The following is a 72,089-nucleotide window of genomic DNA, read 5'->3' on the forward strand; positions in this document are numbered from 1 at the left end:
AGGGTTGATAGTGACCCTTTCACTGATTCAGAATATGTAATTTGTTTTAAAATCGATCAAGGCATTCTCGAGAAACTAAGCGTCAAAGTTCTGAAACGAGAGTCTGAGTAGCTCAGTCGATAGAGTCGTGGACATGGCCCAGGCGACCCGGGATCAACCCCCGAGTGCCGCAATTTTTATTTTACTATTTTTCGCTTAGGTCTACGATTTTATCTTTGAATTAATAAGTTTGATCTAATCTATTAAAAAATCGGACGGAAGACCCATTCGTTGCTCGCAACGAGATCGTGTCTAGTTTTGTTTATTATTGTATTAGATCGAGGCAAAATGATGTTCTTAATAATATAGAAATAATCGAGCAAATCAAAAATTAGTTTCTTTTAAGTTTTGCATGGAATCTTAATCCTGAACGATATTCCAGAATTAATACAGAATTTTGCTACTTTTTGAAATAAAGAATCTCAAAATTCCAAAAATTGGGATATTTTACTTAAAATACAATCGCATAGAGATGTACTTTCATTGCGGGGCTATGACAGTTGGGCAGTTCTCGAACATTTTGACTTGTGCATTAATATTGCTCTTAGATTAACATATTTAGATTCTTTTTTTTTTGGGGGGGGGCCTCTTTAAATTAATTTCTAATTCTTGAACTCATTATTCTATGTTTCAAAAGAGAATATAGTATGTTAGTCATTCAAAATGAAGAAAATAGTCCATGGTGGTAAAACGTTATACCTTAATCACTTTGTTTGAATAATTTTAATGTTATTTTTGTTTTAGAAATAAAACAAGATATTAGCCGTCGTTGTTGCGAAATGAAGGTTAATTCAATAACTTTTCATATTATTATTAGGTATTTTGAAAGTCTTAATACGCAATGAAAAGTAATTATAACGAGATGAAAAGTAATTATGATTACAAGTTAAAAAGACGCAGAATTTTGGATATTAAATTCGATCGTTAAATTAAGAAATAAAAAGTACATATACACTTACATTGAAGTCTTCTTTTAATACGAGAATAATGGAAAAAATCATAATAACGAGAGAGAGAGAGAGAGAGAGAGAGAGAGAGAGAGAGAGAGAGAGAGAGAGAGAGAGAGAGAGAGAGAGAGAGAGAGAATCGTTGCTAAGAATGCTGGTGAACCCGGCACCTGGTAAACCCGGCACCTGGTGAACTCGGCACCGAGAATAGTGAACTCGGCATCCGGTAAACTCGGCACCTGGTAAACTTGGCACCTGGTAAACTCGGCATCTGGTGAATTCGGCATTTGCATAGTATTCATTTATCTCTTTGTTTCTAGACACACATTTAAAAAAAATTGATTACACAATGTATACGACTGTATCTTTATCATGGAAATGTCTGTTTATGAAGAAAGGTGAGTTTTTCAATGTAACTTATTACTGACGACCACATTTATCAACAGATACGAAATAATTCACTAGCTACTGGCTTAACATATATTTGAATTGATATAATTTATGTAAGAATTTATCTTTCTAAATATGAAAATTTTATGAACATTTGCACATTTGGTTGTTATATGACCAGTTTAGTTTCATCTTGGCGCGATGTACTTCACATTCATCAATGAGCATATCAGAGGCGCTCCCAAGCTAATTACGGTCGGAGAAAATAGGCCTAGTTAAAAGATGAATTGAGACAATTAATCCATATAACCATATTATTGCTAAATGTAGTAAAAATACTTACAATAATTACTATAGGCAGAAATTATTAAAGGAGACAGATTGAATATCAGAAATGATTATTTTGTGTTTTTTTAAATCATTTTCTTATCATGTCCTTAATTTCTTGCATTGTAGTATGTTTACTACATTTTTTTTACCATTAAAGAGCAAATTTTTCACTTGCCACTGAAATTATTGATACTGTGTGAACTATAATATTGCTTGTAGTTGTATATTCAATTAACTCATTTTGCAATTTTGTCTAATTGAATTCATTAAAATCCTTTCAAGAACAACAACGATTATTTTATTCTTAGCTACAGCCATCTTTTTTATTCATTATGAACATAGGCACAACGAATAACAAAAACAGTAATAGCAATTTTGATTAAAAAAAACTCAATAAAACAAAACAAGATATTTTAAATGCAGTGACAATTACAAACATACTTTATAAGTTAAAGACATTTTTATTACAAGATGCACATTTCACGAAGGGGGGCACAGCTGTCGATATCACGATATCTGAACGAATCACATGTTCAAAGCTGGTGGTCCATAAATAGAAGCACAGCCCGTTAACTGGTTCACTCGCAGTGATCAATCTTTCACAGTAGTTGTTCCAAAGCTTGAAGACACGACCTTCCACCTGTAATGTCCTCTTCCTTTGGAACCTCTGCATCTTCCCTTCAGATACCATCTTCATCTGCACTGTGATGTTTGTCGCTTCCCGGTGCAGAACAAGAAGAAGATGGTAAAAGGGAACCGATCCCCTGGTGACAACACTGGTGTTGAGGCGGTTGTGCCATCCCCCCACATCATTGTTCGTCCGGATGGACGTCATGAACACACTCCAGTGATGGATCTTGAAGATTGAAGAACAGATCCACGTCCTGTAGACATAGTCCATCACTGGAGCAAGAACCTCTGGTGCACGCCCATCTAGACGTCGGAAGGTCTCCTCGAACTACAATTGCATGAAAATAAATACTTTTTTCTGATTTATATTCAAGATACTGGCAGATTTGAATAGTCACAAATCTAATTATTTTTGTTGGTAACATTTTGCTTATTTTTATTTATTTTATATATCTAGTTCATCCTTGCATACATGTAATACTACATGTAATATTAGATAACATTAACTTTCTTAAAATTACTACATTTATCAAGTAAAATCAATATCAATACTGGTGTAATTTTAGCCTGAATGTCACTACACTTGCTAAAATTCTATACATACAACTATATATATATATATATATATATATACATATACATACATATATATATATATATATATATATATATATATATATATATATATATATATATATATATATATATATATATATACACACACTATAAATGTGATTATTTAGAAAGAAAGAAGCATTTGTACACTTGTTTTTAAGAAAGACACAAAAAAATTATATAAAACTATACTTATGATATGAACTGCCAGTTTTTCTTTCAGGGAAAATATCCAATCATGGAAATCATTTGCAGGCAATTAAAGGATATGTTGTTTGGTACTTACGTTGGATAACTTGTAAAATGCTTTTTCAGGTGTAAACAGAATTCAATATGGTATCTTATTGTTACAGTACATTTTCATGAATTTAAACAATAGCCTTTGTGAATTTACGTTTTAACTTAATGCCACATTCTATATGTGTTTTCATTTATAATTATCAAAGAGAGAGAGGTGGGGGGGGGGGGGGGGAGGGAGAGAGAGCGAGAGTTCAAAGCAGTCTTGCACTAATCAGAGATAAAATACATCCTTAGAATTTATACTTTGACAAATATTTTTGTGTTGCAGCACAAGTATCAAGACAAAGGTTAACTTCCTAGATAGAAGATTGAGAATCAGTTGTTTTCAACATATTTTCATTGATTGTTGAATAGTTTTGAAATTTCATGTATTTTTCCAAAAGTGTAATTGATTGAAGAAAGTTAATACAATGTATTACAAGACGTGTAAATTAAGTAGCATTGAAAGTTGGGTTATACAGTGTAAATTTATATATTTTCCTATTTTTAGTGATCTTTAACTAGTTATATTGCATAGTGCATTGATCATATAATTAAAATATTTAAATATTTCATAAATATTCAATAAATAGTAAGAATCTATTGGTGATGTCTTAATAAGTTTCATATTAATCATACATGTAGATATGGGAATCAAGTATAAGCTTTATATTTAAAATTCATCTATACTTTAAATATATACAATAATTGTATATATTTAAAGTATATAAACTCTTTTTTATTTAATATACTTTATTTTAATAAATGTCAGCTATTTAAAAATAATCAATTGATGTGGTGCCTTGATCATAAAATTAAAATATTCCATAAATAGTCAGAGTCTAATGGTAATATCTTAATTAGTTTCATAATTATACATGTAGATATTATTTTATAGGGGATTCAAGTGAACTTTATAAATCTACAAACAATTAATATATGCATAGTTATTACATATTTACTTTCTTTTCAAATTTGTTATTTTAAATATATGTGTTTATAATGTAAAAAATATATTTTACTTACCACCCATTGCTGTTGTCTTCTTGAAGTCGCAAGAAAAGGTGACATTGGGAAGCCCATGTGTTGACAGGGTCTCTTCATTAACCTCCTCATAATCAGTATCTCACCCCTTCTATGTGTACGGGTAATACACCGTCTAATAGCACCTGGTAGCCCCTTCCATGTATACTAGGAATACCCCGCTGTCATCTTGTTGTTTTAGCAATTTAAACAAGGTACACAATGGATAACACATGCTTAAGTACAGTACCTTTGATGTTGTGTATACATAATTATATTACTGTTCTATATAGGAAATAAATTAATATGTTTACAAATCTACCTTATTTCTTCGTTTTAATATTCAATTATTATATTAATCATATATATCCTCTTTGTAGTTAGTTGTTTTTAACTGCTTTTATTCACGGAATACGTGAAATTTTTGTCACAATTGCATCATGGTTTTGTGTTTCTTCGATGTTTTTTTTTTATATCTGAGTTATGATAATAAAAAAATAACGAGGTTTTGTATTTCTTCTATGTTTATTTAAAGTTATGATAAGAAAAAAATATCGAGGTGCCGAGTTCACCAGATTCCTGATGCCGAGTTTACCAGGTGCCGAGTTTACCAGGTGCCGACTTCACTATTTACGCAGGTGCCAAATTCACCAGGTGCCGAGTTCACTTGTTACCGTTGCTAATATTAAACATAGGCGTCGGAAGCAAATTGAAAGTGGGGGGGGGGGGGGGCTAGACTAATCCTCAGAAATATTGAGAAAAAAGTTATTCCACAAATCATGGAAATCCTAATCCGGGGGGGGGGGGGGGGGGGTATACCTATACTTCCAAACAAAAAAAAATTACTTATCCAAATTTTTTTTTCCAAAATCATGAAATTCCTAATCCGTGGGGGGGGGGGGGGGGGGGGGGGGGAGCTATATTTAGTATGCTTCTGAATCTAACTTCTCAATCTTTAAAGGTAAATTTAGGAACAATAATATTTCCTACGACAAAAAGTGGGGGGGCTGAACCCTCTATCATGCTATGTTTGTAATGGTTAGGTATAACTTTGCAAAAAAAGTGGGGGGGCTAAGCCCCCCCTAGCCCCCCCGGTTCCGACGCCTATGATTAAAAGATGTAAAGATAAACGTTAACGTTAAAAATGTTTTCTTTTAACTTTTCAGTGGTTATTGATATTACTTCTAAAATTGCTTTACATCGAGATTAAAAAGATAAATTTACCAGACTAAATAATAAATACTCTATTACAGTATTTTTATATGTTGTTAATAAAACTTCACACTCTGACATGTGACTGTCTAAAGCTCAGCGCACCTCCGAAAAAACATTCCATTTATATCAGCATACAAAAATTTCGACCATGAGACATCTCGCGAGATTTCGACACGGTGGATATAATATGGCAGATATGGGGAACCGATGGGAAGGTATGCAATTTGTAAACACAAGTATTTCTATCTGTTTTGACAGTTTGTCAATTTGAGAACACCATTTCTTGTGTATATTTAACTTACGTGAATGTTATGTTAAGATTTTGTTTGCTGTTTGAGTATCTAAAATGTATATTTAGATATTACGGAAAATACCTGTCAAAACATTCGATAAGTAAAGAAACCAAATGAAGATACAGATAAAGTATTTTATATAAATTTTGAACAATAAAGGTTATGTTTTCTATTTTCAGATTTGCGGAAACAGGCAAGACAGCTTGAAAATGAAATAGATTTGAAGCTTGTTTCCTTTAGCAAACTTGGAACAAGTTATTCTCATTCAGATTATGGAAGGTAAATATATGATTTGACTGAGAGAAGTACCAGAAATAAATTTAAAAACATTATGGATGAGACCAATAGTGAAAATCTATTAAAAGAACAATTTGCTGTGATCAGTCAAAGACCATATGTATTGGTCACAGTGTATTTTTTCTCTCCAAATCCTCAATATCTCATTTGATGCTTCAGCCCTACTTTTTGTATGTCGTAATATATACTGTACCTATTTATTGGTTATGGGGACAGAAGCAAATTGTCCTGCAAGATGGCAACTATATCCCAAGGCAAAGTCGAGAAAGTCAAAGAAAGTTTTTATATACAATTGTCACTTGCAAAGAACAGGTTATAGTGTTAATCTAGAATGCTTAAGATAATTGTTGAGAGAGGGGGGGGGGGGGGGCAAAAAAATCGCAGGCGTGGAACTTTTCTCCTTGTTTCTTATACCGGTAGTTCTCAACTCTCAGAAAATAATGGTGAGATTTTAAAATTCATGAAAGGTGCTTCTTGCGATTTTACGTGGATATTAATTTCTCGAATTTAATTTGGAATCTACATTAGTCAGTAAATAGATGTTTTGTTCAATCTTGCCAGGTACAGTCAATCATAAATCTGTTCTTAGTATAATTGTCGAATATTTCAACCTAGTTGTGGAAATCTCATTCATCGAATATCATTGATGTAGCTGCAACATCTCAATGCAGTATTTTAAATCTACAAAATGATAGACACATACGCTTGTTCTACCATACAAGCATTCATGATAAAGTATCACTGGTTTGTAGTGAGTCGTCTCCCTTGATGCAGAGGTCTAGCAGTGAGCATATGTTTGATACCATGGCAATGGAGATTGAGCAGCTTTTGTCTAAGGTATTACTGACATGCTTTCTAAAGGAAATGTTAGAAAAGTTATGTACTTTTGAAATAGTCTGTGAACATATTTAACAAGTGCAATTGTAAATAGATTTCTCTACATGGGTGCATGTTTATATGAACAATTATATTTTGATTAATTTCATTGCTATCTACCCATCATATAGCATTTGAAAATTCTAAAAGTATATTTTCATTATTTTACCATTAACAGTGATATCCAAAACTTCTAATGAAACTTCAAATCTGACAGATACGTTTGTAATTATTTCATTAATTTTGTAGCTTCAGGAAACTAACGACAGAATGGCAGATTACACACAGAACATAGGGACCAACTCACCCAGTGCGGCACTTCTTCACACATTACAGAGGCACAGAGACATCCTTCAGGATTACTCCCACGAATTCCAGAAAACCAGGACCAACATCACCGCTCTGAGGGAGCGAGAGGACCTTCTGGGATCAGTCCATAGAGATATTAAGTAAATATGAATAACCATTAATATATTGTGTTTAATTTGTAAAATAATAATAAAGCCAGCCACATAGTTGTTTATGTATAAGCATGTCCTCAAGTATCAATGCAATAGTGGCAAATCCTGTTATTCCTTGATTTTCATTTGGAAGTTTTAAATCTTTTAGTGCATACAAGAATTCCTCTGGCCTTAACAGAAGAACAGATCTTTATTTAAAGGAAAATGAACACATAAGAAAGTAAGTTAATGTATTGAAACATGAAAAAAAAAAAAATACCGGGTTACTTGTAGAATTCAAAAATTTAATTCCTGAAAATTAATGAAAATTACGTTTTCTGGTTGACAGCTCAGACAGGCTGATTGATGACCAGATAAGGTAAGAAGAGTTTAAGAGCATAATCTGATCTGGATGATCATTTGTGGAGGTTATTGCAAGTTTAGCCAGTACACTTCATTTTCACAATTAAATTTTGTTTTTGTTATATTTCAGTGTTGCAATAGCCACAAAAGAAAATCTGCAATCTCAGAAGAAAATGTTGGGTGGTATTACACAGAGAATGAACTCATTAGCTAGTATCCTTTTCCTGTGTAGAATCAAATTTTATGGTCATCTAATTGAAATACTAAAAAGAGCCTATGCCCAATGACCTATCATATTCAGTGTAAAAATAAATTACTGGTAACTAAACATGTATTTTCGATAGATTCAAGAAAGCAAGTCAGACAGACACCTCAAAAAAATTCAAAAGTGTATAAACCAATGTATTGTGAAACTCCTTAACATATTTAAAGATCGTTTCCCTGTCATCAACAACTTAATTCAAAAGATCAATCTGCGAAAGAGAAGAGACACCATCATCTTGGCGAGTGTGATAGCAACCTGTACCATTTTGTTGATGTTGTATGCGTTTCACTGACGAGGTCCCTGTGATATCAGTGTGTGAGAGTGTGTCCTGTGGAACAATTGTGTTTGAGTGGGATAGAGAGAGACCGATTGGTGTGTATAGGAGATGTTGATGAAGTATAGTACTGTGATGAGTTATCAATCATTGACCCTCTTTCAAATTTTCATTTTCATGTGTATTCAAGCTACTAATAACTATACTGTTTGAACTCTGGTATTGTGTATTCAATCCTATCAATTCTAGCTGTTATTTGAGATTTACTTTAAAACTACATGTATTCCGAAAGTGTTTTAAGAAGTGTATTTACCAGTACATTCTTCTTTATATTGGTAATAATTGTTAAATCTATTCGGTTTTGGATTCTTATTGACGCATATCGCATCCACTCTGTTTATTATGTAATGTATGTATTGACAACATTCCTCATGTGAAATTGGTGTTCATTTCTCATGGTTACATTGTATAAATGTATTGCATTATATTGTCGAACATTTTTAAAGAAATAACTATCACAGTTATATTTGAATCATTTAAAGTGTGACAAATATAGTAATCTCTTTTGTTTCTGTAAAAAAAAAAATTGTAGCAATAAATGGGCCACTGTACGTGTACCCGGTATGTCTCCATTATTTACATCTGTAATAGGTAGCAAATTTATTCAGAGGTATGTTTTTACTCCGATATTTGTTTTTCAAAGAAGTGACAAAAATCATTTTATATCAATATAGAAAAAAAATAAAACTCAAAAAAGTTTGTTCATGCCACTATCAACATCACTAGGGGTCCCCATTATTATGGGTGACATGTCTAGTGTTGCTTTACAACATTTCAATACATGTAGGTGCATTGGTATTTAAATCACTAGCCAACTATCCGACTTCTTCTGCATCTAAATTTACAGTGTTCGAAATGAAACAATTATGTTTATATTTTTCATGAATTCATGTTAGCTGTACAATTTAAAAATCTTGAAATATTTAATCCTTGACAATCAATCTCACTCATAATGGACAGATACATACATGTATGTACAAGTACATGTAGTCTTTGAGATATTCAGCTGCCTGATTTGTTAAAAATGGGAGTAATTATAATGCAGATTGTCTTGTATATATACAGTATTTGAAATTAAGTGTTGGTGCCTTTTATTTATATACATTTAATAGTTTAATAAATTACAGTTCATCTGAATCATAACTGAATATATAGTATGGATGATTTTGACATATGTGTAGTGCTTCATTAAACCAAATGTAGTATACAAGACATAATGTGCCCTGACAGATTTTGTTTGTCATCTGTTTTAGATTGCCTGTACTGTTACGTATCATGATTAGCTATACTCTGTCCCAAGATATTTTGGATTCACGTTTGGACGATTTTTAATAAAAATACACTTACCTGTGAAAGAAGTGCAATTGAAATAGTTGAAAGGGATATTTTCCAAGATAATTTCATTGACACATTATCATCTTTCACTCGGAAAAATTCACAGGAACGAAAACAGATTCCTTACGGAGATTTATAATGGGGAATGTTTACATCTTTTCTCCATTCGGAATACACTCGGAATACATTGCGCAATATTTCAACGTTTTCATCCGGGCTTGCTGCAATGCAAAATCTCCGTAGACATCACATTTTTTAGCATTGTATTGAAACCTGATAAGCTAACAGGGGCGTTTTGACTGAGAAATCTTGGAAATTTTTCATACTTTTGAATGAACATCGTTTGGATCCTGAGGTATTTATAAATATCAAACAATTAAGCCAAACGTGAATCCAAAATATCTTGGGACAGAGTATAATATACAGTGTTTCACATTGTTAACACTGGGAAATGGCTGTTGGTAAATTGTAACTCTACAGACTATAAAACTGTTGAAATAAAAATGATAATAACTTTTATGAGTATAATTGACGATAGAAATTTTAGCAAGAAGGTTCAATTTCTTGTTGAAAATATTAAATCCTCTGATATACTGTATACTGGGTTATTTTCGCCCCGGGTAATTTTCACCCTTCTACACTTTCAGTTTCGCCCCATCTTAAATTCACCAAGGCACGTTTGTGTTTACTATTTCATTTGAGACATTGGAATTTGCCCAGTCTTAAATTCGCCAGCTGACAACGAGGGCGAAAGGGGTGAAAATAAAACGGGGGTGAATATTTCCCTGTGTACAGTAACATTGATATCTCGTATCACAGTTGTGTTGATTCATTACTTGTGTCCGTTCCTCATGACTGCCAGAGAAAAGGAGTACCGTACACAAGACTGTTATCAAACCAAGTCTGTCGAAGGACTGTTCTTTTTAATTATATAACAGGGGCAAACTATAGTAGTTAATTTTGCACAAAATTAACAATGTGTGTTTATTTAACACAGTAGTGCATGCAAGTCCCTTCACATCACTTAGCTAGAATTGGACCAGTACCTTATTACCCATAAAACTTTTGAAGGTACATGTTTTACCATTTCTGTGGAAACCTGCACACAAATACATCAATTTTATTATATACTAAGTGAAAAATAGCACTTTATACCGGTAATATGAATTTTAATAAATTAAGCAACAACACAGGTAGAGTACACAGGATTTTGTAACAAAATACAGGTATGAAAAACTTGCAGACTTTTGAACAATGAACACATACACATAGCACATGTTAACCTGAACAAGACAACTGAGTTTTATTATTCACAATGCCAAGAAGTCTTAATCATAAAGAGGCTTAATAACTCATTTCCAACACAGAAGCTGGCAGCATCACAACTGCATCAATTAACAACATTGTTATAGTTGGAGGAATGTAAAACCTAATGGAAAGGGGCGCCTGATCGGTCAACTCCATTGCTTGTACATGTATGACGAGATCCATCCTCACATTTGACAGTTTTTAAACAGATACCACATTACACCTGGTAAAGCACATAAACATCATATAATCTGCATTTTCTTTCCTTTCCATTGAAATCAGACTAGCCATGGACGTAGTACTTGGCAAACGGAACAGGTCACTTCTCTTGCATTGAGAGCTTCAGAATTCTTTCTAGTTCCTCCTCTTCTTCTTTCCGTCTCTTCTCATCCTCTGTCAAGGTTTGCTGAGACAGTTGGAGGGCTAGTCTAAGGTCGTCGTCAAGGTTACTGCTGCTGTTGGTTTCAGGAAGAATTTCTGGATAAGTTGTGTCTCCTGATTGTAATGCTAAACTCTCTGCAATTGCCCTGGAAGAATCGGTTACTGTGAGAATTTTTGCAGCTTTTTAATTTACAAATGTGGCACTAATAAACAAAATGATTTGCCATTGTATTAAAAAATAGAAGTATACAGTAACTACTTGTTTGAAATTCTGATAGAACAATAACATATGATTACCTTTGTAAAAGAGCATCCTCGTCCTGCCTTACAGACGGCAAAGGTCGAGATGGTGGAGGAGGTCTTATGTTATTCAATGCTTCATAGAATGTCAGCTGTAAAATATTAATAAACAGGTCTAAAAAAGTGAAAAGCTATCCATTAACTTTAAAACATATTTAATCTTGAAAAAAAAATAATACATGTCATTAGAGCAAAAGGTAATACACATCTACGTGTACTAGTGTTTTTATGATTAAAATTTGTTTGTGACAGGAATGCATGGAAGATGTATATTAATCTTCTTTGCTAATAAATGCCAAAGCTAAATTCTTTCTGATAATTCTTCTTGAATGGTACCTGTTTATTATACAACAGTGGTGAACACAGCAAAAAGAATGTTGGTGAGACTCGGATATAATCAAACGAAAGATATAAAAGTATACCTGGCTCATTGATTCTAAATTTGATATCACATGTAGTATTTGAAAAAAAAATCACTAATAAAACAACTGCAGCTGTTTATTCAATCAATACCAAGATTAAGTTACCCTGAAAGTACCGTACAATGTCCCCCTTATCCTTCAAGATCGGTGAATTCTGTACTTCTTACTTACTAAATCATACAATGACCCCAATAAGCTATTACGTTAATTGTACAGTACTTGTACTACACAGGTACCTGTTCTACAGGGTCAGTATTCCCATCCATCAGGCTCTGCTGAATGGCAAACTGTAGGAGCTGGTCATCTTCATCTCGCAGTCTCTCATGGTGAATATCACCTGTAAACAGGCCAATGAATGTCATTAAATGTCAAACTAAATTGTTAATCTGTAGCTGCACTGTCCTTAAAAAGCATGTACAATATCTACTCTATATGGAATTTTATTTTTTCATTACAACCCTTTTTGCTGCTTCCATCGATAAGTGAAAATTACACAGGTATAAACCAATTCAATACTCTTAGTGTTGATAATCAAGCAACATGTAAGAAATTTATTGCCTCTCTTAAACTATGAATTGAGATACTGATGATTACTTTACCTAATTTTCTGTATCCTGGTGGAGAATCAAAGCTAGTCTCATCGATACTGGCAGTAATTTTCCCAGCATCCTCTATTGTGGTCACACCTTCTACAGCGGCGTCACAGCCGTTAATGTTTCCAAAAGTTATCCTGGCATTTAGCACATGGAAAAGTGGGATCTCTGTGAAAGTACCAGTTAAATTTCATGAAGCTTTGAGATAACAAAACACTGTTTTTTTTGGTCTTAACTGGATATGTACTGTATATGTATGTGTGATAAGCAAAATAGTAATACATGTATTATAAAAATTCATTGAAAACTACTAAAAGAAGCAGATCAATGTACCTGTAATTTTGATATTAAACCTAAATCTCAAAAACAGCATTAAAATATACCCACTCACTTTAAGGTTGACATTCATGTATGATACACTGACTGTTCACTAATGATTTTTATTATTCTGTTTGTCCCGAAACACTGACTACGAATTACCATCAGTGTTAAAATCACAGAACATAATTTTGACAGACCATCTAATGCAAACATCATTTAAAGATCTTCAACCAACCTATCTTCACAGGAAATCCAGCCGGCAGTTGAAGAGTAATGAAGTCTCGGAGTTTTTGAAAATGTGCATTACTGGCTGCCATTAAGTCAATAATTGGAACAACCTGTTCTTGAAGTGACAACGGGTAATTTTCACACAACCACAACGTCGCCTTAAACTTTTGAGTCTTTTTCGATTGCTCAATAGGACGCCCAATATCACGGTCACCCAGTTCAACATGTCTATTGAAATATTCCTCCTTAGTAATAGAACTGGGATTGTAAATAAGAGATGATACATCCTAAAATGGAAAATAATTTGATGTTGGAGAAACTTGAGAGCCTTAAATAAGATGAATAATCAACTCACATGATTAGCAAGTTTTATTTTTCATTCAGTATTTAATTCTTGCAAATAAAAGTTACCCCATTAGTGGCCCCTTGTTTTTTGTTATGTTCCTCAGCTACACCTAGGAAGGACTCCAGTGGGGTTTTGCTACTTTTACCTTTGGATTTCTGTTTGTCAGCTTCAGACAAATGCTCTGTTCTAGTTTTTGTTATGAGCTCCACATTCGATGCACTGAAAACCTACAACATCCAAAATCTGTTTATTCCAGACTGAAACATTTTGGTGAAAATGTTGGGAGCAAGTAAACCTAATTACTGGGTATTTGTGCCCATCAATATGCAAAGAATTAGAAAGTGACCCTATTTCAACAAAACCTGTGGACGTACATGAGCTTTGTCAGTTTATAATGTTGTTAGGATTTTTCTTCAATGAACAGTTGATTTCATGAATGAACTCAACAACAAAATCAATAAAAATTGATTCTAAATGAATAAGAATGAAACCATAATATATATATTTATATAATATACATGTATTAAAATGGGTTTTATTTTTTTAACTAAAAGCAAGTTGTGAATCCTAACATTTATCTTTTACCACAGTTTATTAAAGAATAGAATAGCGCATGATGATTACAGAGTGAGCACTAAACTTTGGTTTCTTTGTACATGCATATCGTAAACCTTAATACCTTGGCTTCATAACCATTCACAACCTCTGCCCGGTCACTTCTCCAGCCCCAAATTCCTGATTTATTCCTGGAAAATAAATATAAAATAGCAAGACTAGAGTTCACTTATACTCTTACATGACTACAAAAATAAGGCATATACTTTGAAAAACATATTACAGTAACTGTTGACTTTGTATTAAAGCAATAAATTCATAATCATTTATCAAACATAGCGTACCTTTCAAATGAAATCTTTTCAGTGTCAACATAAGTTGTGACTACAGGATTGGTCAGCCGAGCAGCAATGGCATCATCCGAGGGCTTCATTAGTGACATATCAAAGTTTGCGGGTAAAATTTGCATTGTTTCTGAGAACACCTCTCGTCTGTCATGATCCACCTCCATTGCCACCGCTCGGTCCGCTATAAAGCATGACATACAGTACCAAAGTCAGTTCAAAGGTCATTAAGATGATCACAAATGAAAGTCTGATGAAATTTATTCACAAAAGAATTTATAACACTTATTAGTTGCATATCAATCTTTTTTATTTTTATGTGTTTGTTTTCTTAATTGAAAAAAAAATAGATGTATGGTATATCTGCTGTGTTTATTTACTTCATTCCTGAAAGAACTTAATATCTTCATTTTAATTTCATATTAACTGGTTAAAAAATTTATAGATGTCGATGTTGATTGATATTGATATTGACATGTTACCGAGGCCTTTGATATTGATATTGACATGTTACCGAGGCCTTTGATATTGATATTGACATGTTACCGAGGCCTTTGATATTGATTTGTTACCGAGGCCTTTGATATTGATATTGACATGTTACCGAGGCCTTTGATATTGATATTGACATGTTACCGAGGCCTTTGATATTGATATTGATATGTTACCGAGGCCTTTGATATTGATATTGACATGTTACCGAGGCCTTTGATATTGATTTGTTACCGAGGCCTTTGATATTGATATTGACATGTTACCGAGGCCTTTGATATTGATATTGATATGTTACCGAGGCCTTTGAAGATGTAACTTCTGCTTCCTCTCTCCCAGTTCATGTTATCAAAGCCCAGGAGAGTGGTGTCAATCCTTACATTGGACCCTGGATATCCAAAATTAAGTAGTCAAAATCATGTTACAGACAAATTCTAACTCAGGCACGTAGCAACAGGGGGGGCCTGCCCCCCCCCCCCCCCCCACTTTTTCTCGGAGCAAGAAATTTTTTAAAATTTACATATAAAAAATTGAATTATAATGGAGTTGGCCCCCAGTTTTTTTTGGAGGCTGAAGAAATAGATATGAAAATAAGGAAATTAGGATTGAAATTGAAGTTATATACTATGCCAGCCCCCCCCCCCCCCCCCCCCATTTCCTGTTCTTTTTTTTCTTTTCTTTTTTTTGCTTGTCAAGATTTTTTGGATGAGTCTGGCCCCCCCACTTTCAAAAACGATGCTACGTGCCTGTCACTACCCAATTTAATTACCGGTAGTACTAATATTTCTACATCAAATGTCAAACATATAAAGCTAAAAGATTTGTGATAACATGTATATATATGAACAATTTTTCCATTTCCAAAAAATATTCTCGTTTAATTTATAGGAATCTTTCACATTTGAACAAGACTTAGTTGGAAAAACAATGAAATTCAAGAAATACATGTATTCAAATACACCTCATTTTTAAAGACAATGAAAACCATTTCTATGACTTTTCAAATGATAAAACTTCCAGTGTGCACAGTGTCCAACACTTTACAATGAATAAAACCATCATAAAACAGAATGGAACCTTGACCAGTGAGACTTACCGCTTTTCCAGACTCTGTATGTGTCACTGGGACACATTCTTGACACAAGAGGAACTGGAAGAGGAGGATTAATTTCATATCAATAAAACTGGAAACTAAATTGATGGCATTTGTATTTTTTATACTATCTTATTTTAACCTTTACGAAAACAATAATAAACTATGAAAATGTGACGTAATAAAAACAATATTACTCTACATACCCCAACTTGTAAACTCCCACTTCATCTCAACATAGAAATCTGGTGACTATAAGACATATCAAAAATTTATCACACTGTAAGTATAACAGCAACCATATGCATGTGCATTGTAGCTATTTATCTTTACGTATAATTCTTAGAGATCATACAGATCTGGGAGAATAACGCACCTCCTTTAATCTTTTCAGTAAGTCAGGAACCCCTACGGTTCTTTTGCTGTATCTCTGGTAGTCTCTGTTTTCTAGTACTAACTGGACAAGTTCCGGATCCCCTGTACAAACTGCCTCATGCAAGACTGAAAAATTTAAATCTCATCTTTACCTCAAAAAACTAACTGAACACATGAGGAGATGGTTTGAATGAAATTATATTGTTGGATTAATAGCACTCACAAAAATAAAATCTAAAAGCATAAAATCTATCATTGTTGACTACCTGACCAATATCCTTTGTTTTCTGCCAAAGTGTTTGCTCCATGTCGTAATAAAGTCCTGGCACTTTCTAGATGGCCTAAAACTACTGCCAAATGTAATGGCGTTCTTCCACGTGGGTCCTTTTGATCCACATCATACTTCAATAAATATTTATAAAGCATCTAGCATGAGAAGATTCACAAATGAAACCTTTATTTGGGTTTTAAATCCTACACAAAAATTTAAAAATATCACAGAATAGAAAATGTTGAATAGAAAAAAATAGAATAGTTGTAACAAGTAACAGTTTTGTTATTAAATAAACAACAAAGTAACTTCTCCCATCCTCCCTCCCCCTCAAAAAATAAAAAATAAAAATGTAGTCATAAATATTTTAACTCCAAAGACTACAGTATAATTTGAAAATGATCAAAATCATTTGAAATTAAAATTTGTTCACATTATCTTGCATGATCTAGAGATCCCCTATTTGGTTTCTAGCTTTTGTAATTTTTGTTTATTGGGTCAATGCAAAGAAGCATTTTAAAGACCCCATCCTAACTTCAATTCCCCCAATTACCCATCCCCCACCACAAATGGATAGAATCTACTCTCTTTCATTTAAAGAACTTGAACCCGCTTCACCAAAAAATGTTTTGTAACAAGTTTAAATGAAACAGGCCTAAAGGTTCCAGAGAAAAAGATAAAAATGTGATCCCCTGGATAATGTTGAGACAGAATTTATATCTCATATAAATATGAGATATATATACAGATATATATCCCATATTTATAATCTCATCAACACGTTGAATAATTCCACTATCAACTGCAATGTTCATTTCTCGACATCTTCTCACTATTTTGGAACAGATCATGATTTGTTTTTTATTTTATCATAATAGAGGGTAAAGTCCTCTCACTGCCCATTTGAGCTCTCCCTATAGATGAATTGGAAAATTGTGGTTCAAGATGGCGGTCCATACTCTTCGCCATTTTGAATCTTGTACAGAAATTTCATCAAAAGATATATGTTCATATTTAATTAAAATCCCACCGCTTTAAATTCTAAAGAAATCTTGAAAATATTGGTTTAAGCATTAATATTCTGCAACTAGACATTTTGATCTATTTTCTCTGCAATTTTGTTCCGAGTATTGTTACTTTACTGAAAATTGTCCAGTGATGTCTGCTCTACTAACACGACATCACAATGTAGACTGAGCATGCGATCTTTAGCGTGCGTTATGGAATAATGCAAGATATTAAAACATATATCTTGATTGAATAGTTTTTTGGTTAGAACTTGTTTTTAGTTCTAGAAACATATTGTCAAGCCTTATGACATCACAATGAAGTCAACCTCATACAAAAGCACAAATAATCCAAGACACCTTATAAATGAATAAATGTTAAGAGATGGATTCAACTGTCCACGTTTCCAATAAATCTGATAGTGTAAATACGATTGTCTAATTGGCTTCACCCTCCAAACCGTTAAACATACGGCATTTTATTCAAAATCTTAGGTCTGGTCTGTAGATCTTCAAAAATAATGATAGTTACAGCTAAAATATTCTGAACTCAATGTCAACTTTTACAACATAAAAATATGTGCATTAAGGAAATCGACTCTACATGAAAAAACTTGTGCAATGCATTCTGATGCTGCCTTAATTATCACATCATAGTAAGCACAGCCCGCTAGCGCAAAGGGCCAGCATGCACTGCAAGCTCTATATAACGACATCACCTGGACGAGGAGAAAATTTGAATTGTTGCTCTCTTTGACATACTGAATTTTATCTGTTTAGAGAATCATATTCACAATTCCTTGTAAATTGTTTATGGCTGCCAATGTCATGTTCTTGCAAGAACATGTAAAAATGTATTTAAAGAAAGAAATGCATTAAAAAAATAAATCATATAAATACAACATTCTGCTGATTAAAGTACAATGGAGTGCGACTAGTTGTTTTAATCTATTTTCTAAGCAAATTGTTCTGAAAATTGTTACTTTGACAGAAACTATCTTGTGATATCTGCTCTACTCGCATGACGTCACAATGTCTAGACAGAGCACGCAACCTTTAGCGTATCAATATGAATAAATAGATAGTGATATGCGCTTGTTTCCAGAGACATAAATAACAGATAGGCAACTGATTGAAATCTTGCGGTCCCTCTTGTTAAGTGTCCCCAGTTTGAATCAGTATATCTTTCTAATAAACAATTATATCGAAATATTAACAGCTAAAACCTATTACCAAAACATTTAAAATATTATATTTTCATGAGTTCTCGTCTAAAGAGGAGTTACAGGTGGTAGTTGGCTACTCGTCATCCGAGATTTCGCCAACATTTTATAGCTGGCATATATATTTTCTAGGGATGTCAACGAGTACCCAGTTAACCGGGTACTCGTTCGAACATCCGAGTATCGAATACTAAAATCGGTACTCGGATGAATATTTTTTAATATATCTAAGTTTATTTAATAATGCATTAAAACATCGGTTTTAAAACTTAAAATGTCCATTGCACTTGTACATACAGTAATTAGGATTTCCTACGCCTCTAAATATGCTAAATGACCGTTATCGCCTGTGGCAGTGTTTATATAGTAATTATCTTGACCAAGCACCCGTTACCTAGCTTTTCTCACCTTTGGCTGTCTTCTACCCTTATTTTTGGCTTACTTTAATGATTTGTTTTCACTGAATATCGTTTATATAGTCTATTATATAAATTAGATAGCACACAGTAGAGAAATTGAACAGACCTAAAATGCCGCCACCGACATCAAAGGTCTGGAAATATTTTAAAAGAACTGAAGATTCAAAAAACGTAAAATGTCAGCTGTGCGAAGTAAACTTATCCTATACGGGGGGAACGACAAACATGTTAAATCACATTCGTCTTAAACATAAGGAGGAATTTGACAGGCCAGAAACTCCAGAAAAACAACCGACTTTATCGAATTTTGTCAATTCTCCAAGAAGCCGTAAGATCTCGGGAAAAGAGACAGATGATACTACACGTGGGATTGTTGATATGGTTGTGTTTGATTACATGCCGTTACAAATGGTCGAAGGCAAAGGCTTTAAAAAACTTATGTCCATCGTCGCACCAAACTACAACATACTGTCCCGTAATACTATAAAATCTAGGATCGAAAAATTGTACGAAGATCGTAAATCCGCTCTGTTAGGAGAACTTGATAGAGTTGATACTGTATCTCTGACGACTGATACTTGGACGTCAAACGCAACAAAAAGTTACCTAAAAAAACGAAGTGCTCATAATTCTTACAACAGATAAACACTTACGGGGAAACCTCCCATTAGATCATGTGGTTTTATTTCTACAAAAGTGACCAAGGTTTTACAGTTATCAATGTACTTGTTCATATTTATTTACACTTGTACTCGATCGGAAAAACGTCCGAGTAACCGAGTACTTAAAATTGACCGATTTAACATCCCTAATTTTTTCTATATGTTTTTCTTATTATTAAATTTATTGTTTCCAACACTTTTAAATTCTATGCACATTTTTCATAACAACATACTTTTGGTTTAAGATCAATATACCTGGTAAATGTATCAATATACTAAAATGTAGTTCTCAAAGTAATATTGGTCCTGTAACTTTTTTCGTCAACAAAACACAGTAATGGCTGAGTTGCCAATCTCAGTTATTTATGTCTCTGATGTTTCTTATTATAGTCTGTCCCAAGATATTTATGCAGCACATTTGGACGATTTTTAATAAAAATACACATACCTGTGAAAGAAGTGAAATTGAAATAGTTGAAAGGGATATTTTCCAAGATAATTTCATTGACACATTATCATCTTTCACTCAGAAAAATTTACATGAATGAAAACAGATTCCTTACATTGATTTATAATGGGGAATGTTTACATCTTTTCTCCATTCGGAATACATTGAGCAATTTTACAACGTTATCATCCGGGCTTGCTGCAATACAAAATCTCCGTAGACATCACATTTGTTAGCATTGTATTGAAACCTGATCAGCTAACAGGGGCGTTTCGAATGAGAAATCTTTGGAATTTTCAATAATTTTGAATGAACATCGTTTGAACCCTGAGGTATTTATAAATATCAAGCAATTAAGCCAAATGTGATCCAAGATATCTTGGGTCAGAATATAATTTGATTGTGAAATGGCGATCCAAACCGTCACACCGTAAAGCATAAATGTTATACTGGAGTGTAAATTTTTTTTATTTTTATTCTTAATTCAAATATATGCTGCACTCGCCCCAACGGTCGCACTATAAAATTTAAACAAATATTTGTTTATGTTAAATATTTACATTCGATTTGTTGTTTGATAACTCTTTTTCTATTCCACGGAAATCATTGTCCCACACCAACCAGTGGATAGGAAACTCGTCCTGCAAAGTTTTACTTGACATTTCTTGTCTTATCTTCCCAAGTATATCATGATCATGACAAACTACACCATCTTTGTGAGTCACTCCTCCAATTCAGAGTTTTTCATTCCGAAAAGAAAGTCAGGATGCTGCTTCCGTGTGGTAATATTATTTACGATTGTCGCACACAAGTCGACAGAAAACTTGATATGTAATTTGAAATATATCAAAATAATATACCTTTTACATGAAATACATTAGATTTGTGCATATATATGCTTGTTATAATATTTTTTTTTGTTTATTACTCAGATAAATTTTACGACAACAAAATACGAAACTAAAGTCGATATTCTTTGAACATAAATAAAACGCTCTTGATTATTTTTATTGTTTATTTATTAACATGTGTAAAAGCTGTAAAAGTTTTCTTTAAATATTCATAAGTAAAAACGGAAATAATAGTTCGAAACTACCATTGAAACATAATACCCTACTTCATATTTCTTCTGTGTTGTGGAAAAATTGGGAGGGTACCTTTCGGAGATTTTATGCAGAATACGAGGCTGTAAATGGTACCTTTGTAGGTCCTCATGTCCAGGACAAAAGTAAGGGCGGCGTCTGAGGTGTGCGCCGACTGTGCTGCCCCAGGTAAGTAATTTGATGGGGAGACTGGGGGCCTGATACATCCGTGTAACGTTATGAATCATTTATGATTTACTTTATTGTTACATTTGTCAAGCATACAAACAAACCGTTTATAGACTTGTAGTGGTGTACTTGTTGAATGGTTTTTCAGCTTGCTGCATTGTTAAAAACCCACTATATGCAATAATATGAAATATCATATATTGATGATAAAAACAGAACTTGACTTTAAACTAATACCTTAAACAAAGAACTGTTGTCTTTTATATATATGTACATGTATGGATTATATGTATTCTGGACAATGAAACTTATTCATTTCAAGATTTATGAAATTTCCATTTGTAAAAGGAAAACATTTATTCCCCATTGTTGTTACCAATAGACATGACCATGATGACCACATAACAATTTATTAAGGTATTCATGGTTTTCTCTATAGTGTATATTTTTTCAGTTATGTATTTCACCTAGGATATATTAAAGATATTAAATTCCCATAATATAAAAGTTTTCTATTGTGAATCAACAAATATTTGAAGCTTAATCATGTTAATATTCTACAACATAGTTGCAGTGTTTCACTTTGGAAAAAATACATGTTGAAGATTGTAAATTTATTTTTCACAGTTGTGTTAATGTTAAACACAGTAAAGATATATGATGCTGAAACTGAGCAGAAAACAGTGCAATAACTCATTATTGAGTTTTGGCTTATAGAAATTGTGATTTCTTAATGAATTAAAAAATTACTTCAACAAAGGTAGTGAATTTTTATTATATTTTTCACTTGGGTTTGTCAACAATAAAGATATGTATGGTTGATTTAGACAAGGATTATGCTGAAATAAGTAATAAAATATTTTTAAATGTCAGCTAATTATTAAGTTATCAAAAAGAAAGCAATTACATGTAAATTTTCTTTAAAGCATCAAGTTTTGAGCCTATTTTGAGAAAAGTAAAATTAGTAGTTTTTTTATTATCTATGCAAACAAATTTTAGTAAAGGGAGTACGGACAGTTTACCACAGTTCATATGATACATTGCACTAAGGATCATGTGTATATCTCCTTTTCCTGTTTATCCTAAATTGTATGGCTAGTTCATTGACCAGTTTGTTGTAAGTTATTTAAATTGAAGTCATATAAATAAATTTTGCAAGTGATTCAGGAAGTATGTGATAACACTGGATGCTTCCTATGGAGCAGTGATGTCTCTGCATGATTATAAAGCAATTTATTTCCTCATAATTTCCCCCATGCTTCACTTTTATGCAACTCTTGTTCACAGACAAAAAAGGATATAAATGTTTGAAATAAGTACTTGGGTGTTTTATATTAGGAACACACGTAGTGGATTAATCATAGGAAGATGTTCTCCAATCTTCCCACTTAAATCAGAAAAAATCATGAATTGTCTTGACTGTACTTGAAGGAGAAAAATGAAGTAATGTACCCACTTAGGAAGTATATTCTCATTATAATAGAAGCAGACATATGCTATTCAATTCTTAATAAGCATCTACTTCCTGTTTTATATATATATATATATATATATATATATATATATATATATATATATATATATATATATATATATATATATATATATTGTTATACACTGGGTTCAAAGATTCTATCTAACTTTCTTTGGATGCAGGGAAAAAAGAAAAAGCCCCAAACTCAAAGATTGTTAAATTAATTATGACTTTGATATACCGTTAATTTCCAAGATGCCTATGAGACTAAAGACTGTTTCAAAAGAAGTACTGATATAATGACGGTGGTGAATTCTTTTCCCTATTAATCCATGCCAACACTTCCACTAATTACTGGTGGAAACAATTGAGTCACCTTAGATAGCTACATGCTCATTAATCCCCTCAGTAGTTATTGACTGCTTCAGAACTTGTTGCCCATTAGCCTTCCTGCATCTGCTAGCAGTCTAACTCTCACAGCAGCTGTATAACAAGTTGTTGGGGAGATATATTTTTAATCTTCTCTCCTTTGCCTTGCTACTGTTCTGGTTTTGCAGATATTTTGAATGGGAGAGAAGGCACTAGGCAGAATTTTTTTATGTAGGAAGGAGGGAGGCCCAGGGAGGGAGATTTTATCTGATCTTTTTATCTCCATCTTTATGTTTGACAGGGAACCTACTTGTGTTCCATCAGATTAAGATTGCTCTCAAAGTAAAATCTCTGCCAGAGATTGCAGGAATCGGGGAAAGACAGAGATGAGTTTACAACTGTAAAAATTACAAATGCTCTATTGTTTCTCCTCAAGCTGCAGTGGTAGATGTTGAATTAAAAGTTCTTTGAAGTGGCAGATTTTTTGCTCTTTTAAAAGTTGTATCTCAAAGTTGAGCTCTACTATGTGATGAGAAAGTTTTAATTAGGTCATGATAGATTAGCACAAAGATTGCTCATCTATGAATTACTGGGGCTAAGGTTGATTAATTATTCAAACAGAGGGTCTTTTGACAAATAGTGATAACTGTGGTGTTATATATACCCGGTATATATTGCATTTGTATTGCTATGTTTTGTAGAAGGGGATAAGATGTTGATTGTGTCAGTAGTGTGGTCATTGATGTTTACATCATAATGTATATTACAGACAGTAACAAAGGTGCTAATGCACAAGACCCATAGACATACTAGTGGTTTAATCAGATGCTGTATATAAGGATCTATGCAACTACCTGACATAACATGCTTTTTAATCGTTATTCCATAGGTTTCATACATATTGTTACATACATATATCAGATATAATTGATATGTGTATTAGATAAATCAATGACATTAATTTTAGCCAAAATATCTAAGTATGCCATTTAAGGAAACAAGTTTGATTAATTAATTGCTGCACATCAAATGGATTGCACGTGTTTAAAACCACTTACAAAATTGATGTACATGTACATGTATTAGGTATTGGAAAGATAACTTTGTGAATGCTAAATAAAAATTGTTAACTATTTATTGATATATATTAAATGCTGTGACCCAGAGTACATGTACATGTATTATAATTAAGGATTATGGGAAAGCACAAGTTTGATTGATTAATATAGATTAAACCTGTCAAGCCTGCCATTGAGATTTCAGCTACAAATATTCCTAGTAAGATTTAAAACAACCCCACCAGCATCCGTCCCCACCTACACCTCCCTCACTCCATCTCCAAAGAAGAAACCCCAGTGTGAAGAATGTTCTGCTTCTTGCAAATGACAGTGTCATTTCATAATGTATATATATGAGTCTGATTTTAATTTTGTAGATCCCACATGGGCCTCCATCAACCGGGGTGTCCTAATCTGTGATGAGTGCTGCAGTGTCCATCGAAGTCTGGGTCGCCACATTTCTCAGGTCAAATCACTGACCAAGGGACAATGGAGTCCCACGCTGTTAGCTGTAAGTAACATTGTATAACAGTAACTTAGTCACCTGAGATTGTTAGAGCATATCCCTGTTTGTTGACTCAGAGTGACCATCACTCAGACTCAGTCAGATGTACACGTTGTACATCTTTCACTTACAAGTACCATTTGGCCATTCATAAACAGTAGGTGAAACTCTTCTTTGTTATCTGGTAAGTTCCTTGTACACAATTACTGCAGTACCTCACTCCACTCAAAAAGAATTCAAGGAAATCCCAATCGTTAATATGTAATGTTAATTCAAATCCCTCAGACTTAGAATTCTGGGGCTTTTTTTTTTAGAATACATGGAATACAAAGTTGAACTTGTAGGTTAGATTTATCAAATGAATTATACTGGTAACGAGATTGATTGAAGATTTGCAGTTAACTTCAGATAAAGTTACCAGTACTGGATTCATGAAAAGCTTTTAAGGTGCCCATTTTAGGTACTTAAGTTAGATATAGCCATGTGGTAGAAATTACATTCTAAAACTCAAATAATATGTTTGGCAAGAATTGTAAAAATTCTCAAAAAAGGTATGCAAAGTTACTCAATTTAAGATTGTTGGGTTAAGTATTTACTTGTATTACCATTTACAAGGGATAAATATGTCACCTTTTGAAAGTGATTTTGTGGTTCACTGTGACCATGATCTGAAAATTATTTGTTTAGATGTTAGAAAAAAGCTACTGTACTAATAGAGTATTTAGGTATATCCCAAAATGAGCCTGCCGCTGTCCCCTCATATCTGGTTACAGCTCTTGTTACAGTGACTGAGTAAAATCATTGAGTCATTTACCCTGGAATCTGAAGGGAAACTTAACCCGAACAGTGACTTAACTCATTCAGGTCAATCAGGTGGCAGCTACAATCTTTTTTGTATATTTAAATTCATATAAAAGTGTATTTTGACACACTGCATTAATTATTTGATAAAAACAAGAGTGCCAGTGATTGGAATTTAGAATTGTTATATGAAGCATTGATACTTATTGATCGCATTGATAGTTAATATTTCATAAAGACTCGGATACAGCAGTTTTGAGAAAAATGAAAATTTATAAAGGACTTACTATGATATGGGCCTAACATGGCCCCATGATTTGTAATTATTGAAAGTGCTTCAGGGCATATTTTGAGGACATTTGATATAATATATGTTTTTCACTTATTTATTTGCACTCAATGGCAGTATATGACTTCAGAAGTGACAGTATTTTTGTACTTAAATCAAAATTTGTCCGAAATTGACATTTTTCCTATTGTTTTTTGAATGGAAAATATACGATTTGCAGAGCAACGCTGTGAACAAGAACAAATTTTCCACTAATAAGTCTTTGATAGATACATCTTTTTTTGAAAATATTTTGTTTGTTCAAGCAATCACTCACTGTTTTCTGAAAGGAAAACTGCTTGAAAACAATCCGTTTATGCTAAAAATGCAAAAGTGGTGGGAAAAGGTTAACTTTATGATGTCATATTACAAAATTGTGGGCATTGGGATCAAAATGAAAATTATAAAAAAACTTAGAATGTATATTCTGTATTAAGGACATAAAGGAAGGGAAGAATTAGAATTAGATTTAATTGATGATGTTCGTTTTAGGCGGCCTAATTAGGCCCATATTATACATGTATTTACCGTTAGTCCTTTGCATTTCTATCTCCATTGGAAATGTATGTACTTGTATTTAGAATTTGTTATTTAACTAGCATCATGAAAGCCAATAACTACCGGGTAAATTAATTAGCAGTTGTTGAGAGTTTGCTGAAACCTCCTTGAGTGAAAAATGGCTTTGAACCCTGGATATTACTTCAGAGGATTATAATAATGCATGTTTAGAGATAATGAGTATAGCATACATGTATAGTACTCATATTTAAATGAATAAACTTTATCTTTCTGGTGTAAAATTTTAGCAAAGTTTCATTTAGTTGGTTTCTCATTCAAGTATGACTAAAGAACATGTAGATTGCTTTTCCTTTCATTCACTTTATCCTTTCAAATTTTTAACTGATTGGAATATATCTGAGAGTATTATGCAATTTTAAATCCCTTAATGAAATATAGATAGAGTTAAATAAACATTGTCCATACATATGCAATGATAGAATTGGATTTATAATTATTTAGTAAGAACCACATGGCCTATCGAATCAATGGATTACTTTTCAAGGGTAATAAGCATGCAGGAAAAAACACCATCAGAAACACTGTAACATTTGTTTTCATTTAAGTGTTTAAAGCAGACTTGTTTGTCTTTTACAGATGGTGCAGCATTTAGCTAACCATGGAGCCAACAGTATTTGGGAGCATTCTCTGCTAGACCCCTCACAGAGCAAGCATGGCAAGAAAAAACCCAGTCCCAGAGATCAAGTCCAGTAAGTAAAACTATCGAAACGGCTTGCTCAGGGACAGGCATTCCGCATGCTGAAGTAGAAATCAGGAACCACATCCAACTCAAGGACATCCTGTGCACTCATAACTACACACCCATAACCAAAACACATAGGAGCATGATTACACTCACTTTGAAACATGATAAAATTTATATCAAATGGCTTACATGCAAGGCAGTGAGATAAAGTTATGATAAGGTTTATCAAGGAATAGTGATAAACATTGTTTTAATCATTATTTCTTTGGGGAAAATCTTGTATTGCATATGACCCATTTACAGTTCATCAAATGTTAATTTCAACACCACCTCATGCTAAATTGAAACTTAGCTTAGATAATACCAGTCTGGGTAGCATTCATTATTTTCATGTAAACTTCCCTGTAACAGTATGCAACTGTTATATCCAAATATGCACAGGGATATAGATTGTGTTAGTTAATTCCAAAGCTACTGTTATAAATTTATTTTCACTTTAAAGACCTTTATTGAAACTACGAAAATTCTGGGAAGAGGAAAATAATGTAGGCAGGTCAATCTCTAGAAGGAAAAAATAAATATAAAAAATAATGTTAAGGATGTATGAAATTTACAAGAACAAATATCATATTGTTCACTGACTTCCCTGATACATGGAAAATCAATAGCATATAATAAGCCTTTGATTTGGGAATATAGTAAACAACATACACAGGAAAAATGCAAATTTCAAACTGCAGATGTACAAAATGTCTCAAAGCTTTTATAAGAGAGAGAGAGAGAGAGAGGAGAGAGAGAGAGAGAGGAAGCATGAGGTCTTGAAAGATTTTTTTTGGTTAATGGTAATTGATGGTGTTGTAGAAATATTTAAATTTTCTAGCAAACCTGAATTCACAATTTCTTACACATCATATGTTCAAAATTTGTGTTAAATAGGGTATTGACGATTATTAAAAATCAACTGTATTTACCAAAATTAGGAGCTTCTAGGAACTGTGTGCTAGGTCTGTGTTTGAAAGAGATGTCAATAATTAAAAGCACTATGGCCACTAGCTGCAGGTCTGTAGCACCTGTTCTAAAAAGATTTGTATAAGTGACCTGTGAGCTACAGTTCCATATGAATTTGAGCTGGTTTTGGACTGATTAATTTTATTTCTGAATGCATTCTTTACAATTATTTGATTCAAAAAAAAAATTTCTCTGACATTTTACTACAGATTTCGTCACTTAACTTGCCTCTGATATTCTTTTAACACCACCATCCACACGGTAAAGTGAAGTTTGTTTACATGTCAAAATGGTATGTCTTGATCTGCATGTGAATTAAACATAACTTCATTTTCTGAGGTCGGTTAGCATAATTAAGATCAAGTAAAGTGACATCAGTAGTAGATTGCCTGAAGAAATGAATGGTAATAGCATTTTCTACAGAATTTGTATGGAAATAAGGTTAATCAGTCAAAAACCAGTGCAATTTTTCGTGCAAATTGCAACTTTATAACACAAATTGAACTGTAACTTCCATGTCTTCCATCCGAAATTTTTCAGACAGGGAGCTACAGCTATACTGCCACTGTGTTAAATAATAAAAAGCTTCTCTTTTTAGCTTTAAATTTTAAAAAATCTTTTTCTTTCAGTCCAGTAAAAACAGAATTCATCAGATCAAAGTACCAGTTCTTACAGTTTGTTAACAAGCAGAAAGATGGTGAACTCAATTCCATTGATGATTTGAGCAAGGTATTGTAGAATAATGAGTACTTCAAATCTTTTTTCTTGACATTGTATTAATACATTTAGTTTCCATGAAAAATGATCCTAATGTTCAAGATTTGAATTTATTATCAGTATGTGTGATCATTTATATCTAAATTTTTCAGCAATTACACTCAAGTGTTAGAACCAACAATTTAGAGACATGCTTACGCCTTCTGTCTAAAGGAGCGGATCCAAATTACTTTCACCCTGTAAGTGAATTCTACAAATACACCCTTTCATGCTTTTTATGTTCAATTCCCTTTTATTTGAACTTTTCGAGTAATTTTCTGAAATGATTTATTTGTTGTTTTTTTTTTTAGGAGAAAGGAAATTGTCCTTTGCATGTAGCAGCCCAGAGTGGTCAACCATTACAAGTGGAACTGTTGGTAGTGTATGGTGCTGACCCAGGGGCATACGACTCCAATGGGAAAACACCCATTGACCATGCAAAGTAAGAGGAGTTACCCCCCTTATCAGTGTTGGATAGATAACTTTTAATATATGTTAGAGTTATGTTTAGAATTCCTACATGAAGTATGCAAAAATGCATATGTTCCTGTTGATAATAATTACACATTAATGACTATGGTAAAATTTGATGATCACTGAGTTTTCCAAATTGACAGAGCTGAAGATCATATGGATTTGGCGGACAGACTTGTTGAGTGTCAGTACGAGCTGACAGATAGACTGGCATTTTATCTTTGTCAACGAAAACCTGGTAAGAGGAAATGAATTCGGAGCTTTTTTACAGAATTGCTAGAAAGCGAAAAATTTTAAAAACATACTCTGTTCACTCATTGTGAAATTTTGTGATTACTTTTCAGATCACAGGACAGGCATTCATTTCAAAATACCGGAGATGGCAGATAGGTACTTATTTTAATGCATGACTAGGTAGAAAATGTCGGATAAATACACATGTGTTAAAAAAAACTAGAAAATGTGTTAAGATAATATTGTCCTAGTCATTAACGAGTAAAGTAAGAGTTTTGACAGTTAAAGTGAATGGCTTTTATATAATTTTTCTTGTTTACAGTTCTCTAGACATGTCAGAGCTAGCTAAGCAGGCAAAGAAAAAACTGCAAGCAGTAAGTGTTTGGCCATCTTATTTCTTATCGTGTCAGCAACCATCATATAATCAGTTTTGGAAGTGTAAAAATGAGTACCTTTGCATTTTCAGCTTCCAAATCACTTATTTGAAGAGCTTGCCATGGATGTGTATGATGAGGTTGACAGAAGAGAAAATGATGAGCGTAAGTAATACTACTCAGTTTAGCAAAAACAAAAGTGCTTGGTTTTAGATTGACTGTTCATTTTTAGTGAATATGTTAGTGTAAAGTATTTCTTTTTCATGCATAAAGCCTACTTGTTTCTTTGAACAGATTGGTTACAAACTCATGACAACAAGGCTTTAGTCAGTGATCGGCAGGGGGTGCCTTTTCTTCCCCTCAACCCAGATTTTTCAGCCACACGCAATCAGGTATGAACATTTTTTCCTCACATATTTTATCCATTTTTTCTCTTTTTCTGCAATTCTTTATTTTAGGATGGTTTAGGGCTTTTTAAAGGGGCATGGTCACAATTTTGGTCAAATTCTATTTTTCTCTCTTTATTATTTACAGTGCTTTAGAAATGCATTTCTAATGATCAAATGAATTTTGGATATAAAACTCAGAATTCTTCGTCATGTAAACAAGGCTCATGCCCTGTTCTTTTTTTCATAGGTTCAATACACCAGTAAAAAATAATTTTCAAGCTGATTTGTCTATCTTTTTATTAATTTTAAGCATAAAAAAACAGTTCCTAATGTTTAACATATTCATTTTAGGTCTAAAATTTGAATTTTCACTTCAACATTCAAAATGTAAGCAAAAGCTTTGTTTACACAGCAAAGAATTGTAAGCTCTGTAACTTGCCTATAATTCAACAAATGACACTCAAATTTTGGTTTCCTATTAAAGATGCATTACTGAAGCATTGTTAACATTAAAATCAGAAAAATAATTCTTGCCCAAAATCGTGACGATGCCCCTTTAAGTTATTACCGATATGTTTTACTTGTGTGCTTCCGATACTATATTTCCTGGTGTTCAGATTTTCTTTTCCCTGATTAAACCACAGTCATCTCTATGTTGTGAATATTAAATTTTGTTAAAACTGCTAAACATTTTGATATATTGAATGAAATTTAATTGAAGTGAGCTTAATTTCTGATTTGTCTTACATTACAGGGCCGTCAGAAGCTTGCCAGGTTCAATGCAAGGGAGTTTGCCACATTAATTATAGACATTTTAAATGACGCAAAAAGAAGACAAACAGGAGTGATGTCCCCTGTTCAGACTCCCAAAGAACCAGGTAGGGAGATTTTGAATTGTTATGACAGGTTGGTAATAATCAGTGAAGTGTTTAGTTTGTTTGATAGAGTTATTGTTCTTTGCATGTACCATTGACTTGTATGGGCCATTATTACTGGTATTTCAGTTGTAGATCTTCTTCTAGATATAAATAGCAATACTTTAATCTGCAGTGTGTGTAAAATTTGCAATCAGTTGAAGTATTATGAACATTAAATTAGACTAAGATAATGTTATCAAAAAACTTAATTCACATGCATTCTCCCTACTTGAGTACCGATAAGTAAATGTGATTTTTTTATCATCTGCACTTTTTGTCCTTTTTAAGATTTTTCTTTGGGTTAAATGGCCCTTAATTCATATTGAAAATGAAATAGATATCAAAAGGATATTAAAGGAGTTTAGGAGTTGGTTTGATATCTCTCTCTTTAGTTTTGGTAAGGTTTTTTCATTTCTCTGTTCCTCAATCAGCTGAAGTACTGCTTTCATCCCAAGCATGTTCTTCATACTTATAATATAAATTGAAATCAAAATAAATCAACTATTACATGTATATTTATTTTTTTAACAAAGCTATATATATGTAGCCTGTTTGTCCAGTGCAGTTGTAAATGTATATTGTAAAAAGTGTAAAATTGTCAATTTTTTACATGGTGAAGTAGAGGTTTTAACCCACTTCCTGACAGATTAATCATGATTATTCTCCGGTGAGCCAAAGTAATCATCTGTCTTTGATAGTGTGTGATAGAAAGCTTTCAAAAAAATTCAAATCTTTGATATGAACAAATTATTTTTGGATATTTTAGAGTTAATAAACATTTCTAAGGATTTGAAGAATTTATTTAGAATTTGTTTTTGTCCAAGAAACAATTTGTTAAAACACATTCAATGCGTAGTCATTCTACAGGTCGCAACAAGAAGGAGGTCTTACACTTTACAGAAACTAGATGATGAAAAGAAAATATCCACAATGCTTTATTAAAAAATGTGCTTAGTGTATATGAGCTCAAATTGATGTATGTACATAATAACATACAGTTAATTCAAAATTTACTTGCATGAGTAAGGAAGTATTTAATGTTAAGTAAATTTTTGTTAATTTATTGTTTATTAAATACCAAGGCATCATCAATAATATCTCAATAGCTGCACAAATCCTGTGTGTAAGGTATTGAGTGGGATTAAGTAGAAAGTGATTTACTGTCGGACACAGAAAGATATTATTGATTAGGACACAATGTGAAGATGTTAAAATTATCATATTGATTCCTTTATTTTGTGGGAATTTTGGCCTGTTTAAACCTAAAAATTTGGCCACATAGAACATCGTCAATCTACTTTGTCAAAGCAACTTTTTTTAAACCTCTACCCAGAATTTTGTAAATCATCGCAGGTTTCTAAGACACAATGAGTGGGACATAACATGTAGATATGCATATTACATGTACCATAAAATAAATTTCTTTTTTCCTGGAAATTTCGGCTTTGCTCATATTTTCAAGAAGTTTTGATGTGATAATTTTTGGAGAGCTATGCCCCTTTATTAAAGTATTTTGTGTATTATTGATAAATTTGTACCCTGCCATTGATTTTGTGTAGCATTGTTAAGTAAATATATAATGGGGGAGTGTGGGGTATTAATGACATTGAAGAAAAGTAAACAAATAATGAAACAAAGCAATATTAAAAAATATTGAATATTTTGTTAACAAGTCGGAGGTCGGGGTACCCAGCTCAGGCACAAACTCGGAGATAAATAAACTTTCAGAAATAGTTACTAAGTGTTGGTGGACCAACAATTAATAGTAAAGGAAATCAAATAATGTATGTTTATTTTGCTATTGTGACTAACTTGTGGGCAAGTTTCACTAGTGTTTGAGTTGAAATACAGAGATGCTACAAATATAATTACCAAGCAATAGACAATCTGACCACGACGGTTTATTGAATTTTGACGTCAAGGCGGCGCAGCGAATACACATCAAATTTGTAGGAAACGCGGAAGAATACCTTTACAGGCCAAGAATATGTACAGAATATCTTTAACAGACCTTTCACAGAAATTTAACTTTTGGGTAGAAATGACTTAATTTTTTCACCAAAAAAATCAAGAAAGGAGAAGATACATGTATGTTAATGTTTATATCTTAAAGTTAAAACAAAATAGATGAGAAAGAGGAATATTTCTGTTTGTTAAATTGTAAAGCGTATAAAAAATAGGAGCTATGAAACACGTTAAAATGATGTGAAGAGATTGGGGTTGCGCCGGGTCACTGGATGTAAGGAAGTTTGTCAGCTTACCAGAAATGGTCTAATGATGACTGGAAAATTTTCACATTAATGAATGGTATCCTGATTAACATTTAAGTGAAATTTTAATGGTTTATCTTTTTTCTCAAGGAAGTAAGATTAAATGTTTCAATAATTTCCAAACAACCCTCATATAAAATCAAAATATTTCAATGAGGAAAAAGGAACTTAACTCTACATCAAATATTTTTAGCTTAAGGCAAAATGATGAAAATCAAAATTTTTATTGTTTGATATTATGAATTATGTGTATTGAATTATATATTGTTTATAATGGGAGGCATTGAATGGTCTGGCATAACAAGAAGCTTCATCCACTCGTATTTGATGTTCACTTTTTGAAAACTTGGTCATCCATATAAAGTAAACTCAATCCTGAATGAATAATTCTTAACTAATTAAGGGGTAAGTAGAGATTTTCTGAATCATATATTAAACCCTTTTTAATTTGAAAAAGAAGTTGAAAGGGGGGGGGGGGTTGATGTCAGGTGATGTATGTATAAATATTGGAGGGGAGTCTAAAGTGAGCATTTCTATATATATTAATTTAAGCACCTGTTGTAGATACATGTATAAAAAATCACCAGGGACAGACCTTGGAAGTATTAACGTTGTTTACTGGATTCGTCTGCATCTGTGACCTTGGAATTTGTAGTGTATTTTTTACCTATTCACCTTGGATAAGCTGTATTGCATCTTTGGTTGAATATTTGTGTAACATATTATGAAATAGACAGGTTTAATGGTCTTATCTCATACATCTCAATAAATCCAAGGTCTTGTCAGACAGAGGGCACCAACACATCAGAATTTGGCCCTACTAGGTATGCCTGAGTCTGCTCTTACAGACATCGAACAGTGCAATACATAAAGATCACAGCACAAAGAAAGCATTTGGATCACAAATGATGATCTGTGGTATTTGGTTACACAGATTAATCGGAAGCAGTCAGGGTTTGTGACGAGTGGGTCAGGTTATCTCTGGAGGTCAGACACATTTTACGCTTGAAATCCTCCACACACTGACAAACTGCTTTTACCAGTGATTTAAGATTTAATTTGCTCTGCAATGACAGGGGCAATTTAAAGGTTTATTTTTTCAATCTCCATCTCAAATTTCAATGATTCCGCCCAATTTTACAGGTAGAATGGAGTTAAGTCTGTGTCCTGTTATCAGGCCGGGCAGACAGGTGCCCCTGGTTTCGTGGTCATTGATCTAGGGTTGAAGAACTGTCCCTATACAAACAACACTAACCTCTTGGAGCCTTACTGTTGGTTGAAATTCATATATGCATCTGGGTTGACACTTTATTTTGTGTATATGTGTGAACTATATGGGATGTGCACACAATTAGGTTGACTTCTCTTGTTGTGAACTCTTGCCTTCTATAGAGAGGAATTTCTAAGAAGTGTTTGTACCAGTCTATTCATTCTTGCAGGTAATGATGCAACTTTTGAAGATAAGACTTTTTAAAGTTTTTATGTTTTGACATCTTTTGGCACCTATTGCTCACAAAACGGAAGACAGGAGACTATTTTTAACTGTATTAGTATCATGTTATAGATTACTGCACATGGTTTCATCTATGTGGTGATGGGCCTGATTGAGCAAACAGACTCTTCTTGTGTCTGATGTTAAATGCATCGTTTACGTAACAGACACTTTGCAATAAAAAAACTTTGGGGCATGAATTTAATGTGACTTTTAAATAAATTGAAGCTGCATAGAAATTGTTATTATAGTGAAATCAAATATGTGGAAATTTTATTGATTCAGTTACAAGACACAAAACAAGAAATTGTATGAAGATGTTGTTTTTTTCTGATTGTCTCTATGATTACAAAGTTAGATGACCACTTTAATTACATGAACTCTATTAATGGTTTTGGAAATTTTTGGGCATTGAAGAGCATCAGTTTAATTAAACTAACGGAATATGTCATCTTTCTTCTAGATGTTTTCCTTTTTGTCTTTGTGCATGTATGTAGGATAATAATTTCCAAGATATATAAGATTTATAAACGGAGTTTGTTTTTCCTATTATTTTGTAGACAAATTGCCCAGTCAAGTTGTTCAAAGGAAAACAAACTTCAACAGCATTGCGAGTGATGAGGAGCCGATCTATGACCAGGTGGCATCAGACGAGGACTACAGCAGCATTGACAACCTCAGCATCAAAAGTGCTGGCATGAAAGACAGCTCTCTTGCCCAGCCCCCAGCAGTGAGTATACACACATTATTGAGCTTTATTATCCCCCCCCCAGAAAAAAAAAAAATAATATGTTGAAAAAATGTAGTTGAAATATTTTTATTTGGAGTGGACCAAACCTTTTCAGACATAATCAGGGATTTATACAATTCATTTTTTCTTCATAATTTTAAAAATTACACCATTAACGCCAATCAATGTTTTTTTCCCTGACGTCACTACTGTATCTTTTATGAGAGGTCATTTTATGCACTGTTGCTGTTGCTAACTTTTGACCAATATTGAGGAACCTGTAATTGTATTTTTATTTTTGGTGGGGGGTTGGTAAAGTACATATCTTTTTTGTTGACACTTTATTCTGGCTTTATTTTAGAACCCAGATAATGAATCAGACACTTTATTAAAATCAATAATTCTGGAGGTGAGATGTTTGGGCTGTATTGTTTGTATAACCACTCACAATTCTATCTAGCTAAATTGTACTGTAGTCTAACTAAATAGAATAGACAGATGAAAAGTTGTCTAGATATTTTAAAGATTCTAACTGTAGTATGGCTCAACTTAATGCTTGATAGTTCACTTGGTAGTGATTACATGTGCACATTGAAAGAGACTCAATCTATTCCTTTTGTACAATATGATAAGACCATTACATGTATAAAAAAGGTCAGTTATGCTTTATATGATTAACTATTGATACAGGTATCATAAGACTATTGTTTGAAATAAATCATTTATTGAAAATTCAAATTAGATTGAGCTCACTTTCTGTTTTAGATTGGATATTTTATTATGTTCTGTATTATGTATTGTAGATAACAATTTTTTATTAGTTGGCTTATGTGAATTAAGTACCAGTATAGTAAAGTTTGGCAATAGCTTATAAATAAATCATTTGGAGGTCACTATGTCACTAATTAGGTTCCAAGAAAAAGCACAAGGAGACAAAATTCAGCAGGCAATCTCAGGTCAGAAGGTGATCTTAAACAGGAAAATGTTTACCCCGTCAAACAAGGGTCGCCACGTGTGAGTTTTGTATCCAACCTTGACCTATGAACTCTGACTTGTTTGACCTCTTTTCATCTAATATTTTCATTTTCAAAGTTCCTTTTAACAAGCATTCATATGAATCGGTTGTCTTTAATCATAAATCACCTGGTATGGTTTATAAATTAAAAAAAAATGTGAAAAGGAATTTAATTCATGAATACTTCTTTTATAGAAATTAAAAAAAAAAAAAATTAAAATGATTGTTTATTGCATTCATAATACCAGATACCTAGAAAGAGTCAGAGGATTAGGTCCTATGGAAATCTAAGGTCATATGGTGACCTTATAAGGTCACATAGAAGGGTTAGCCTAGTACCACATGTGAGTTCACGTCTACTGGTATATCCTGCCTTACTGTGACAGTGTATCTATACCTTGTGTACATATACCAGTATGTGTACATATACTTCTACCTGAGAACTTATTTTGTACAGTTTATTCATTTTTTGTATGTTATATCATACATCATGATATTATATATTGTAAACCATATCATCAGCTCTTGGGTTAACTGATTTTAATCTACATATTAGTGATTATGAAAAAAGAAGTATAAGAGATTCAACACATTTTTCATTAGTATATAAAAGTATTTTAGTTTATTATGTATTTAATTTCATCTTTGATTTACATCATATAGGATTTTCCAATACTGGTTAATACTGTCCTTTTTGATTTATGATAATTTCTATGAAATATAATCAGCATGTCTTTAGAATGTATTTGAATTTAAACTACCACTATCATTCTTGTATATGTTTACATGTATATTTGATAAATATGGTTTGAAAATCTTTGATAATACTTTGTGATATAATACAGTTACATGTAAAAATAATCCAAATCAGTACCATATAGAAAGATGAAAGTTAATCAAAGAGGGACTTGGGGATCCAGTTCACAAGAACATGCTTTTGATTCACTGATTGTTGATTAGTTGTAGACAAAAACTTATGCTTGTGTTTCAATTGTGACCAGTGTTTATGAGGTGGTATAGGACATTGACATTTTGATGTGTGTACTGAAGATCAAAAATATTAAGTTGGAGTCAATTTTATCATGTATTTTAAAAGAGAGTACCATATATTACAAAAATAGAGTGTTCCACACCTCCTTATTGTAATCTGCTACTGTTTGTGGTGGTTCTGTGCCCCCTCTCATCTATTACTCTGTTCTGATTACCAGCCCCCCACTGTTCCGGAAGCCATGGTAGAGGGACCTGTCTCCACAGAAGAATTCCTACAGATGAAGAAGAAGCTGTCCACAATGGAGTTCAGAATGCAACAAATTCTGAAGACAAATCAGGACCTACAGAAGGAGAGGGATGACCTCACACAACTGGTAAGGGGCCTCGTAATGTGCCTGGTATGGTTCATATAATGATCTGTCAACATTTGATGACAATGGGCTATCATTATAACATAAAGGTCAGTGCCTCTCAACTGTGAAAACGGCCTGGCTGTTATATGATTTACATACATGTATTCATTGAATAGATTATCTGTATTTATTTATCAGATAGACAAACAATGCAAGCTAATTTCTTGTTTTTTGCTCATTAAGCTAGCCACTTTAAATTTGTGGTTACAAACAGCAGCTGGTGTATAAATCTACACATTGTCCATGTCAGATGGTATTCAACATAAGATATAATACATTTATAATAGGTGCAAACTCTTACAAAAGAGATTTCAATACTAAGAAAACAAGCCCAGCACCAGCAGAGTCCTCCAACCACACTACCCAATGGGTACAGCCCTGATCGTGGGGATGACAGTGGACGGACAGGTACCCCCAGGTCAGGGACACGCCCATCATCAGGGACACGCCCCTCTTCTGGGACACGCCCACAATCGATGTTTGAGCCTCGAGAACGGGAGCAGCGTTTATCCAACAAAGTAAATAACAGTCTTTCTAAATGAATGTGTTTATTAACCTGATATATAAAAGTATGTAATTTGTTGTAAGTGAAGCTCCTATATTGTATGATATAGATCTAAAGATTATATTTATTTAATGAATAATAAAAATGAAATAGGCATAAGACTAAAAAACAGGTCAACATCAAAACCATTGGGTTTGATCTGTAGGTGAATGTTGAAAAAAATGTTGGAGTGAACTAATTACTAGAATCTACATAATGTTTATTCATTCACCTTCTCTTGATAATACATGTATATGAAATATGCATGGTTATATAATAAAATGTGCAGCAGAGAAGAGTGGTCTCTGCAATGTACTTACCAGGTACATGTAATCCTAGTACTAAAAATATTAACGTACAAACCATTTCAACCAAACTTTACAAGCTTCCCATTAGATCATGTTTCACTTCCCTTTATTCTTTGCTATTGTGTTTATCTTTAATTTAATGTGAATTTGTCTTTTAAGTGTAAAGTTAATACTGGTTTTGATTTTACTGGTGATGATTATATAGGTACTGGTAATTTATTTAATGTTTCTATTCTTCCTGTAGACTCCATCCAAAGATTCACTGCCCACAGCTTACTCTGTGTCCAATATCCACAAATCAGAAGAAACTGATGTGAGTACCAAAACTTTGTTTGATCATAATTTGTAATATTCATTGCAATTACTTCCCTTGCATCAAATTTTAGTTGTTATATAGATTACAAAGGCTTCAATTCAATTATGATAACAATTTTTTAAATAAGGTACATTGTATTTACTTTTTAACAGTTAAGTTTTATAGAAATGAATTTTCATTTCCCATACTAATTTTTCATACAATACACAACTTCTGTAAATTTTCAGTCAAACCGTGTGCAATCTTCAAGTTCAGGATCGGGGGCGGAGGAGATACAGTGTGCCTACCCCCCTGATCTCTCCCACTACGACTGTCCTAGCTCACTGCCTGTCCACCTGGACGAGGAACTCCCCAGTCAGGAGGAGGTGATGAGGAAGACGGAGAAGATCACAAAGAACATCCAGGAACTCCACAAATCTGGTCAGGACGGGAAGCACGATAGGTCAGTCCGGGCTTCTGTGTGGGCTGTGTATTGTGTTCAAGTGCTGTAGTGTGCATGGTTGTAAGCGTTCATGGAAAGCATCATGGCAAGCATGATGTGACTTTTTACTTGTATTGCCATTCAGTATTTAAATCAAACGTACTTGTAGTTTAAATGCTTTGTAGAGATTATATATATATATACAGATAATTCATATATATCTATATATTTTAAAAACAATTTTTACAATAATAGTAACATCAATATATGATCATCATCTTTCCTTTCTATATATAGCTTTGGACATTGTGCTGACAAAATCTATGAGGCAGTGAAAGAAATGGCAGCATTGTTTCCAAAGGTATAACATTAATTTTTTTGTTTGTGCTGTATGCAGTTTTCTGTTTTGTTTGTAGTCAAGGATTTGAAGCATTTGTAGGACAGGCTTTGAGAACCCAATATACATAGAGACTGATGGGTAGAGAATTTTAGCAATATATATGTAGATCTCAACATTAGATCTATGGATGTACCTGTAAATGTACATGAGTTTGATATGTCTCTTTGCAAATAATTCAACATTGAGAAATGCATTTATCATAATTCATACAGAATTTCTAAGCCAAGTTTTATCAAAATTGTTTTACTTCAAGATATTTTAAGATTTCAATTATTTTATTTTCAGTTGAATTTGAGTTACAAAACACTGATTGGAATGTGAAGTTCTGCATGTACATACATGTATAGTGTTGTTCGTGTGTAGATGTACCTTGTTTATATTTTATAAATTGATGCTATATTTTGTTGTGCACTTATGTGTGTACATGTATTATAGATTTTATTTTGTGTATAGTATCCATATTTTTGGACTTGTTCTGCTCATATAAAATAAATTGTGGGTCCTTTTTTTTTTTACAGAACTCCAGAATCAGCACAGTTCGCCATGCATTAAACTCTTTAACATCGAGTGCTGCTCGGCTACAAGAAGAATGCCAAGACACAAACATGGGTGACCTCGAGCCCGAACTTGATCTTCCATTTAAAACTCAACAAGTGATGCAGTGTGCTTTTGACATTGCAAGAGCTGCTAAAGAACTTGTTACATTGTTTCAGTGAGAATGTTCAAAAGACGCCTTGAATGAAAGATCTGATGGAAACACTGTCAGGGGCCCTAAGGGGAGCAGGAAATTTGATTTGGTGCCAAATAGTACACTGTATTTTGTTTATCAGTTTCTTACAAAAGTTGATTTTCTCCCTTCTATTTGTTGTTTCATATGAAATGCTGGCATTTTTATGTGCAGTGTTGTTCTGATGGGGAAAAATCATTATTTTGATAAAATACTAAACTAGGAACCAATATGCTTTGCTTTAAAGGGAAACAGCTGTTGCTTTAATATCATGCTTTTTGTTCTCATAACAAAGAAAATACTTATGTACAAAGTAAGAATGCCTTTATGAGGCAACAGAAGGCAAGCCATGTAATAACCTGATGCAATAGGAAAAAAGATTTGCAATAAGTGTTCTCTGTGCCTTGTTTTGTCTTTGCCAAAATTTCTAATTTACGGAGAATATGAACAAGGGTGGGTGGAATCTAACAGTATTATGTCAGTGGATTCATCATCAGTCTGTGCATTTTCCCATTAAAAAACAAAGAAGAAAATAATAGCTATTCAAATTATCAATGGCATTATGTGAAAAGATTGTATTTGGTCAAAGAATTTTAGGTTATTTTATCCTTGTTTTTATCACCTTTTTTTTATGTGTGTATTGAATAGTTCACATGCATACGATAAAATAACTTTCCGTTGGAAAGAAATAATTTCTCTGAAAAGGCATGTAAAGCTTTTCTCTATGTGCACATAATGTATACTATATCAGAAAAATAAACTACCTGTACATTGGAAAATATTATGAAAGCAAAATATTAATCATCAGCATTAATATAGGAATTAGACTGAAGTTGTTACTGCATGATATTATGATATTTTTGTTTAATGTGTATACTGTGATATAGCTAGTGTAGAGTATCCAAGGGAACACACAACTATTCAGTGGAGAAGCAGATTGCACAGGGAGGCCTCCAGATATCCACATTGCTAGCTCTCTGGTCATCCACATAGCTAGCTCTGGACATCCACATAGCTGACTGGATGTCAACTCAGTGACTAGTTCACACAAAACTAGAGGAGACTCATCGCTTTCAGTAATCAGTGTTTGTTATATTATCAGATGAGAAAACAAAACTGATCGTATGAATTGTGAATCAAATGATGACATAGTGTTTGTGATTTTTATAAAAAGAAATTATGTCATGGAGCCTATCTTGCAAGAAGCTCAGAATTAATCTAGTCATATTATCTCATTATTTTCATTATCAGTGTGTATTTATTTTAGTCACAAACAGAATGTCAGGATGTTGAATGGTAGTGAATCCGATCATATTATTGCATGCATGTATATTGATACATTTCATCCTTGGTACATTTGTAAACTTTCTTTTAAGTCAAGACAAATTCTGTATCATTCACTCATTGTAAATGAATAACTTTATATCTCCTAAATTTTTTCTCAGTAGCAGTGGCTTACTGCATAGCTTTAAATAGCTACAGAATTGCAGCTAAGCTTTGAAAAGAAAAATGAGAAGATGAATAGTTTTATACAGAATAATCTTTGATTAGTATCCTAACTTATCATATTTGAAATTCTTGCTGGATTGTGTAGTAAATATTTTTGGGAATATCAGATTTTCAAATTTTTGCGACTTACATCTTTACAAGGGAGAATTCAACCCATCTGTGCTTTGGATATTTATTCATTTTGTACCCTTTTTTTAAAAGTTAACAATCAGACGATTTTGCAAAGAAAGCTAAGTGCTTGGACTTGAATAATACTCAAGGAGAATTTCATAGTGTCCCATATAATGTAGAACAACTAGTGTAGAAAATGTAAAGTTGTAGCATAATAATAAGAACCTTCACTAACATTTTTACCCCAGCTTTGAGATACAAGTTTTCCACCGTGTCGTAATGCATGTTGTCATTAATGTAGACTTATTTTATTTTGTATTATTGATTGTGATTATCAATAAACATGGATATCAATAAATGAAAATAAATTAAAGTAGATTTGTTGTTTTATTTTTCGTGAAAATATAGAGAAAAAATTTAAATTTTAATTAAAATCTATTTCATGTTTTTGTTAATTTGTTTTTGTGTGTTTTGAAATTTCTATATACGAATGCAACAGTTTGGATTGGAAATCGTGTTTAAAATATCCAAGTCGGTTTGATATGTACATGTAGTTAGCAGACCACCCTGGCTTATTCTATTAATATGTATCCCTATCGAGGAAACTTTTTGAATAATATTTGTTAAACATGGGCAAATTCTACTTATCTGTTTTAAATAAAAAGAAGGATATACATTGATATTTACATTTTCCAGTGTCTTTGCCTGTGATAACACTACGTATCGATTTTGTACTATATAACCCATAACTTCAAATGACGCCAAATTGAGGCGCCAGCGAGGTTTGCTTATTTCGATTTAAATATAAATCGTACGATGGCGTAAAATTATATAAATATAAGTAATCATTCTTTTAATATTACGAGGTGATAATTTCGGTCGGGGCGTGATCAATTCTATCATAAAGCCCTTCGGGCTTTATTGGATTTGATCACGCCCGACCGTAATTATCACCTCATAATACTCAATTAAAGAATGATTCCATATATATTCTTTAAATGTCTGCAGAGAGCCGTAGAATATAGTCTTATAAGCTCGAATTTCAAATACGGGATATTTGTTCATGAAGGTCAAATATTATATACATGTACCGGTATACATTTGGTTTCTGCTCTGTATTTAAAATTTAAAATAAAAAGGCTTATCCAATACAGAAATATTTTCATAACTCATTTAAATGGATCAGTTTATTTGTCATTGATACTTATTTTCGAGACGAGTTCTAAAGAAACAACATGTATGCCCATTGCATAATGTGTGTACTCGAAGAAAGATATTTTATTTTAAAGATAAATTTACCTTTCAATTTTGACATCGTTAGTTTAAATATCTCCTTTTCAATCATTCAATTAAAACCCACTTAATTTTAAAACTGATAAACAAAACGAACTTTCGAGACACGCTTCGCTAGTACATACATGTATGTGTACGTAATCGATTTTGGCAAAAAGTCAATAATACCATTTTTTTTAATTGCTAAAGGTTTACTTTACTGTCAATTTCAGTTTCTAGAATGTGCAGCATTCTACAAAGTTTCGGCTGACTCGAGAATGCGAGACCATGGCCTTTAACTCTCCGCGGGCATCTGCTGAGCTTTGGACAGCATCCTTCCTGACGGAGTTCGGGTGTCGGTCGGCCCTAGATGAGGTGGTTTGCCAGCTGGGGGCAGTTGACCATCTCCCCGACGGCCGTATCGTGGTCCTTGACCGTGCCAACTGTTTCATCAAAGTCTTCGACCTGGAGTACTCTTTAGTGGGATGCCATAAGGTCACCAACAGCTATGAACCGCGAGACATGTGCATTCTTAATAACAACGTGCTTGTTATCTGTGCCGACTCGCTGATCATCTTCGAAATAATTGACGACGAACAGATGACAATACTCGCTGAGTGGACACGAGTTAGCCTTGATATCAGCGGCATAAGCATCGCCACCAACGGGGACGAGGTTTGTATCACGGGGTACGTTCACCCATCGCAGAAAAAAATTCTGATTCTGAGTGTGGAATTTGATGAAGTGGCAAGCATTGATGTATCAAACCTGTTCCCGGATTCTAAATGTCCAATCTGGACACTTCCTAGAACCAACACAGACGAACTCTGGGTGTCTGACCAGTTTGAAAACTGTGTCTACTGTTTTCCAAAGTACGACCACTCGCCTCGCTGGATTCAAAACTCTGTAGACCAGCCGCGAAGTTTGGTTGAGGTGTATAATTCTGCTCTAGTTGCGTATGATTGTGGGACTATCATGCAGATAACAGACGGGGTACTTTCCCACACGGTGGTGCATACAGGGAGCCGATTAATTCAGGGAATGTCGTTCAACAGAGACAACTACACTCTGGCCGTGTCCGATGACACAGGACATGTCCGAACTTACGCTCTACACAACACCGCGGGAGCGGAGGACGAGAGTGGGCTCAGTGACGCCGACTAGAACCCGTATATGTAGGGTCTACTGTACAAGTATTTGTTTTATGTCACAGACTAACTATTAAAGAAATATCTGTTTATTATAATAGGACCGTGAATTAAATGACATCAAATACTACTCGAGTTGAGATTTTTTACTCTTCAGATTGTGTATTTAAATTGTTCTACGGAATGTTTATTCATGTAAATGTCCATGTTTCATTCTAGGAGTACATTACTTTAGGTCACAATAATACTTACTTAATTAATATTCTATCGTGTTATTAAAGAGGGATTGTAACGATTTGAGCTTATTTTTAAATTTATTTAAAATTCAAATTGTCCATTTTTGTTAAGGTGGAATAACACACCTGGGAAAAGCTACTCAAATTAACAGGAAATTTTTTGATAATGAAAGATATAATGATAAATTAACTGTACAAATGTCAAATAAGCGAAAAATTTGCAGTTTCGGAATAAAAATGAATATCTAAAATAATTATTCCAATAAGTAACAACAAAAGCCCCTACGGGATTCGATCTCGGGATGTACGGATCACAAGTCCGACACTTTATCCACTCGGCTAAGTAAGTTATATGTTTCAGCCATAAAATCCTTTTAATAAAACGATTCGATCAGTGGTCAGCCATTTTGTGATGATGTGTTATTCCACCTTAAAAATGCTTTACCGGTATTACAATTGATTATAAAAACTGCCATCTTAGAATATGTAAACTGTTTACATATATGCAAATTGAAATTCGAAATAGATGTTGTTTGATACTTTTAAAATTAAGAAGACATAGACACGATTTATAGCTCAGAACCCCCCCCCCCCCCCCCACACACACACTTTGATGTTTAGAACGCCTAATATATTTACATGTGCATTTCAAACGCCGATTGACCAAACTTCGAATATCAGTCGTCAAAAATATGAAAAAAAAGTTTCTGTTATGTTTTTTGTTTATAACCACTAAATAGAAATACCACATTTCAACAAAACTGAATATGAAAAAAACAATATAGAAATTGGATATTTGTGCTCAAAACGAAGCGTAAAACAAGTAGAAAACTGCATGCCTGAAATAGAACTTTTAAATTAACTAATAAATTCACACGTTTGTCTGTTTAAAAAAATCAACTTTTTGTGACAATGCAGATTTCTTAAGCTGGTTTTAGTTATTTATTGCCCATCTGATCCGGAGCAGCTCTTTTCATCTTAAAGTAAAAATAATTTTATAATAAATGTTACGCTAGCCAGTTTCCTCAAAAGTTAAATTTAATTGATGATTTGTTTATAATTATCAGATTGATAAAATTTGTTACAGCAATTGATCATTGTTACCTCTGTTTTAAACATATAATCAAGATAAGTTCTTCGGTCCCAATGTCTCCGTGAGAAATCGAATTATATGTGGCACAACTTACTTATTTAATCGTCATGTGACAATCTGATGATGTTTACAAACAGAGGGGTAAGGCCTGAAATCACTATAATACACAAAACGACAACAAGAGCGACAAATGGATGAAGATAAAGGCAAGAACATGTAAACAGAAAGTGCAATACAACAATGGATGAACGAAGGAGCTTGCTGCCTCAGCGAAGAAGCGAGAGCGAATCTCGACCAGGAAATGCTCGTAAAGTGAAAGTAGCCCAAGGTTCCATTCTATTAACTGTGGCCTTAGAGAGACTTGCCTTTTACAGTTTGACTGGAAATCTTGTTTTATTTTTGAACAGCGATCCTTTCGGATGGAGGTCTTACAATGCCCTCTATTGTACCTTTATTTTCCTGGGAATATCATACGTGCTATCTTTTATGGGAGGTATCATTGCAGATACCTTGCTTGGGAAATTCAAAACACTTCTGTTAGCTTTTGTGATTTATCTTGTTGGCTATATTTTTTTGCCTGTGGTTACATTTGAAGAGAAGAATGAACTTTTAAATTCAACAGAGTTAGGTCTACCTAATATTTGTGGACGTGATAATGATGAAAAAAAAGGTGATAAGATGAGCATGATCAGAGATGCCAGCAGCAAACTATCATTGATTGAAGAGAACTGTGCTGGTCTAATTTTTGGAATTTTAACCATTATTTCAGTTGGATCAGGAATTTTTCGATCAGTAATTGCACCATTTGGGGCTGACCAAGTAAGCATATTAGCTTCCTTATCCATGATACACACATCAACCATTTAAAATCATTTGACAGAAAGGATACATTTATTTCCTTGCAAAAATATTTGATTTATAATTCTAAATATGAAATTATGAAAGAAAAAATTACTTTATCCTTAAAAGATGATAACAGCACTTTGTAACATAGCCTGTTGAGGACCAGACAAGGTTACACAAACTAAGTCCATTTTTTTTCTATGATAAATAAAAGAAACGATTTTTCAGGTCAGAGGAGAAGGTCCACAAACAAGCTTGGCATTTTTTAACTGGTATTACTGGTCTATAAATCTAGGGACTCTTGTGGCTTTGTCAGGTGTCACCTATGTTCAGCAGGATATCAGCTTCTTCCTTGGTTTCCTTTCCTCCAATATTTCTTTAGGTGTATCTTGCCTCGTTTTCATAGCAGGTAATTTAACATTATTATTATTTTCTGTTGACTAAAACATTTATTCAATTATTTGCTGAATTTGAACATCTTCTTCGAGGCACTTTTTGAAATGCTGTACATGGAATAAAATTCATGCTAATAAAATCATATATACATGTAGTATGGCTTTGTTGCTTACAGTTTAATATATTTTAAAAGAATTGTAATTTCATTTTAGGATGTTGGTCTTATGTGTATCTTCCAAAGACAGGAAGTATTTTGACAAACATTTTCAAAATTTTGTTTGAGTCATGCCAAAGACGGACACTGCACAGACAGAGAGAGAACAATGTTGAACACATCAGGTGAGTATTATAGTCTGTAGACATACTGTATACTGGGTTATTTTTGCCTCATGTTATTTTCGCCCTTCTACATTTGCAAAGAATTTTGTCTTGTCTTGAATTTGCCCTAACAAAGTTGTTTTAAAGAGGGATAATTTGAGACATTGGAATTCGCCCAGTCTTAAATCGGCCACTGGCAAAGAGGGCAAAACGGCTGAAAATAAAACAGGGGTGAATATTTCCCTGTATACAGTACTCCCTAAAAGCCCTCTATCTCTGTATTGGAGGAAATTGTTCATATACAGTGACTTTAATATCAACAATGAAATGTTATGCAACACTTAATGATTGTTTTTGGGCTTATAGTGCAGATTCATCGGACATTCCGGAGTTGAAGTCCACAGAGCATTCCCCATCTTTCCTGGATAAAGCCAAGTGCCGTTATGGTGGAAGTTTTCATGAAACAGCAGTGGAAGATGTCAAACAACTTCTGAAGATCCTCTGTGTGTTTTTGACGCTTTTGCCCTACTGGATGGTGTATTTTCAGGTGAGTACATGACAGGAATTCATTTAACTGAGTGTTTAGTGATCTCATGAAAGGGATTTGCAGTTTTGTTTTTTGTTTAAATGTGCATTTACGCTTCTAGATGCAGACAACTTTTGAGCTCCAAGGTTTACATATGAAACTGGATATTTCAAATGTTGAGAAATATAAAATATGCCATGATATGAATTCTTCAAGTTATTCGCCTGAATCAACCAAAAAATCAACAGTAAGTAATTTATAAATCATTGGTGTATCAGGTATTACCTAATTAGATATGTCTTAATTTACAACAAAGAGAGGAGATCTTTCAATCTAAAATTAATTAAAGTACTTTGAATTTGTTATAGTTTTGCAATCATATTGTTTGGTTTTGATTTCAATGTACATGAGCCCGTTAGCAAACAAAAATGATTGCTTTTTAATTTCATCAGATCTTAATTTAGATGCTGTAGATTAATTGATGGTGGTCTCTTTCAGTTAGTGGCAGCATGGTTCTCGCTGTTTGACGTGGTTTTCTTAATCATTCTCCTGCCGCTGTTTGACAGAGTCATCTACCCTTACCTAAAGAAGCGTGACATGCATGTTGGGATAGTATGCCGAATCAGTGTGGGAATGATGTTTGCAACCATTGCTGTCCTTGTTGCTGGCATTGTGGAACTTTTTCGACTGAGAGCGGTCTGGAAATTTCCAAATGAGGAATGCTGTAGTTATACAATCAATCAAACCATAGGTATTATCAACCCTAAATTAGGTAGTCATATAATTTTAGACATGATTATAGTCATCTTACCCATGAATCTGTCACCTGTATTCTTTTAATTTTTCATGTACAACTTCATGTAAAATTTATTTGTTAATTGTTCCACTTGCAATAATTACACTGAAGATGAATCTATCAGGTTAGTTTTTAAGCATTGTGCATCGTGCATCAATCTCAGGAACTATTTAGAATTACTAAAACATATATTGTCAAGGCTTAAATAAAGTCATAGTAATTTCATGTGATAACTATCTATAGAAATAATTAAGTACCTGGGTATACAAGTATATTTAAAGAGTAGGCTATTGCTGAACAGAGGTTAGAGCATGCAAATGTGTGATTTCTACCCTTTATATTAAAGATAAAAATAAGATAGATATTCAATTTAGGTATACTTGTAGGTCACACAGTCTATAGGGCGGCAGACATGAGTGTTTTTTGGCAGATCCCACAGTACGCTCTGATTGGTATCAGTGAAGTTTTTACTAGTGTGGCAGGTGCGTTCCAACCATTTTAACAAGATCTTGTACTTTCAGTAGGACATAGCTATCTATTTCTTCATTTTCTTGCATCCAAACAAGTTTAAAATGACAGTGGTGAAGTTAAATATTCACAAATTGGTAGGTTTAGCTCAAAAGCCAGACAAATCATGTAGATTTCAAAGGGCTATTGATCGAGCGGCCATCAATGAAAAAGACAGGCATAAGTCACATTGCTGTTTGACACAACTTCCTAAAGTCCAAGCTCTTGTCAAAATGATGTCTTACTAAACTTGGTTGTGAAATTGCATGTACTTACAAAGCTAAATTTGGCTGTGAAGTTATTGACACGGCTAAATTTGAAATTACTTGCATAGCTAAATTTGGTTGTGAAGTTTCATAAATTGCTAAAGGCCTATGTGCGGTTTTATGCAATTTTTGCCCCCGAAATCAAAATTTTAGAAAGAGCTTTAAAAATAAGGTGAAAGATAGTTAAAATCATATTGGAAATAAAGGTGTATGAGATTATCAACACAGTGACGTCATAATGTAGAAATGACGTCATAAAGATTGCATTATTTTGATAAATTGATGTTTTGTAGCAAAATATGGGTGTTTTCCTATGGTTTTTCGATTGGGAAACATCGAGCGCAGGCTTGCTCAAGTACCATTTTTTAATATAATGTGTATAACTATCGGAAGAAAAACATATTATGTTAAAATCGCACTTGAGCAGACCTGCGCTCTATATTTCCGAATGCAAAATATGGAGAAAAAAAGAGAGTATTTTCATTTTTTGCAAATTTGCGGGAATTAGGTCATTTAAGTGACGTCATAGATATATAAACAGCAAATGAGCAATGATGACTAAAATCAAGATTAAAGTTATAGGCATCCTCTATACAATGATTTGTGAAGATTTTATTTTTATACAGTACTACTTGTGAAGGTTCATGCATATATTGCTAAATTTGGTTCAGTAGTTTCATGTACTTACTAAGTTTACTGTTTTGTGCAGTTTTGTATTTGATAATTAAGTTATGTATTAATTTCGATAACTTTGTTTGTTTTGTTTGGGCTGACAATTTTTCGTCATATAAACATGCAAGTCTCGTGTTCTTTTTTTGTTTACATAGGTTCGATATACCCGTAAAATGTCTTTTTCAAACTGATTTGTCTATTTTCTTTTCATTTTAAGCATAAATAAACAGTTCTTAGCGTTCAACACATTCATTTTAGGTCTAAAAATGGAATTTTCACATCAACATTCAAAATGTAAACAAAAGCTTTATTTACATAGCAAAGAGTTGTAGTCTCTATAGATCGCGTATAACTCAACAAATGACACTCAAATTTTGGTTTCCTATTAAAAATGTCTGACTAAAGCATTTCAAATATTAAAATCAGAAAAATAATTTGACCAAAATTGTAACCATGCCCCTTTAAGATTGATTGTAAATATAAGTCACTTAAATAATGCTGTACTGTAATCGTTTATTAGATTGGTTCTAGGACTACGTAATGTGATGTGAAAACAATCTGTCTATCATTCTAGCTTTGGAATTTGCCTACCAAATGGCACCCAAGTCTATGAAGGGGATCATCATGGGATTCTTCTATCTTTTTACTGGGATCGGGAGTCTGTTGGGAACTGGAACCATGTTTGCCTTCAAAGATACCTGGTTCTTTCAAGAAGACTTTGGCAATATCAACTGTCGTATGGGCTGCAATACTGGGACTTTTACCAAAGCCTGCCATCTTGATTATTATTTCTTTTTCTTAGCTGTCCTTGAGTTTACTGGAATGTTTGTGTTTATTATCGTAGCCAAGATACTGAAGCTTAGTCAGCATCTGGTTCCGGTGACCAAAACTTCGACTCTTGATAATGTAACGGAAAAATCTTTCACAAACGGAAGGAGAGGAAATGTTAGCAGATCTGCGAGTCGCAGAGTGAATAGTGAAGACTGATACTGATTTTAAACGTAAAGTTCATTAACCTATGATCATTCTTATAAGAAAAAATTCCTGTGTGATTATAATATTTTAAAAAAAATTTGAATTAAAGTGCACACCATTTCACATAACTTGCATGGCAATGTGTTGGAAATATTTTGAGGAGTCATTTACAGTTACTACAATTCAAGAGTTATTTCTTTTGGCAGAGAGTCATTGTGCCTAAAAGAATCCTCCAGTGGGTTTCGTTTTAGAGTTGACAATAAAACTACTGCTGACTCTGGTCTGATTGCGGCCCCTCATCATAAATAGTCAATGAGTTAGCAGTGGGTAATTGATTACTCTGTTGTCAATTCACAGAAGATAAATCCTGCATAGACATTACAAAAAAATATATTACAGAGACTTGTACATGCAGTTATTTGACTGTATGCAGTGCATTTATTATGTTCTTGTAGAGGTATTTAGAAATTGAAGACTAATTGTGCTGACTACCATCTGTGTACAAACCAATCTGTTAATTACTCTCTCAGTATGAACTTAGGCTTGGTTTAGGCAATTTTTTATGTTCCGAATAATAATGTAGATGCTATATGGCAATACGCAACTCATTAATTGTGCATAATTGTGGCTATGATAAAAAAAGGTCATATACCATGCATCATAACCATTGAGTGTTCAATAGTTGTTGAAATGAGTTGATGTATGTTATGAATAATGACTTTTATGTTAGTGTACAAAATATGTTTTATTATTATATATATTGATATTACATATACATTTGCTTCAGTTATTGGATTTTTTTATTTGATATTATTAAGTTTATCAGTTGAAAAGAATGTGGAGATAGATAACAAAGGAAAGTAAGACATTTCCTTCTTAAAATATTGTGCAACTAAAATTGTTGACCTCAATCGATTATGCTTCTTTATGATGAATACTAGCAATGCCAAATCCAGCATTTATAAGTTAAAAATTTAAAAAATGGGTGCATTTTGATATTGCGCTGATTTTAAATTTTTCCAGTTTTTGACTTTTATGAAAAATCTGTAAATATTTCCTTCTACTTGATTTATGTTATTGTTGATTACATATATTAGGTTCTCTTTCAGTAGAAAAAGGAAGTAAATGTAATCAAAATTGTGGAAAATGCGTCCGTATTGATAAAGCTAACGCAAGGAACATAAACTTTTGTACTTAGTGGTACAGAAATGTGTATACTCATTATCAGTGCTTTTCAAAATTTCAGATATTATAATGTTTATTCATGAAACATTTTCACTTCAACATGCTGTGGTTTCATTATCATGTTCACCAATATTGTTGTTGATATGAAAATCAAAAGATTTTCAAATAAGAACAGAATTTTTTTTTACTACATGTCTTTAGTTACCATTGAATGAATCCACAGTATTTGATATACATGTATAGCATGCATTTTTATTGTTTTACAACATAATCTAATATGCTTTTAATAATTGCATTCATTTTTTACGACATTCATTGTCGTCATGTGTATTAACTACAGTATTAAAATCTTGCTCAATCTCATTTGATCATAGCAATACTACCATTGGCAATGATTGAAAGTTGGAAGCAATGTAGAATTTGAAGAAATTTAAAAATGTGCACAATGCAAGGTCTCTAGGAACAAAGAATGTGTTCTGGACTATTCCTTCAATCTGGTAATATATGCTGTGTTTACATTTTTTCCTTAAAAAAAAGTTTCACTTTCAATAGTTGTGCAAAATCTTGTATTTTGCGCTGTATTAATTTTATAAGAGTCTTTACTGTGAAAAGATATGCACCATGGTCGATTACACCCTACCAATAAGTATTTTATTAATATTAAGTTAACTACCTACTGGGAACAAGAAAATACAAGAAGAAATATGTTAATTATTTCCTTTGCGTTAACCTTTTTCGGAGAGATTGAATCCGTCATGTAACCAAGACCATATGTTCAGCAGCTTGAAGTCCCGAAGTTCATGTTACGGCTAGTCAGTAAAAGATATAAAAAACAGACACCAATGTCCCAATCAGAAACTGTTACACAACGAAGTAGATTTTAGCATTAAAACACGCTGTTAGTTTAAAAAACACTAATCGACGATCCTTAAAATTTTTGCAAATGAAAGCATGTATTATCTTGTAAGTTAGCATTAATTGTTTTTCTACATATATATACATTAAATACAATACCCGTTTTGTCCGTATTAATGGAATAAATGTAGGTTTCTAGTTTCAAAAATAATTGACAGAAATTTATATGACTAGATTGTCTTTCTTTGGAGCGTCTCTCTTGAGTCTGAATTCTACAGCCATCACTAGAATCATAGAGAAGATAAGCTCGCCACCCGCGATGTATAGTTTCTTGTATTCACACATGTGGTTGCTGTATAGGTAGCCCACGGTAAAGCCCAGCGCCTGAAACATGCGGAGATTTGAGAAAGCCGGTTCCTGTTTGTCTGAGAATGCAAGACCAACCAAAGCTGCAAAAGGAACATTTCAAACAAATTATATATTATAATGCCATATGACATGAACATGAGACCAGTTTATGTATACTTTAGCTGTACATTGTAAATCCATAGCTCGTTAGTAGAAATATAAACGGAAGACCGGTATGTCTTAAATGAAGTGAAAGTACATGTTCAATTATGTCTATAGGTATCTTAGTATGGAAACAATATGCCTGTAATAGGTATGAAGAGAAACTGATTGTGATGCAAGTATTATTACACCGGTATATGGAATCAATTCCACATTTACCTGCGCTTTGCGTTTGCCAGATTGAATCAGCTAGCCCCCAGATCCCGGGAATAACGAAAAATACGATTAACTGCTTCCTGGCTAGATGCCAAAGTTCCATCGCAACAAGAGCCGAAATGTTTAGAGCTGTGGCGACGATGAAGAGCGTGGGTCTGCCGACACGCTTGCCGAGGACGCCACTGATTGGAGAACCAATGGTGTTGGCGACACCAAAACAAATCATGGTGTATCCTATCCACTCTATCCCAATCTCACAATTCACATACGCCTGAAAAAGGTATTTAAAGAAGATGCCTACAACTTTGTTTTGCCCTCATTGAACAAGTGACTTGCGATGTTTTGTAACCACGCTTTTGAAAAGGCAGTTAGGGAGGAATACTAGGGGTAAATAAAATATAAACAGTAGATAGAACAATGAGTAGGTGTCTATTGTTCATTTTTTCAAATCCTTCTCCAAAGAATACGAAATAAAGAAATTTGAAACTTTACTGGCCATGGATGCTTACCATTGTAAATTCGGCAAAAACTATCGTTTGCTCTAAACCAGTCCAGAGGTAAAACGGAACAAGCATCGCCATATTAGAATTGGTGACAAGTAGACGGACAGTGGACACTAGTTTGGATCTGAATGATTCCGTCGGTCCATTGTGTTCCTGTTTCATTGGTCGAAGCATTATGCAGGTGACTAACAAACCCACAGCAGAGAAACCCATGTAAACACTCAACAGAATAATCTCTATTTTGCTTTCAGGATGTACCCCTGCCTTAGTTACATTCTTTGTCTCAGGTTTAATACTTAATGGACAGAAATTTTTCCCACAGTATTCTGGAGGTGTAGTTAAATTCAATGAACTATTTTCGTTGACAAGGATGAGAGAAGAAATAAGATTTCCCCAAATTTGTGTGCTCTGGAATGCAGCACAGAAAATTCCAAAGAACTTGCTGAGAATATCATCGAACGCTCCCTGTGTTATTCTAGCATACTCCATTGCAATGGATGTCACTAAAGCGCCTTGAGCCGTCCACATTAGTCCAGTAGCCAGACCTTCGATCCCAGCCCCGGGGATAAGAACATAGCCAGCAGGATAATAGTTGGCGCCCACATAAACACACAGAGTAATCCATGAGATGATGAGAGCACCTTTACATCCAATGTAGCTAATGATGACGGGAGCTAACAGACAGGATACAAGTCCCCCGCCCGTCAAAGCTGCAAGCGAATACACTCCCACACCGGGGTTCAAACTCGACTCCAGGTTCTGCAGCCCCGAGTAAGCAGTGAAGGAAAACATCCACATAATACAGATTGACGCAAAATTCAACAACAGCCTCTTCTTTATTGGTTTGGCCTCTCCTTCTTCATAAGTTACCAAACCTTCGTCAGTCATTTTTAACATGGTGGAAGTGTTCGTTTTTTTCAAAGCCCTGTTTTTCGGGTATCTCAACAATGCATCAGTTTCACTATTGTTGTCCTATCGCGGCTAATAGATTGTGTCCACTGTATTTGATTATCTAGGATAAGAGGGATGGCCTGTTACGGCCGTAGGACAAGGACAGAATACACACTGGGACTGACCAAAGGCTGGCTGAAAAGATACAAGGGACCACAGTACTTTGACTAATGACCCTCAGTCACCCTTGTAAGTACCGCGTCTGAAGTGAATGGATGTGTCGATAGTATTACAGCACGAAGTTGTCATAGTTCATTACTATCAATTAAAGTTCAATGATGGCTTAGAAAAAAAACCATGATGTGCGCTTCTGAAATGTAAACAGATATACATTTAAGAATTGTGAAACAAAACAATACGGCTTGACCAACATTCCGATATTTGTTCAGCATAACCAGATAATGACATATGATAACTTACATGTATATTAGTTATGTATACACAATCAACGTAGTATTGATATTGCATATTTGTTTATAGGTCCATTGCAGGTGCTCGTTTTTATCGCGCGCGCGCACGCACGCAGATAGAGCAATTAACATAAGAGTTCTTCTTTTATCAAATATATATAAATAAATGAAATTATATTACTTGTAGAAACAACCTTTGTAACACAAATTGTGTCATTATATATCCCTATACTGATTCATACCAGAAAAATGATTAACAATTAATCATTGCGCCCTAATTCTAATGAAATATTGACACGTTGCTAGCCAATGGCAATATTTTCCCCGAGGTATGCTAGTATATATATATATTTCTTCTACGCAGTATATATATAATTCTCCAATTATTATCTCAACGACAAAAAAGACATGAAGTGGTTCATCTGTGTGTTCTCTGTGGTCGTTATTGGACTCCTTTTAGCCAATCTAACAGAAGGTATGTTTTTTTTCTTTTCCTTTTTAATTTTTTGTACAATAAGAATTAATATTATAAAATAATACAATCAAAAACATTAATAAAGCGCTAAATCTAATTCTAAGATAACTATAAAGTGCTGTACAATAATAGAAATGTGCATAATACAAATTTTACCTTTTTCTGTTAATGAAAAAGTAGTGAAATTCAGACACATCTTTTTAATGTTAGGGTCCATGGCTCTGCTTTGCTGTTCAGATATTCAGTGCGTTACGGCCCCTTGTCCCTGTACTAACAACCCGTTCTTGTGTCGTATCAGCAGACTTCTAGAGTCCAAAGTGTCAGTACATACACATGTAACCGAAATTTTGGAACATTGGATAATAAGATAAATTTGAGAAAGAGTGCATGTATGTGTATGCGTGTGTGTATTAGAGTTTCTTTGTGAAATTAATCTTTTTCTTTATTCTTTTACAGAGACATGTGAAAGGAAGAATCAAGTGTAACTTGAAAAATAAATGATAATTTCAACTATAGAATACAAAGAAGGAATTATTATTCTTCTCTGACCCTCGGTAACTGTCACACTAATACTAAGGAGTTATGAAAAACATACATCCAGAAAGAAGGTGTTTATTAGTTGAAAATGTATGTGTGTTTGAGAGAGAGAGAGAGAGAGAGAGAGAGAGAGAGAGAGAATTTTTTTCAGACCGGGAGCTACAAACCTGCAGCTATATCTCACTTTGTTGTGGGTTAAATCGAGGGCTCCACAAAAATTTACAGAAAGACATATACGTAACCTCAGAGCATCGAAAAACGTTAGCTTTAACTTTCCTTCTCATTGTCTTATCGTCTTTTGACCGTCTTCTTAGTAAAAAGCGAGCCAAATGCTTTCATAAAACATTAGGACCAGTTTTGATACATCCTATTGACTCTCTTAAACTTTCAGTGAAATTCAAATCAATTGGTGATTTGTATACTTCAAATCAAAACTGATTGCATTCTTTTATGCATGCAAGGCTTTTTAGTTTTGTGTTAGAGAGATGAATAGCATCACGTAGATAATTAAAATCACCAATGACGTTCTCAACACTTTTACAACGGTTTGAAAAGTTCCTTTTAAGTCTGTTTTAATTAAATTATTTTGACGTTTGGAGCTTTCAGAACTTTTGAGCTGTGAAATTTACTATGAAATAAAAATGTCAAACTTGACAATAATTTTTGACACGGCGATATCACATCGTATACATTATAACGTGTTAATCATCTATATCTTTTTTAATTATTTATCAAAATTCAATAAGTTTTTCAACCTAAATTAGAAAAAATATGATTTTGCAAATCCTGATTTACCATGATAAGCACAATACAGAGTGTGACATAACTTTTGGATCAACCCTTGTATATTTTTCAAGGCATAATTATCTGATGGGTATTATATTAACCATCAGGGGCTCGTAATAAAGGGTACTTAAGTCTAAGACAGTGCTTAAGTAAGAATTATGTATATTCTTAGACTTAAATAAGTAACTTGAAGAGTGCTTAGCTAGGACAATTTACCCAAAACTTAGGAAGCCGGTAAAGGTGACTTAATTTTATCCTTATTTTTGTTTACACACAATTAGAAATTTTATTGTTAACTATTGCAATTAAGCATTTGAATACAGTGTATTTAACACAAAATTTACACAAAATTAATATATAAATATTCACCAACATCAAAGTTTTGGTTTAATTGATATAAGTGCATGTATTAACAGTAGTCGCAATGAGCTGTAACATTTTCCATATAGTATGCAAGTGGGCTTTTGAAAAGGGTGTAAACACGTAATGGTCAATTAACAAGAAGTAACACTAACTATATATGTACCCTCGCGAAACTTGAGAAATTAAAAAAAGACGTTTGAAGTCGAAAAAACCCACAGTGATTTTAAAGACGACGATTGCCTCATTCCAAGATATCGACTTAAAGAAGAAATTACACTCAGAGTATGTGAATTGCCTTATTTGTGAGATAAGATGTTAAACAAAAGATAAAAAGAAATCTACTGTAGTATCCAACCAAGTTCTAACGGCATCGCGGTATTATGCCACAGGCAGCCTTCGAGAACGACTAAGCAAGTGAATATTCGTCAATCAGAGAGGTAACAACAATAGACTGAATACACTGGCTAGATCCATCGCTGCCACATTGAATAATGATTTAATACCAATACAGTCAATTTTGATAAAAGAAATGAACAATTCGTATATACTTTTTAAAGGGACATGGTCACGATTTTGTTCAAACTTTATTTTTCTGTTTTTAATATTAACAAGGCTTTAGGAATGCATTTCTAATGATCAAATGAAATTTGGGTGCCAGTCGATCGTAGAGTTTTAAGCAAGATACAGGGCTTTTTTAGTGAGAGTGATGCAAAATGGAAAAAATTAATAAATGCTTTTTTTAGTAAAATAGAAATTACTGATCTTCTCTTAACAAGATGTAGCCTGCCAAGTTTTCCAGCAAAGTTACCTACCTTTTATTATAATATAATTACTTCATGGAAAATATTTAGAAATTGTATGAATGAAATCAGTATAAACCCACCCATTTTTACAGAATGCTTGTGGTTTAACAATTTTATATGCATCGACAATAAATCAATCTTTTTTTCTGAATGGTATAAAAATGGTATAATGTTTTTTAAAGATATTATTAACAATGATGGTTCTTTCTTAACCTTAGATGAGTTTTACGAAAAATTTAAATTTAAACCCTCTTTTCTTCAATACAACAGTCTTCTTTCCTCTATCCCAAATAACTGGAAAAAACATGTCAAAGACAAAACACATCCTCCTCATAGCGAAGGGAATATAATGCACTCCTTGTCTGTTCAAGGAAAACTTATATCATTAAGTGAATTAAAATGTAAAGATGCATATTGGATTTTAATTAACAGTTGTAAGGAAATTACTCTCTGTATTCAAAAATGGTCAGAAATATTTGAAGTAGAAATTCCAGTCTCTGATTATAAAAAGATATTTAATTTACCTTTTCAGTGTTGCACACAAACTAACGCACAATCTCTTCAGCTCAAAATATTACACAGAATCATAGTACACAACAAGTCGCTTTTTAATATGAAATTGATTCCAAGTCCGAACTGTAACACAGACAACTGTAATGAAATTGACACTATACATCATAGATATTTCCAATGTAAAAGCATACAAATTTTCTGGAAAGATCTAATTTATTGGTGGCAACAACATATAGAAAATGTCAATCACTTAACAATGCAAGATGTCATATTTGGTATTTACAAAGTAAAAAATGTTCCACTAAATTATTGTATTTTACTTGGAAAATGCTTTATACATCTAATTCATTCAAAATCTCCTGGCAAACAAATTGAGTTCATTGCTTTTAAAAATTTTCTAAGAAACAAACTTCATGCGAAAGAAAATTATCTTTGTTCGAAGAATCAAATGCACATTTTTTACGAATTATGGCAGCCAATATTAGTTAACTTATAAACTGTAGTCTTTCAGTATTATATGGATTGTCTTGATTGTTTGAAGATTGCTGATCAATGCTTTCTACCATGTTAAAAACTAAGATGCATGTATATTTTAGATCCATGTTAATATTTTAGCTCCATGTCCAAAGTACTCGTGTATTGATCTGTTTCCATCCTATTTATCATTTATTCTATTGTGAAACGTTTTGAATTATGTTCTAAAAATATATGTACCATAATTGTTGAGCCAATAAAATATTCACTCACAAAAAAAAAAAAAAAAAAAAAAAAAAAAAAGATACAGGGCTCACAATTCTGCGTCATGTAAACAAGGCTCGTGCCCTGTTTTTGTTTACATAGGTTCAATATACCAGTAAAAAATCTTTTTCAAACCGATTTGTCTATCTTCTTATTCATTTAAAGCATAACTAAACAGTTACTAACGATTAACACATTCATTTGAGGTATAAAACTGGAAATTTCACTTCAACATTCAAAATGTAAACAAAGCTTTGTTTACATAGCGAAGAATTGTAAGCTCTGTAACTCGCTTATAACTCAACAAATGGCAATTGAATTCTGGTTGCCTATTAAAAATGCCTTACTGAAGCATTGTAAACATTAAAATCGAAAAAAAATAATTTTTGACCAAAATCGTGACCATGCATGACTGGCGTAGCTAAGACATTGCTAAGTTTGCTTTATATTACGGTATAAGACATACTTAAGTAGGACTTATGTAGGTCCTAAGATGCAGCCTAAGTCCTCCTTATGACCCTACTTAATTTAAAATCTTACCATGCTTTATGTTACGAGCCCCAGTGGCTCGTAACATAAAGGGTACTTAAGTCTTAGACAGTGCTTAAGTAGGACTTATGTACATTTTTAGACTTAAGTCCGTAACTAGAAGAGTGCTTAGCTAGGACAATTTACCCGAAACTTAGGGGACCGGTTAAAGTGACTCTAGTATGTCTTAAATATTTTTTTTATACATTTATAAGTTTTAATGTTATTTATTTTAATTTAGCATTTGAATTCAGTGTATTAATCACATATTTACACAACATCAATGTCTTAATATTCACCAATATAAAAGTTTTGATTCAATTGATATAAATTCTAACAGTGGTCGTAATGAGATGTAACATTTTCCATATAGTATGCAACTGGGCTGCTGAATAGGTTGTAAACATGTAATGGTCAGTTTACAAGAAGTAACTATATATTCTGTAAACTCGCGAAGCTTTAGAAATTAAAAAAGGACGTTTGAAGACAGAAACATTCTCAGTGATTTTGAAGACGACGATCGCCTCATTTCATTACAATGTATATCGACTTAATGACGGAATACTTAGAGCATGTGAATTGCCTCATTGGTAAGGTAAGATGTAGAATAAAAGATAAAAAAGAAATCTACCATATTATTCTATCAAGTCTAACGACATCACGATATTACGCAACAGACAGTCTTCGAGAACAACTGGACAAGTGGATATACGTCAAAACAAAGAAGTAACAACTATAGACTGAATACATTGCTTAAGATCCATCGCTTTGAGCTTTTTAAAATTTTTAGGTACATATGTATGTATCCTCATGCCACCTTGAATTATTTGACTGTACATTTACATCCACCCCTTGTAATATCAAAGATATCAAGAATAAATAAGCTATCAACCAAAGACAATGATTATTTTACCAATGCATTCAAATTCCACAAAAGAAATGAAAAATTCGTTTTTAATTTTTAACATAAGCATGACTTGGCTAAGACATTGTTAAGTTTGCTTTATATTACGGAATAAGACATACTTAAGCAGGACTTATGTAGGTCCTAAGGTCCTACTTATGACCCTACTTAAGTCAAAATCTTAGCATGCTTTATGTTACGAGCCCCAGATCTCTTTAAAGCGAATTTTCGGTTAAACAACAACAAAAATCAGACAGTGCCTCAGTTATTTTTCTGTACCTTTGACTCGTCTTAAAAGGGCTGTGATTGTGACCATTTTGAGGGTATGATTAGCCTCTTTAGTAGTGAGGTGACAAAGATAGAAAAAAATCGATTATTTTTCGATTTTAATGGACCGGCATACCTCACGGCTGAAAGTTTTTTTTAAAGATATCCTCCTCTTCAAACATTGTTGTCCGGCCGTGGAGTTTTCTTGGGTCAAATATCTTTTAAATGGGATAAAAATGAAGATTTAAGCGTTTTTTCAATGTTTGATTTTTTTCACTTTGTTGTCAACTATTGTTTTTTAGTATAAAAAAGTTAAATGAAGATATTTTCTTGACATTATAGTAATTGTTGTCTAAATGTCCTTTCTAATATTTGTCTTGCAAAGAAAACAACGTTGATAAACTGAAAGCCTGAATTCATGGACTGTTTAACACCATAAAGATTATTCATGCAATAGTGGTGCATGCCTTATTAGCTAAAACTATGATTAATTATAGGAATAAAAAATATCGCATCTACAGACACCAGTGATTCATATATATTAAAGGGGCATGGTCACGATTTTGGTCAAACTCTATCTTTATGTTTTTATTATTTATAATGCTTTAGAAATGCATTTCTAATGATCAAATAAGATTTGCGAGTCATTCGTAGAGTTATAAGCAAGATGCAGAGCTCACAATTCTTTGTAATGTAAACAAGGCGTGTGTCCTGTTTTTGTTTACATTGTTTCAATATACTAGTAAATAATCTTTTTCCAGCTTATTTGTCTATCTTTTTATTTATTTTAAGCATAGATAAACAGTGTCTAACGTTTAACACATTTAGTTAAGGTTTAAAAATGAAATATTTACTTCAACGTTCAAAGTGTAGACAAACGTTTTGTTTACATAGCGAAGAATTTCAACCTGTTTAACTCGTTTATAGCTCAACAAATGACACTCAAATTTCAGTTGCCTATTAAAAATGCCAATTTGAATCATTGTAAATATTAAAATCGGAAAAACAATTTCTGACCAAAATCATGACCATGCGCCTTTAAGACAATATACACAGTGAAATGATGACACGCCTATAAAAATGTTTTCTTTCGTAGATCTACATAATGGTAGGACGTATTTTTCCGTAAATGCACTCTCCTTTTCTTTTTTTTTGGTCTGATTTTATAGATTTCTCATCAAATCAGTTTTATAAGACAATTAAGTAAAGAAATGAGCATACATGTATATCGTATTTTAAATTGTGGAGAAATACTTAAAATAAATCATATTTACTTGTGTTTATGATTGTTTCACGACAGAGTTGAAGATTTCTACTATTACAACTTAATGAATTATATAATTCTTGAAATTGTTGTGTCTGATATGTATCTTAGCAAACACGAAGAAGAAAAGCAAACAATACCGTACTTTTGGTTTTTTAATAAAATATGATAAAATTATAATCAGTTTGATACATTGATAATTCCAACATTATCATGAAGTTCTTAAACAATCAGAATATTTGAATTTCTGCTGGTATTGATATGTTGTTATTGATACTGCACTACGCTAATTATTTAAAAATGTGATCAAGAAACATGAGGCAAAAAAAAAATCCAAATTGCATAGGTTTTTTTTTAATTGAACGTGTTTGTGTATATACAAGTGGACAAAACTTAGTTTTTGTTAGAATTAAACGAACCATGAAACAGATGTGCGATTAAATTACAGTTGAGACCCACAACGTAGGACAATACGCCGCTGAGAGATATGTATTGTTTTAAAATAACATACTTAATTGGAAATTTTAAACTTACTTATATACATGTAGGTTTATTTTGTACAGATTTACATGTACACACACGTCATTCCTGATTTTCAATTTGATAATGAAAAAAATAATGGATGAAAAAATTAGTTTTTACATTTTAATGTTGCAAAAATTATTAAATCTCTAGCATATTGCAAAATCACTAAACAAAGACTCTAAATAATACATTGCATATTAAAATTTTATACATTCATTACTTATTTTTGCATGAAATATTCTACTGGTTCAAAGCTGATCCAAGGCCCATCGGTAAAACGCTAAAAAACCTATAAAATTTGTATCATTGTATCGACATTTGAAGTCAGATTACGTCCAGCGAGGTCATACGTAAAGACGAACATATGAAAAAAATGTATTTCAAGCCATATTTCCTACCAGATTTAAACTATTCTTATATACCGGATCACCTTTTTAACAAAATATCTCGATTTATTTAAAGTAACAATCAAAACTTACTATACATACCTGTAAAGTTTAGTGTAACTTAATTGTTGTTTTAATTCATAATTTTAATTCTTATTGTCAAATTTTCTTGTTTGTGTGTGATTATCGTGAAATATACATGTAAAATTACATTTCAACATTCAAAAGTATAATTATTTGAAGAAAATCGATTAATCATGCAAACAGGCAGACATACATTGTATGGAAATATTTTGTTTCACATCAATAAATACAATCTAAAAAAGCAAAAAGTTTATAAATATGTTTAAATTTGATAATTAAAATAATTTGCGACTTTTTACAATTTATTTCAGTTTGTGAAGTTTTAGTCATATTTCAGTCATTGATCTCTGACCTTTAATTATTTTGAATTTTGACCATAGAAATCTCTACGACCGGGTTAAAATTACTACTTGATACCACATCTGCCCAAATAGGTACAAACTAGCCGTGAGGTAGGGTAATACATTTAAATCAGATTTATGATAGTATTGTGGGTCCACTATAGGCAAAGAGTTCTGTATAGAGGAAAACGTTTAAATTTTAAAGCTAAAATATCTATATCTTTTCTTTACAAGTAAAAGTGTATGGCTAGAAATACCATGTTCAAAAGTTTAAGGTATAGTTCTGATCGGAAATTGTTGACCACCCAGCTCCTTAAAGGGGCATGGTCACGATTTTGGTCAAATTTTATTTGTCTGCTTTTATTATTTACAATGCTTTGGGAATGCATTTCTAATGATCAAATGAAGTTTGGGTGCCAGTCGATGAGTTTTAAGCAAGATACAGGGCTCACAATTCCTCGTCATGTAAACAAGGCTCGTGCCCTGTTTTTGTTTACATAGGTTCAATATACCAGTAAAAAATCTTTTTCACCTTATTTGTCTATCTTCTTATTCATTTTAAGCATAACTAAACAGTTCCTAACGATTAACACATTTATTTGAGGTCTAAAACTGGAATTTTCACTTCAACATTCAAAATGTAAACAAACGCTTTGTTTAATGGCGAAGAATTGTAAGCTCTGTAACTCGCTTATAACTCAACAAATGACACTCAAATTTTGGTTGCCTATTAAAAATGCCTTACTGAAGCATTGTAAACATTAAAATCGAAAAAAAAAAATTTGTTAAGACTTTCCCACTTTTTATACTGTTAATGTATGAGCTACGTTTTATGCATGCAAATACTAATTTGAAATAATAAATACTAATTGTACCTGTCAAAAAGGTTAAATGATCCTTTCAATTTGCCCGACAATTCCAGAAAAAGGATTTATACATATCCAGTTATCTTTGAACTATCTGAATTTAATTAGTTGATCAGTGCTTTCGATTGCATAAATTGTAATTAATATATTTTAATATATTATTAATCATGAGATCATTTTAAATAATAATTAATGCTATAATGATTAATATACCGCCGAACTGATTGATGCAATTTACACAGAAAAATGAAAATGAACTTTTTGTATAACCACACACACACACACACACACACACACACACACAAGCATTACGGTCAATTTTGTGTAAAAAAAAAACGAATTAAGAAATTGAAATGACATCACAGGCGTGTGGTGAAAACTTTACCTCACGCTCATTCTCCAGAATTCATAATTGTAATTAATCCATCGAAATTTTCAGATCTGATTCAATATATGTAGATATTTAAACATGCGATTTGCTTTACGGAAAGTTTTCATGATTTAATTGCATGTCGTTGTTATCAGGGCGACGGACCATTCTAAAAAAAACCGTGGCAAAAGTGCATAGGAAAATGTTGATATTGATTTAAAACGTAGTTTATACGACCCAACCCTTTTTCTTGTAATTTGTTAACATTCTGTATCTCCAGTTCCGCGAATTTTTATTTTTCTGCTAACGACCATGTAAAAAAGGGTGTTATTTGTATTAGATGTTTGTTCTCCGATATAACAGCCAATATGAATGATCATTTTTGTTATGATTTCCGTCAACTGTACATGCTGTTTATTCACCTTTGTAGTATAAATATGAGGGAGCTCCATTCAGATACTTCAAAATGACTCTGAAAAACGGTTTAGTTTTGATAGTTGCTTTACTATGCTTGGGAGTATTTCTGGGCTTTGGCGTTGAAGAATCGGGTATGTAGATTTTTTTTTTGAATTAAACAAAAAAAAAGTTGGGGGGGGGGGCGTAAATATCTCTGACAAAAATTATCAATTAACAATCATTTTGTTTTTCAAAATAAAAGTCATATCAATGATTTTAGTATATCCAATAGATTTTGCATTATTAAAACACTTACATTTGTAATATAATGATATTTATAAAAGTTAAATAAGTGATTTTCGTATATATACAATAGAGTTTTTTTTATTTTAACACCACCTCTATTGACATTACAAGACTGAATCAATTGACATTGATATTTCTTATTCTGGATTCAATAGAAGCATTATACCCGCCAGCATGGCCTCGTCCACCGTGTGGTTGCATGTGTTTTACAACACCATGTCCTTGTCTACCAATGGACCATCCCCTGTGTAGATACCAAATAGGTTAACGTATGTGTTCACAATCCTTTAAAATAATTATCAATCTAATTAACCTTTGATTCTTTATTTATCAATTTATAAAATAATTTACCCTTTTAAAAATTTGCAAATAAAAAATAGAAACATGTTTACTTTTCATTGCTTCCGATTGGCTCTTTATTCATTAACAAATTTGCTAATGTTATACAAAATTCAAATCTATAATCATTTTTCTTATTCATTATCTTAACTTTGCCATCTTTTTGTAGGTTAATGTTCTCTCAGGAACGCATTTACGACCATGAGATGAAAATGCAGATTACTAGTATAAGTGCAGTTAAAAAACACGAGAAATGATTTAAAATGCATATAAAAATCATCGAATCAAAGTTATTTTGATTTGTCTTTGTGAAACAAGAATATATGAACATAAAAAATGAATATGAGAATACCATATTTAATCATTAAAATGCTTTCTTTGGATTCATGCGGGATATGAAGGTGGCGACATTGCAGAAAATACATAACCCGCTTAATTAAGCGCGTTATGTAAATTTTTTCTGCAATGATCGCTACCCCCATAACCTGCATGAATCATCTAAAAAGTATTTTATTGTTTATATTTAAATCTCTCTTTGAACAAATTGATAAATTGATTGTATTAAATAAGTAAATTTCACTAAATTACTGTTAATGTACATCAGTACGCTAGCTAAAAGAGACGACCAAATCGTTTCCTATGGAAAGAACTGCGAACGCTAACGCCCGTTTCCCGCCTACATTTTACATCCAAATATTTCGGAATTTCTGTCAGATATTTAAAAACTAAGTTAACTACTAAAAAGTATAATCAAATCCTAATCAGTTTATATCAAAATAAAATTTGTAATCAAATTAATTATCTTTAAACAAAAGTTTTGCTAACGCGGGGTCTTAAAAATATTTCATTGAAATCGGTCTCTATGAGTGAGGAAAATATTTTTAGCGGCCAATATGTGCATAAAAACTTAATTATAACATATTTACGATATATATTAAAGTAAAATTTCATTTTAATTCATAACTGTTAATTATTTTTCGAAAATTTACAAAGCAGAATTCTTTTTTTTGAATGTATTTCGGTCTGTTCCCCCCCGTGAAACTACAAACCCCTTGGTAAAAATATGCTAAATAACAAAAATTAAATCCCCTCAAAAGGAATTTTTGTTTCACGCGGGGGGGGGGGGGGGGGGGGGGAAGATGTTTTAAAAAACATTTCCGTTTTCCGTTATTTTCTATTATGAAATCAGCTATTTTAACCCAAAATACAAAGTTATCTCTCTTTGTTTGACCAAATCATTTATATTTAATGAAAATATACATAAATGTCTACATTATGATAAAAAAATAGCTTTGATTAGACAACTTTCAAAACATGACTTTTAGTTAGGCGGCTAGACAATGCTATCATTCGCAGTCCCTTGACTCCGACATCATTATAATTATTTCGTTTCGTGCAGTCTGTGATTTTTCTTAGATTGCTGTAGGTTTCGACCAATCGATTAACCGGACGTGTAGATTTGAGTCCTGTCAATTTCCTGTCAAATTCAGTCGCTGTAGGTTTCCACCAATCGATAAACAGGGCGTGTAGATTTCAGTCCTGCCAGTTTCCTGTCACGCGGTTTCAGTCGCTGTAGGTTTCGACCAATCTATAAACAGGGCGTGTAGATTTCATGCAGTTTGGCTGTTTCTATAAAGCTATATATTAACTATACGTTTCCATAAAAAATAGAGGGAATCATATTCAGAAGATGTAAATATAAGGATGTGAAGTCATCTTTTTCAACAACATTGGACTACCCTACCCTCACATACACGGTTTAAGCAGAGAGAGAGAGAGAGAGAGAGAGAGAGAGAGAGAGAGAGAGCAATATGAGTACTAGCACAACCTTGGTGTACACATAAAGTATTGTAAGCCTTCAAACTCTGTTTACTCCTGGAGATGATACTCAAACTACGAAGTCCAGCACTTCTTTAGCCAATAGTTTATTAACAATCGTGATCGTATAGTTAAAATTACAACAATCAAAAGCAGTCCTAATCAAAGAGTCTAAGAATCTGCTCAACGTCATTTTACATGGGTATATATAACATTTTACTTATGATGGACAGTTCTGACTTGTTCGGCCCATTTACGACGATCATGAGTGAACATTTAGTGTTCAAAATTAAGATTAATATTTTATTTCTAAATAAAGTAACAAAACTATCAAAACTGCCAATCAAAGAGTACGGATGCAGGATTTGAGTTTCCGAGTCCTGAGTCTCGGAGTCCCCCACCTATGTATGAGGCATCACTTACTCATAATACCTTCATTCATACATGGCATAAAAGGTTACAAAGGTTAATATATAGAATACACAATACATGACTCAATATAGAGTACCAGAGCTATCGTTGCAGACACAGAATCGCCAAATATGACACTTGTTTTTTTAACTCTCTTTTTGGATATTATTATGCCCGTATTATTCACCTGGTTTTATAACATCATTTAGGAATACTACGCATTGCTACAAGAGTCACAGAGTTCCTTCTGTTAATTATCATTAACACCATTCAGTGCGCAGTACCTAGGTACACATAAATATCATAGTGACCATTATGTAATGCTAGCAATTCAAGGTCATAGCATGGCTATCTGTTTACAGTATCATCGAGTAGTTTGGACTTGCATGTGTGGGCTATGGTACTTTCAACAAGTTTTGCGATACCTGCTTTTGCATTGCTGTTTAAAGTTTTGTAACTTTTTGTTTTTGAATAATGCGTTACGTTATCAAATTAAAATTGAAATTCACACAGAAAGCCATTTATGGGAAAAAGAAAAGAAATATCTTTTTTTGCTCCGAAAGCGCATGACAGCACTTTAACACTTTAACTGAAAAAGTAATTCTAAAATGTGTACTTTTAAGCAGTTGAACATTTTAAGATTTAAAAAATAATCTGCAATAATTCCTATGATAGTAAAGCCTATTGAGGGGTAAGGGCGTCCATATTTTACATTTGAGGATCATAATGTAATCATTTCTTGAACTGGCTTGATTTGCCCAAAAATGTTGTCAAGAGACCAAAAGTAATAAATATGAGGTTTTACAAGTTGTTTGTATGAAAATTACGCATACTAGAATAGAACAATGCCTATTTTAACAACTTTAAACAGCTGTAGAACTGCGCAGCTGCAGATTGCCGCACATCCCCCTAAAACAATGCGTTTGTATTTCATATATCCAAATTATTTGCAGTAGTTAAATTACAAAATGTTAAACCTCCTGTTATCATGAGTTGAGCAACGGGCCAACAGATTCAGTATCATAATTGCCAGTCTTCAAAACATTTTCTGCTTTCAATTCTGATATGAATATATAGTGCACGCCGTATTTCTTACGCGTTCTTTTTTGTTCCGAAGCTGTCAATATTTAATGCTAAAATTTGACAGGGCATTGACCTGTCATCAATCATGCAAGTACCAGGAACCAAGGTGATAAAATTAATAATGATTCAAGAAATTGTCATTATTTCGGTAAAAAACAGGTGTTAATTTTTTTTTTTGGGTTCTATCGTATAAATATGAAACAGCACCGTAAAGAATAGGCATTTCTTGCAATTAATTGGAAAATGACGTTCAGATACAGTCTGAGTCTGGTTGTTGTGTTACTCTGTTTGGGAGTATTTTTGGGCTTTGGAATTCAAGAATCAGGTAATCATTTTAAAATATATAATTTATCAATTACCTAGCTATGTTTTTTAAGTTTTTAATCAGTGATGATTTTAATCTACTATTCTTGATATATTTTCGCATCTTAACTCAGAAGTAACTGACTAATCTGTTATTTTCTTCGATAGAATCGTCGTGGCCAGTGTATGATCCTCCTCAATGTGGTTGTGTATGCTTTACGGAACCATGCCCGTGTCTTCCATGGAACCATCCTAGATGCAGAAACCAATACGGCTAATGTATGTTTCATTTTTCCACCTAAACCTTTACAATAGAAAGTGAAAATAAGAGATTTATTTTTATTTGCGATCAAATTAATAATATACTGCTTTCAAGTTGAAGGTAAAAACTCTGATTTTTTAAAATTTATAACTAAATATTGTAATATATATGCATGAAACATGAACATGAATGCTTTTAGTAAAGGTTATATAATTTCCTCTCACTTTTTTACTTAATTTTAAAAATGTTTTAGGTTTCCTCTCTCAAGCATACAACTGGGATACCAACATGTAAGATAAAACAGATACCTTGTAAATAAAAATTATAAACGTACAAATCTTGGTATTTTTGTCGTAATATGATAAACCTTGTAGTGTTTATGTTTTTAACTACATGAAACAGCTTATGGATGTCAAAATTGTATTAATCTCAGGATAAATATATTTTTGTCAGGCCCGTCACCAAAAGCTTAAGGCTGTATCGCCCTTTTTAAGATGAACATTTTCCCAAAGAAATTAATAAGCATATACAGAATTTAATAAAATAACGATGAAATAACAAACAGAAAATTCATGGCATTATATAACAGTTAAAAAGATTCGATATTATAGCATTGAATCATGATTCTTTGAAAGATACAGTATCACAACTGCAGCGGTGTGTGCATACAAATTGAGTAAAGGACGTAAGTAAAAAGACAGGGAAGGTAACCTATTCAACAAATGATTATTTTGAACATAAGCATAAAAAACAATTGATGTTTTTTATCATGGAGTATTTAAAAGAACAAATACAAAGCCTCTGTAAAAGTAAGAA

The 72,089-nt window shown here is 32.9% G+C and overlaps 5 protein-coding genes, 2 long non-coding RNA genes and 1 pseudogene across 11 annotated transcripts; 5 read left to right on the forward strand and 3 right to left on the reverse strand.

Moving 5' to 3' along the window:
• Positions 1-1,133: 1,133 nt before the first annotated feature.
• On the reverse strand, positions 1,134-4,924 carry LOC128186847 (uncharacterized; annotated as a pseudogene).
• Positions 4,925-5,561: 637 nt separating this feature from the next.
• Positions 5,562-8,887, forward strand: LOC128188470 (Golgi SNAP receptor complex member 1-like). Its single transcript, XM_052859547.1, has 8 exons — positions 5,562-5,683; positions 5,941-6,040; positions 6,811-6,895; positions 7,184-7,383; positions 7,544-7,615; positions 7,724-7,753; positions 7,868-7,950; positions 8,170-8,887. The coding sequence occupies exons 1-8, from the start codon at positions 5,617-5,619 to the stop codon at positions 8,292-8,294; spliced, it is 762 nt and encodes a 253-aa protein (XP_052715507.1). The 5' UTR covers positions 5,562-5,616; the 3' UTR covers positions 8,295-8,887.
• On the reverse strand, positions 8,853-21,246 carry LOC128188469 (ankyrin repeat domain-containing protein 13D-like). Its single transcript, XM_052859546.1, has 14 exons — positions 21,020-21,246; positions 16,696-16,831; positions 16,431-16,555; positions 16,261-16,306; positions 16,058-16,111; positions 15,260-15,349; positions 14,470-14,653; positions 14,250-14,316; positions 13,636-13,797; positions 13,232-13,511; positions 12,682-12,843; positions 12,319-12,419; positions 11,658-11,752; positions 8,853-11,506 (listed from the first exon to the last, which is right to left on the reverse strand). Exons 1-14 carry the CDS (start codon positions 21,119-21,121, stop codon positions 11,299-11,301), a joined length of 1,812 nt encoding a protein of 603 aa, XP_052715506.1. The 5' UTR covers positions 21,122-21,246; the 3' UTR covers positions 8,853-11,298.
• Positions 21,247-21,553: 307 nt separating this feature from the next.
• On the forward strand, positions 21,554-43,300 carry LOC128188236 (ARF GTPase-activating protein GIT2-like). Of its 4 annotated transcripts, XM_052859168.1 has the most exons (21): positions 21,554-21,730; positions 25,009-25,142; positions 27,421-27,533; positions 29,167-29,266; positions 29,407-29,493; positions 29,605-29,735; positions 29,911-30,005; positions 30,112-30,157; positions 30,324-30,375; positions 30,468-30,540; positions 30,670-30,767; positions 31,519-31,642; positions 36,004-36,173; positions 37,083-37,187; positions 37,437-37,532; positions 38,397-38,552; positions 38,879-39,109; positions 39,688-39,756; positions 39,987-40,201; positions 40,478-40,541; positions 41,099-43,300. In XM_052859168.1, exons 1-21 carry the CDS (start codon positions 21,673-21,675, stop codon positions 41,294-41,296), a joined length of 2,415 nt encoding a protein of 804 aa, XP_052715128.1. In that variant the 5' UTR covers positions 21,554-21,672; the 3' UTR covers positions 41,297-43,300. The 4 variants fall into 4 exon arrangements, with proteins under 4 accessions (XP_052715128.1, XP_052715130.1, XP_052715129.1 ...); XM_052859170.1 differs by lacking the exons at positions 37,083-37,187; positions 37,437-37,532 and adding an exon at positions 36,535-36,582 and having other exon boundaries at positions 21,555-21,730; XM_052859169.1 differs by lacking the exon at positions 37,437-37,532 and having other exon boundaries at positions 21,555-21,730.
• A 3,472-nt stretch (positions 43,301-46,772) lies between these two features.
• On the forward strand, positions 46,773-53,122 carry LOC128188843 (solute carrier family 15 member 4-like). 2 transcript variants are annotated; one of them, XM_052860132.1, is made up of 9 exons: positions 46,773-47,495; positions 47,748-47,928; positions 48,128-48,254; positions 48,600-48,780; positions 48,881-49,006; positions 49,258-49,510; positions 49,942-50,037; positions 51,575-52,001; positions 52,182-53,122. In XM_052860132.1, the coding sequence occupies exons 1-8, from the start codon at positions 46,917-46,919 to the stop codon at positions 51,985-51,987; spliced, it is 1,956 nt and encodes a 651-aa protein (XP_052716092.1). In that variant the 5' UTR covers positions 46,773-46,916; the 3' UTR covers positions 51,988-52,001; positions 52,182-53,122. The 2 variants fall into 2 exon arrangements, with proteins under 2 accessions (XP_052716092.1, XP_052716091.1); XM_052860131.1 differs by having other exon boundaries at positions 51,575-53,122.
• Positions 52,785-56,288, reverse strand: LOC128188844 (protein unc-93 homolog A-like). The gene is made up of 3 exons (XM_052860133.1): positions 55,251-56,288; positions 54,745-55,012; positions 52,785-54,464 (listed from the first exon to the last, which is right to left on the reverse strand). The coding sequence occupies exons 1-3, from the start codon at positions 56,139-56,141 to the stop codon at positions 54,238-54,240; spliced, it is 1,386 nt and encodes a 461-aa protein (XP_052716093.1). The 5' UTR covers positions 56,142-56,288; the 3' UTR covers positions 52,785-54,237.
• LOC128188846 (uncharacterized) lies at positions 56,257-57,607 on the forward strand. The gene is made up of 4 exons (XR_008244195.1): positions 56,257-56,384; positions 57,012-57,080; positions 57,291-57,399; positions 57,537-57,607. It is a non-coding gene; the product is annotated as an uncharacterized LOC128188846 (long non-coding RNA).
• Positions 57,608-66,744: 9,137 nt separating this feature from the next.
• On the forward strand, positions 66,745-67,678 carry LOC128187201 (uncharacterized). The gene is made up of 3 exons (XR_008244044.1): positions 66,745-66,903; positions 67,213-67,326; positions 67,566-67,678. It is a non-coding gene; the product is annotated as an uncharacterized LOC128187201 (long non-coding RNA).
• Positions 67,679-72,089: the final 4,411 nt, after the last annotated feature.

Source organism: Crassostrea angulata, chromosome 6, assembly GCF_025612915.1.
Source record: "Crassostrea angulata isolate pt1a10 chromosome 6, ASM2561291v2, whole genome shotgun sequence".
Classification (NCBI taxonomy): Eukaryota; Metazoa; Mollusca; class Bivalvia; order Ostreida; family Ostreidae; genus Magallana; species Magallana angulata.

Bases quoted from the DNA above. Each gene is read 5' to 3' on its own strand.
- LOC128188236 (XM_052859168.1), top strand. From the start codon at position 21,673: ATGTCCAGGACAAAAGTAAGGGCGGCGTCTGAGGTGTGCGCCGACTGT. The intron at 30,158-30,323 runs GTACTTATTTTA...TCTTGTTTACAG, and splicing joins ATACCGGAGATGGCAGATAG to TTCTCTAGACATGTCAGAGC. The intron at 37,188-37,436 runs GTGAGTTTTGTA...TCATAATACCAG, and splicing joins TCAAACAAGGGTCGCCACGT to ATACCTAGAAAGAGTCAGAG.
- LOC128188843 (XM_052860131.1), top strand. From the start codon at position 46,917: ATGGATGAACGAAGGAGCTTGCTGCCTCAGCGAAGAAGCGAGAGCGAA. The intron at 49,007-49,257 runs GTAAGTAATTTA...GGTCTCTTTCAG, and splicing joins AATCAACCAAAAAATCAACA to TTAGTGGCAGCATGGTTCTC. The intron at 50,038-51,574 runs GTGCGTTCCAAC...CTATCATTCTAG, and splicing joins AGTTTTTACTAGTGTGGCAG to CTTTGGAATTTGCCTACCAA.
- LOC128188469 (XM_052859546.1), bottom strand. From the start codon at position 21,121: ATGTCAAGTAAAACTTTGCAGGACGAGTTTCCTATCCACTGGTTGGTG. The intron at 12,844-13,231 runs GTTGGTTGAAGA...GTACTTTCACAG, and splicing joins TGGATTTCCTGTGAAGATAG to AGATCCCACTTTTCCATGTG. The intron at 12,420-12,681 runs GTAAAGTAATCA...GCCTGTTTACAG, and splicing joins ACCAGGATACAGAAAATTAG to GTGATATTCACCATGAGAGA.
- LOC128188844 (XM_052860133.1), bottom strand. From the start codon at position 56,141: ATGTTAAAAATGACTGACGAAGGTTTGGTAACTTATGAAGAAGGAGAG. The intron at 55,013-55,250 runs GTAAGCATCCAT...TACCTTTTTCAG, and splicing joins TTTTTGCCGAATTTACAATG to GCGTATGTGAATTGTGAGAT. The intron at 54,465-54,744 runs GTAAATGTGGAA...TTCCTTTTGCAG, and splicing joins CTGGCAAACGCAAAGCGCAG to CTTTGGTTGGTCTTGCATTC.
- LOC128188470 (XM_052859547.1), top strand. From the start codon at position 5,617: ATGAGACATCTCGCGAGATTTCGACACGGTGGATATAATATGGCAGAT. The intron at 6,041-6,810 runs GTAAATATATGA...ACTGGTTTGTAG, and splicing joins TCTCATTCAGATTATGGAAG to TGAGTCGTCTCCCTTGATGC. The intron at 6,896-7,183 runs GTATTACTGACA...TTAATTTTGTAG, and splicing joins TTGAGCAGCTTTTGTCTAAG to CTTCAGGAAACTAACGACAG.